At 32.8% G+C, this 72,089-nt stretch overlaps 1 pseudogene; it reads left to right on the top strand.

Moving 5' to 3' along the window:
- Positions 1–21,361: 21,361 nt before the first annotated feature.
- Positions 21,362–25,471, top strand: LOC132805420 (uncharacterized; annotated as a pseudogene).
- Positions 25,472–72,089: the final 46,618 nt, after the last annotated feature.

Here is a 72,089-nt window from a genome sequence, read left to right as displayed (position 1 = left end):
TAGTAGCACGTCGAACATGAAGATAAATGTAAAACCCCATCCCAAACTACATCAGAATTCTTGCACATTAATCGAGGTTGACCGTTGAACGAGTGGGTCAAAAAGTTGACTTTTTGTTCCGGGTGAAATTTGTAGTTGACTGTGGTACTGTAGCGAAGTACATGATGTCCCGAGTTCGTAGACTAGTAGCATATCCGGATCGGAGTTACCGTTTAAAAGTTATGGGCAAAACAAGTCGAGATCCGAACTGTCTAAAGGTGCTGGGAGTTGACTTTTTATGGTTGTAGAATTTTGTTTTGACTTTTGTATGGTTGTAAAGTACTCGTTGATACGAGTTCATAGACTAGCGGCACTCTTAAATTGGACATCTGGTTAAAAAGTTGCAAAATTTTTCGTACACCGTATTATTTTATGTTATTTTATTAGTGTGTAAAATTGGATGCCACATGTCAAGCCCTCAGCCAGTCAGGTGAGTGCACAGTGGCACCCATGGGATGGCTTCTTATTGGCTCAACCAGTATGGGAGCTGTGTGAAAGAGAGAAGGGAGGAGAGAGAGAAACCTAACCAGCCACCGCCAGCCAAAATCGGCCGGCCAGCCAAAAAATCACAGCCAACCGACTGCCGACGCGCCCAGGTCGAGACTTTTTCTGGCGGCAGCGCCGATTGCTTCAAACCTAGATTTGTCCCCCATCCGGCCTCCGTTTGTCTCACCGCCGATCCCATCCGTTCAGCCATCCTCTGATCTACATTCCTCCAAAAATCATGGTCAGTGGCCACTGGACGCGCCGCCGGCAGTGATGGTTTCTGGTGACCACGGAGGCTCATCGGGAAATCGACTTTCCAGCGAGTTTCCAGTTGCACCGCCCATCCTTTCCCACTAATTCCAACCCTCTGAACTCAAATATGGTGTCCAATTTCCTCAATTCTTAACAGATTGTGAGAATCGAAGGCCTAAAATTCAAGAGATTTCCGGCGAGATTCCGGCCACCCCAGGTCCGATCTCCAGAAAGTAAGACCAAATTCGTAATCCTCATTTCACAAGCTTCAATTTGGTATATTTCTTGTAAATTTTGGTTGTCGTTTGTCTTCGCTCCCTGGGTACCCATTTGGGAATTATCCGATTAAAATATTAAAATAATTAGTTTTGTGTATTGTGGATATTTTAGGTGCACGTGTGAGTAGTGGAGTTGATCTTGCAGAGGATCTCGATTGATACACGTGTTTGAGATGAGTGACCCACCTTTAAAACTATTTTGGGGCGATTAATTATATTTATTTTGTGTTAATTTAATATTTAGAAATATGTTCATGTGGTGGAATTTAATTATAATTGTGGTAAAATTTTATTATATATATATATATATGCTTATTGATGCTAAATGAAAATTTGGTTTATTAAGGAATTCTTGATTATTATTATTGTGATTTAATTGTATTTATTTGGATTTTGATATTATTTTTAGGCATGATTTGATTTTAAATATTTCAAGAAAATATTGGTTTAAGTTTGGTGGTTTCAAATTGTATAATTATGCCCTTGAAATATTATTTGATTGATTTTATGATTTGGGTTTGGAAAAAAATTATGTATTTTAATAATAAATTTGGTTATTTGTTTTAGACGCACTCATACAGTACTGGTGTTCTGTACTGTATATGTGGATGAGCGCGCAAGTTATAATATCTCCCGTGAGTTGCCATCGGACCGAGGGCAGGTAAGTTTTATATAGTACACATAAGCCGCCCCCTTCCATGGCCGGGTTGATGGTTTAAGCAGCGGTGCTGTTGGGATATCTAAGCGACCGTATGCAAGTTTCTCTTTTTAACCTCCCGCCGGACGATCCTCGGGACGCTGAATATCGTAGGGCATCACTGGTATATAGTGTGGTGCGTCAAGTATTATTTTCCGGATATAAATTTCAAATCCTAAAAGTTTTAAAATCGTATTTAAATTAAATGTATTTAATTTGTTTTATCATCTATTTCCAATTAGCATTTTCTAAAATATAATTATTCATATTTTATGTCACTTATTTTAAATCAATGTTTTTTTTTAAATGCATCTTGCCATATTTGTATTATATAGATTGGTTGAATATTTTAAAATGAATTTTTATAATACTTTTACCACTTATTTTACAGGATTATTTGTAATTATTTAAATTATATTTTTGATACCGTTTATTTTAGTTTATTGAATCAAATTTTATGAATTATATATGGAATTTCACTTTTATGTTATATTTTATTAATGCAAGTATTCTGGATTTAGTTTATTATATTTCATTATATTTTATTCGTATTTGGATTATTTAAATATTTTTAAATTAATTATTCCTTGATTTTTGGGGCATAAAAGATTGGGTTTTGCGAAAATGTTTTAAAAGGGGAACCTTTCCAACGGAGTGAATGATGAGGGTTTTGAGAGAAAATATTATTTTCAATTAATTATTATTTATTTACTTATTTATTCTTGATTAATCAAGTGTACTATAATTATCGTTACTATTATAATTGTACAGTAGATAGGATCACTCACTGAGATAATTAGCTTCTCATATTTTTAAATTTCGTTCCCCTAGGTTCAAGGATTGGTAGACGTTCGTCCGAAGTGAGCTTAATCTTCGTTGCTGTCGTATTTCGAGGAGTTCTTTTTCTTTACATTTATTTCTATTGTAATATTTCTTTCCATCCTTTGTTGTATAACTTTCATACTTAATTGTACTCTATGATGCTCTGTGTACTGTATTAGACACATTTTATTAAATACTGCATTAGTTCCTTGTTTAATTTATGGAAGTGCTGTTTATTGTGGAATTAAATTGTAGTAAAGCGGAGGAATAAGGCGGTATATATATAGAAGTGTATTTTCAGTGCAAAAAATTTGTGGTAAGTCCAACCCTTAGGGGAGGTTCTGCCAGATTTTCCATTGGAAGGTCCGATAAGGTTTTCCTGGGATCAAGGCTTATCTAGAGTTCCGGTGAGAGATCTTAGACGGGTTATGACACTAAAGGTTGAAAGTTATGAGTAAAATAAGATGCCGTCTAAATTGTCCGAGGGTGCCAGGTTTCTCTTTTGGTTTGACTCATGCATGGTTGAAAAGTACTCGTCGATACGAGTTCATAGACTAGTGGCATGCCTAATTTGGACATTTGGTTAGAAAGTTATGGACCTACGAAGTTTTTCTGCGACAGTGTTTATGGCGCACTGATTTGTGTGTGTGTAGTGTCTAACGACACTGTGCCACATGTGACATTTTTAGGCCAACCCGTGAGTGCACAGTGGCACCCATGGGCAATTTTCATTGGTGGAAAGGGGGAGGGAGAAGAGAGGAAGAGAAGGAGGAGAGAAAAGATAAAGGAAAGAAAGTGAGAAGTGGTCAACCACTGTTAACGACTCTCCGGCCATCTTCTGTTGACACGTACTGAACCTCTGGCAAGTCCACCTCAAAAACCGACCAGTCACCCAAATTTCACGGCCAACCAGCCACCCATGTGCCCAGATTGACCATTCTTCCGACGATAACACCGTTTCCTTTTTTAGCCAATTTCTTCCAAACCAACCATCCTTTTTTGACAACACTGGTCTCGTTGAGTCACTCGTTCCTCAATCTACCTCCCCATCAAAAATCATAGCCAGTGGCCATTGGACATGCCACCGGCAGTGACGTTTTTCGGTGATCACTGTGGCTCACCGGAAAACCCGATTCCGGTGAGTTTTCGATCACCCCACCTACTCTTCCCAACTAATTTGACCTCTCTAAGTCTAAATTCGAGGTCCTTATCCTTTAGTTTTTGATGGATCATGAGATTTGTGGACATTCAGTCGTAGACATTTTCGATGAGATTCCGACCACCAAGGGTCCGATCTTCGGAAGGTGAGATTCGATCTGTAATCCTCACTTTATAAGCTTCATTTTGGTATATTGTTTGTAAATTTTGGATAATGTTTGTGTTAGCTCCCCCGGGCACCCATGTGTGGTATACCCGATTAAAATATTAATTTAACCGGTTTTGTGTGACATCAGTATTTTAGGAGCATGTGTGAGTCATGGGATCGATTCTGTTGAGGATCTTGATTGATACGCGTGCTTGAGGTGAGTGATCCACTTTCAAATCTATTTTTGGAAGTTAAATTATATATAGTTTGTGTTAATTAAATATTTGGATTTGATATTTATGTATTGAATAATCAATAAATTTCTATTTGAAAATTTTGATGGAAAATTTGGGGTGAACAAATATATGTGCATAAAACTCATATTTTGAATATTTAAGAAATTATGAATTTAATTTTTATTAAATTATTGTTGAATGTAATTGCAGATTATTTATGATTAATAAAAATGTATTTATATGAATTTATGCATTTGTGGATTTTTATACGATTTTAATGCAATTTTATTTATATTGAATTTTGAGGATTTGAGGAAATAAATGTTTCAAAAGTTTTATGCTCAAAGAATTTATTTATGCATTTGATTATTTGTGGATTTGATTTAGCTATGGTGAAATTGATGTATTTCCATTCATGGATTTTAAGTGATAGGTTTATGATGATGATTTAAAAGGAAATGTGAAATTTTACAGGTTTAAACGGATGGAATAAACTCGGTGGTATTTACACAAAATATTAATTTTATGATTTTTGGGTTAATTTCATTTATCTCCCCTGAGGTTTGATTTAAATACAATTCGATCCATGTGGTTTCAAAAATATCATCTATCTCCCTTTAAAACCTGAGGGACTAAGTTGAAATTAATACAAACTTCAAGGGGTTTAAATGGAATATTCTCATGATTTTTAGATCCACCATGCAGTACTTGTGTTCTATACTGTATATGTGGTTGTGATTAGCACCGCAGGGTTATAGGGTCGTCTAGTGGTTGCCATCAGACCGAGAGCTAGCAGGGTTTAATGCAGAGTGAGCATTAGCTGTCCACCTCCATAGCCGGGATGACTGTTGATAGCAAAGGTGCTGTTGGGATGCCAAAGTGACTATATACTTGTTTTTCTCTTTAACCTTCCTGTCAAACGGTGCTTGGGACGCTGTGTACCGTTGGGCACCACTGGTATACAATTTGGTGCATCAAGTAGTTTTTTCGATATGATTTCCAAAATAAAAATATTTTACTAGAGTATTTAAAATTAAAATATATTTAATTATGTTCTTATCATTTATTCAGATTAGTGTTTTAGAAATGTATTTTACCAAGATTTTGTTATTTAAATTGATTGAATGATTCAAAACAAATGTTATTATACTTTTACCATTTATTTCACAGAGATGTTTTAAATAGATTTAAATATTTTTTTATTATTTAATTGATTTAGTCTACTTATTTTAAACTGATTATTAAAATGCATTTATTCATGTTTTTATTATTGTTTAAATGTGGGATTTTAACATGAAATTTATTTATTTTATTGCCTATGCAAATTGAGGTATTTTAAATTAATTAAAATAATCCTCTTATTATTTATTATTTCATTGATTTAATTAGTAAATTTTATAAATTATATATTGAGTTTAATTTTTTTGGTTAATTTCATTTGTACTAAATTCTTCTAATACAAATTCTATTATTTATTTGTGATTTTATTTTATCTTATGATATTTTATTATAAATTCAATTTTTTGTTATTAAGTTATCCTCAAGGTCATAATGCAAGACTTAAATTATTTGTATTTTATTTATAATTTACTTCGTTTATTTTGGGTATAAAATGATAAGTGTTGCGAAAATGTTTTAAAAGGGGAACATTTCCAACTAAGTGAATTGTGAGGGTTTTTAGAGAAAACGTTATTTTCAACTATTTATTATTAATCAATCAAGTTTATTATATTTTTTTTATTATTATTATTATATAGTGGATTAGGTCACCCATTGGGATGATTAGCATCTCATATATTTAAAATTCGTTCTCCTAGGCCCAAGTTAGTAGACATTGATCATTGGGGGGCGAGCTCAATGTCTTTGTTCATCTTCGAAGTCTGAGAAGCCTTTTCCTTTCTTTTATTTCAATTTTGTAATATTTCTTTTATTTGTAACTTTATGATGCTCTATATACTATGTTGGATATTTATTTAATTAATATTGCACTTATTCCCTGTATGTTACTTGAAGTGTTGAAAATTATGGAAATTATTTGTAGTAAGGTGTAAGGAATAAGGTGGTGGTTTTAACAGTGTGTTTTCTATGCAGAGAATTTTGTGGCTTATCCAACCCTTAAAGAAGATGCTGCCGGATTTTTCATTAGAAAGTTTGGTGGTTTTTCTCTGGGATCATGCCTTGTTTAAGGTTTTGGTAAGGGGTTTTGAACGGGTCCTGACAATATTTCACTTAGATCTCATGCTTTTGAAAAATCATCATTCACCTCCCTTTAGTTTTTAAAATCTATATATAAAAAGAGACATATCTGCTAGTTTTTGTTAGTTTTTAGCATTGTTTAATAGTTATAAAGGCCAAAATTGTATTTTTACAATGTTATTCAATGACAAGATAGCTCCCGAGATCCTTTTTAAGCATCCAAAATGATTCCACCTAGGAAAGCCCTATCAAAAATCCAGTAAAACTCTCTGTAAATATTTTTAATAGAATTCTCTCAAAACTATCAGTCAAAGATAACATAAGGATCATAGGTTAATTCAGCAAAGTAATTTAAGGAGTACAAATGAATAAATACAAGATACCGAAAGTGCTTAATTTAATGTATACATTAGAAATAAGAAAAAAATATTTACTATCATCAAAATCAACAAAAAAGAATAATATATTAGCAATATTGGAATAACATACGAACAACAAAGATACTTGGACGTAATGTATATAACCTACTAGCTGAGGTCTAGAGAAACAATTTAAAAATAAAATTGTAAGAGAAACTCAGTAAGTGGAATAAAACAATAATAGAAAATAATCATTTTTCTTCAAAACATTTCTCTCAAAATCTCGCTTTCATTCTTTTGAAAGTTCTTCTGCTTTCCAAAATATCTTTCAAAAATTCATGAATTCCCCTAAAAATCTAGTGAATTTCATATTTCATATTAAAGTATTTATAAATACGATACTAATCATAAACTCCTGTACTTAAATAAATAAATTATGTTTTTCGGAATAATTCGTAAGCAAAAATAATAATTTCATAATCATAATGCATATTATACCAGAATCTTTGTGTCATTCCTAATACTAAATTCTGTCCTTAGCATCCTAAGGCATTGTAGAGCCAATGGAAGAGGAGAAACTATCGAATGACCCTCGGCATCCCAAAAGCATCGTAGAACTGTGACCTCTCAACCAGTCTCTACATTACAACATAATAACAAAGGGTTGAATAATATATATACATATATAATCACAACTGTATCCATAACCGTATCCATATCCATATTCGTAATCATGGTATAGTTTGGCATACAATATCACAAATCTACGTGTATCTCATGACAAAAATATTAACTATTCCTTTATATCCATATCCAAATATTCAATATAAATATTTGGCATATCATATGCAAATCATTTATGTATAGGGTAAATAAAATAATCAAATCCATAAGTAATTTTTTTTTTTTACGCAAAAAATATCATCATATAAAGTTTTATAGTAATAACCAATCCAATTACTAAAACTTTTTCAATTTCAAGATCCACAATTTCACCATAAGCATATTAGAATTTAAAAACATTTAAAACTTGCCAAAAATCACATGAAATAATAACATTTATACATGTTCATATATAACAACATATATAATTATATAACCATAATTGATCAAAATTTCTATAAAACTTCAAAACTAAGAAACATAAATTTAACATGCCTAAAAAGAAAAGTCCACTCACAGATTACAACTCAATCTTGATTCTCTGTAGAATCGCCTCTAGTTTTAGTTTCAATGCCTAAAATATAACATGAACATTTTTTAGACCTCCGAAAATAAAAATAAAGATATTTGTGCAAATAAAATATCTTAAAATCACTTTTATCATTCTCTAATTACCAAAGTTGGTCACCAAAGAGACTAATTATAATGTGAGCTCTAAATATACTGTGCCCAAAATTGAAAATTTTCAACCTATAATCAATTTATAAAATTGAACCTTGTAATAGATCCTAGTAAACTTTAGGAACACATTATCAACAACAATTTAGACCTAGATTATCTAGTTACTGCTCAAATCAAATATAATTTCTTATAGCTTACTTACCCAAAACTTGGTATTTTCTATCTACTTTATAATTTTCAAAATTAATGCCTCAACAAGTTCCTATATACCATTAACATCTTAAATATAGCAACATTAACCAAACAAAAGATGATTTTTCAGAAATACTAAGTCTAAGTAAAATAATGGTAAAACTGAAAGGCTGTAAACAAAATTTACTGTTTGATAAACAAATTTAGATTTCCACATATTTCAAGACAAAAAAATGAGACCTTAAAAATTTAATTTCCTCTTTTGCTCAGATTTCCGTGGGAACCAAACAATAGAAATTTATCAACTGATATGAACTAAATGGGGTTCCTATTCATAGGTTTGGCTTGATAATAAAATCGCTAAAAAATACATCCTTAGATCCTTATTAAACTAGACTTAAGTGGAATTTTCCTTTTTTTAAATTTGAAATATATTATAATTCGTGACAAAAGAAAGAAAAAGTTTCCAAAATTTACGTTTTTTTGGTACCTTAAGCGATTCTAATAATCCACATAAACAATGATAAGTTCAACTTATGTAATACTAAAACATAAAAAGTCAAATTATATCGTCTCCTTATATATGCATGTGACGATAGCATATATGTCTTGCCGAACTCATGAGTTTTCCTATTGGATCCTCTGCTAAAATAGGCTTGCTAGCTCCTCAAGAAATTAAGTAGTTGATTTTCGTTTACTTTCCGGTTTTTACTAGGTGGACCCTACACTTATCTGTTTATCCACATTAATGACGTTTACAGTTGAAAAACCAAACCAGGGATATATTTATATCTCCTTTACCTTGGCAAAGTTTCCCAGTGGTTATTTACCCCCCCAAAAAAAAAAAAAAAAAGAAAAAAAAAGAAAGGTTTCCCAGTGGTTGGTGAGAACGATGAATTTTTTAATTTTTATTCTTGGTAATAAATGAAGACCGCATGAATTACGATACAAACTACACACACACACACACACACACACACACACACACACACACACATGCATATATATATATATATATATATATATCACAAATGATGACCTTTTTGTATACACGTTATTGAACTTTCATGGATAGCACCTTTTTCGTACACGGCACCTTGCCACCTTATACCATATGGCACTTTAGCATAGCACCAGTCACGAAATGTTGAAGAATTAATTCAACTCCAAATATAACAAGAAGAGAAGCAGTGATAGCCTTTAAGTCTTGATTTGATTTTAAAAAGCGTCATGCTTGTCTTGTATATAATTTTGTTAAGATTTAAAACCTTCTTTAGATTGAGGAATACTTCCACATTAAGCAACTATTATTTTCCACTCCGACTTTCGATCACCTTATATAGTATAAATATAGGTAGTTTTCAATCCGGTTGTTTTAATGGATTTTCCATCTCAATCATTATTATTAGTCATAAAATTATTTCAAAGGTTTATATATGAATCTTGTAAAATATCAAGATTCTAGAAGGTAAGATGAACACTGTCAGAACTTTATGTAAACCTAAAATATATTTTTAAATTTCAAATTTTAAAAAAATTTAATAACTGATATGGGATATTATGATAGTTTTCCATCAAGATGATCTGGATGTGAGAACTATATATATATATGTGTGTGAGTGTGTGTGTGTGCGCGCGCATGCAATTGGGCTTTCATTAAGTCAACCTTCTTATAAACTTACCATCAGGACTTTCCTTTTAGCTTTTGGATCGCTTTAAGAGCTGATATTAAAAATTATATTTATGTCTATTTGGGTTCTTAGAAGGTTTATTTTTTCCAAATAAAATTTTATTATGTCATTAAATTCATATTTACCATCAATTTTAAATTCTAGCTTTTCATGTGATCCGATATCTAATAACAAAAGATGTGGTGTCAAAACCTTAAAACTGACCTCATTTGAAATTGACTTTATATATAGATTGCCCTCCTTGGAACTATATTTGCTTATTCTAGGAAATATGATGATGTAAAGACTAAAAATGAGACCCATATAATCCCATTAAAAATATTAATGCTTACCTTGTTCACGTTCTCATTTTAAGTTTTCAGTATTAACTATATATATATATATATATATTAAGAAAATATTAACATGCAAAACAAAATGGTTAAATTATATGTGGATCCCATTTTGTTATCCATATCATCATGTCTCTCAGAATAAATTGGGAGATAGTTCCCAAGAGAGAAAATTTGTATCTACATCACTACGCCAAAATATAAAACTAGCGATACTAATTACGCGACGCTATACAAAATCTGCATCTGCCAAAACAAAGCTGCAACACTGAGAGTAAAGTGTCAGCTATAATGCTAAAATCAAACCATGCTTTTATAATATAGACGCCACCTAATAACAACAATACATAACACTTTCTCTCTGCATCGTTTGTTTTTTGAATAGAAACATTAGCCGATGCTTGTATAAGTAAAGCGTCTGTAAAAATATTGATATTGGAAGACGCTTTTGTGAAGAAAGCCTTGGCTATTACATTTTTTTTTTCAAAACTTATTCTAATAAAATTAATAAAATATTATTATTCTATTTTTTTGAATTTCAAATGGGTTTAGGCAAGGCCTTTTGGCTAAAAAGGGTTGGCTTTTGTACAAATTTTTGAAATTTTAATGAATTTTTTATTTATTTATGTGTATAGAAATAGTAAATATATTAACAAGCAATGTGATGCAGATTAATTAATCTATTCATTTAATTTATTTGTTTTTCAATTTTAAATTAATTACTTTTTAAATCAATAAAATATTATAATTTAATTATTTTAAATTTTGAATGGGTTTAGCAAAGCTTTTTGGTTAACAAGTGTTAGCTTTTGTATAAATTTTATAAATTTTAATAAATTTTATGTTTTATTTATATGTATAGTAAATATATTGAATAGTAATATGAAACAAAATAATTAATCTATTCATTTAATTTATATGTTTTTAATTTTAAATTAATAAAATATGATATATTTAATTAAATTCAAATTTAAATAGTTTTGGGCGATGCTTTTATGATAAAAAACATCAGTTTTGGTAAGAATTTTTGAATGTTAATATATTTATATTTGTATAAATCATAAATATATTATAAGCAATAAGAAGCAAAATAATTAATATATTCAATTAATTTATTTGTATTTCAATTTTAAATTAATTATTTTATAAGTTAATAAAATATTATAATTTAATTATTTTAAATTTTGAATGAGTTTAAGTGATACTTTTCGGTTAAAAAGTGTTGGGTTTAGTATAAATTTTTGAAATTTTAAAATTTTATGTTTTATTTATGTGTATATAAATAGTAAATATATTAAATTGCGATACAAAACAAAATAAATAATTTATTCATTTAATTATATGTTATCACTTTTAAATTAGTTAATTCATTAAATTAGTAAAATACAATAGATTTAATTATTTTCAATTTAATTTGTTTTATAGGATGCTTTTGTGATAAAAAAACAACCGGCTTTTATATGAATTTTTTAAATTTAATACATTTTATGCTTTACCTATATTTATATAAATAATAAGTATATTAATAAGTAATATGAAGCAAACTAATTAATCTATTAATTTAATTTTTGTGTTTCAATTTTAAATTAATTATTTTTTAAATCAATAAATATTTTTAAATGGGTTTTGGCGATGCTTTTTACATGGCTTGTATACAAATTTTTTAAAATTTTGTATTATATATATATAAATATTAAATATATTAATTAGTAATATAAAACAAAATAATTAACCTATTCATTGAATTTATTTGTCAAATTTAAATTCATTATTTTTTAAATTAATAAAATATGCTACTTTAATTATTTTAAATTTTGAAAGGTTTAGGCGACTTTTTTTTTTTTATCAAAAACATCGTCTTTTTTGTGAAATTTTGAAATTTTAATACATTTTATGTTTTATTTATGTGTATATACATAGTAAATATATTAATTAGCAATATGAAGTAAAATTATTAATCTATTCATCTAATTTATTTGTGTATCAGTTTTAAATTGATTATTTGTTAAAGTAATAAAGTATGATAAGGCAAAATAATTAATCCCTTGTTTAATTTATTCCTGCTTCAATTTTAAAGTAATTATTTTTAAAATTAATAAAATATGATAAATTTAATTATTTTCAATTTAAATGGTTTTATACTATGCTTTTGTGATAAAAAACATCGGCTTTGACATGAATTTTTTAAATTTTTATACATTTTATGTTTTATTTATATTTGCATAAATAGTAAAGGCATAATAAGCAATTTAAAATAAAACAATTAATCTATTCATTTAATTTATTTATGTTTTAATTTTAAATAATTATTTTTAAATCAATAAAATATTATAATTTTATTTTTTAAAATTTTGAATGGGTTTAGGCGATTGTTTTTGTCAGAATCATCGCTAATTACAGAAAATTGGCGATACTTTTTCAAAAAGCATCACTAAATATAAAACACGCGATGCTTCTCTATAGAAAAACATTGCTAGATAGACTAAAATGTGATGCTTTTAAAAAGCGTCACTAGATACAGGAAAATGCAACATTTTTAGTTAATAAACATCGCTAGATACAAGAAAAGGCCATGCCTTTTTAAAAAAACATCGCTAGATATTAAAACAATGATGCTTTTCCATATTTAATTTACATGTTTTCAATTTTAAATTAACTATTTTTTAAATTAATAAAATATGATATATTTAGTTAATTCAAATTTAAATGGTTTTGGGTGATGCTTTTATAATAAGAAGCACCGATTTTGGTAAGAATTTTTGAAATTTTAATATATTTTATATTTTATTCATATTTGTATAATCGTAAATATATTATAAACAATGTGAAGCAAAATAATTAATCTATTAGTTAATTTATTTGGATTTCAATTTTAAAATAATTATTTTTTATATTAATAAAATATTATAATTTAATTATTTTAAATTTTGAATGGGTTTAGGTGATGCTTTTGGGTTAGAAAACATCGGCTTTTGTATAAATTTTTGAAATTGTAATAAATTTTATGTTTTATTTATATGTATATAAATAATAAATATATTAAATAGCAATATAAAGCAAAATAATTAATCTATTCATTTAATTATATGTTTTCGATTTTTAATTAGTTAATTAATTAAATTAATAAAATATGATAGGTTTAATTATTTTCAATTTAAATCATTTTACGCGATGCTTTTGTGATAAAAAAAATGTCGGCTTTAGTATAAATTTTTTAAATTTTAATACATTTTATGTTCTATTTAAATTTGTATAAATTGTAAATATATTAATAAGCAATGTGAAGCAAAATAATTAATCTATTAATTTAATTTATTTGTGTTTTAATTTTAAATTAATTATTTTTAAATCAATAAAATATTATAACTTTATTTTTTAAAATTTTGAATGGGTTTAGGTGATGCTTTTTTGTTAAAAAGCAACGGCTTTTATACATATTTTTAAAATTTTAATAAATTTTATGTTATATATATATATTAAATATATTAATTAGCAATATAAAGCAAAATAGTTAACCAATTTGATGAGAATCCATGCATGCCCGCATAACCGACAACCCACTGGGGTGTTGACCCAATACGGATAAAGACTGAACCGATCACTAGGGCTCAATCTAAGAGGTTTAAGGACAACCTTGCTGCTTTTATTTAGGGAGTAATTCATTCTCAAAAGGGCTTGTTCATACCCGAAGATACAAGGTCTGTTTTAAGCATCCAAGTGGTGGAGGCTGATATAGACCCGGGTAGCTATCATCAGACATCATACATCGGACATTTTACATCGGACATCTGACATTGGACATCGGACTTCGATCAGACATCCATACATCGGATATCTGTCATTGGAAATTGGACTTCAGACATCAGACATAAGTTTGCTAGGACAACAGGCAAATATAAGTTAGCTCGGACATTAGACATAAGTTAGCTCAGACATCAGACGTAAGTTAGCTTAGTTGTCAAATTAGTCAACTCATTTCCTAATTTTCATTTGACTTTTTGGTTTTTATTTATTTATTGGCTGGACAAATCAACTTAGGAAAGTTATTTTTTTATTATTTTCACTGCATTTCTAATTCAAAATAAAGGAATTAATTAATAAAATTAGTTTAGGAAAGTAGTGTAAATTTGGCCAACTTGTTTCCTTTTCTTTTGGTGGCCGATTTTACCGAGTTAATTAGGGTTTTATTTTATAACTTTTTAGCCTATTTAAGGGCTTGTTTTATTAATAATATTCAGTACATTATTCATACAGAAAATTATTTGTGAAATTGAATCCTCTTTATTTTCTTTGAAAGCCTAAAACACTATTAGTGAATGAATATTATAATTTAACTTATCAATAGGATATCCATTACCTATTGTGGCATCTTCAGTATACCAAAGTTCTTAATCACAGGTTGGTTAGGGGTTGAGATGACTATTAGAACTTGAATATAATTAGCTCCGGGCTAATATAATACGAGTTTAGGCACAAGTCGTCCTAGGTTCGTATTATTTGGTATTAGAGCCAAATTTTGTTCAGGTTCGATCTATCTTTATTTGCTTTATTTTTTTTTTATGTTATTCTTCAACTTTAGCATTAGGTTAAGGTTGTTTCTATCATCATACACATTCTACATATTTTAAAAAGAAAAAAAATTCATTCATAGTCAAATTAGGTTTTTCTTATTCTACCGTAATTTTGTTTCCTAGTTTGTTGGATGCTTTTCATTATTGTTCTTGGTAATTTAGTTTATTGTTGATTTTTCTTTGCTGTTTTTGATCTTAAATATTTGCATTCATTTATTCTCCCCCCCCCCCCCAAAAAAAAAAAAGAGAAAAGAAGTGTGTTTACAGCAACATATAAAAAAAAAAACTGCACATTTGTATTTTGTTTTGAAGGTCATGGGTTTGGTGGTTATTTGGTGTTGGAATTGTAAATTTTGGTGTTGATTCTTGCTAATGCAGTTGTTTTAAGTTCTGTGAGTTAAAAAAAAAGAAAAAGAAAAAAGGAAAGCCGAATAAATAAAAAAAAAATCAGTTTGTTGAATGTGGTGATGAAAATTATTACTGGAAATTTTCTTGAAACTGCTGATTTGTTGATTATTTATTCAATATTTGGAGTTGCTGGAGATTTATTTTTGTTGCTGGATATTTGAATTTTGAGTGCTTAAATTATTTAGATTAAAATTAGTTAAAGGAATTGATACAAAAACTTGAATTACAAGAACAACAACCAAAACTATTCTTTAATTTTGTTCAAATTGATTCTTATTCATGTTTGAATTTATTTTTCTAAATTTTTATTCTTGAATTCTTAATTTCTTACCATCTGGCCCAGTTGTTATTGGTTCCAAAAATTCCTTTGTTAAATTGCCTTATTTTTGCTTAGAAAAGTCGCGAATTAGGTGTTTAAAAAATTCACTCAGTATTGCTTATTTTTCACTACTGTTTTGTTGATAAGTTTATGTAATAGGTGTTTTAATTAGAACTTTGAGATAATTCTTTGAGTGGAAAAAGGCAAGAGAGTGTGAGCTTAAAAGAGGGTAAAAGCCGAAACTACTGTGAAAACACGAGTGTCGAGACCTTGTTTGAGTTAAACAAGTGAGGGAGTGACTTTGGTGAGATTCTATTTTATTTTTGTGCTATTCATACTAATATGGTAAATTCAAGATTGAGAAGAGGAGATCCATCATTAAGGATCAACGAAGATGAGCATATGGACATGAGGGCTGTCTTGGAGCAATTACAGCGGATGAATACGCAATTTGACCATATAAATCAAAGGATGAAAAGATTAGAAATATCTTAAGGTGGACCGAATTTGAGGTAAGAATTCTATGGAGGTCGAGGTCGAAGTCGAGGAGGCTGTGGATGACCTAGAGAGGAGTTTGAAGAGGAAAATTTTGGAGATGATTTCGAGGAAGGAATGGATGAAACGTATGCTGTCCAAGAGAGGTTAAGCCATGAGAGACATAGGAGAGAGGAAGCAGATGATGATCTTGGAAACATTAAGGTAAATATACCACCTTTCATGGGAAGAGAGTATGGAGATGATCTTCGATTGCCACAACTATTCGGAGACGAAGAAGATGAAATTGGCAACAATGCCATTACACACTCCAATAGTGAACTAATGAACAAAACACCCGAAGGAGAGTTGGTGATGATTTAATTAATAATTTAATAGATAGGTAACACATATGACTAATAGGTAGTTGATAAAAACATGATAAATTTTAGTACTTTAAAAAGATATGGGCTATTTTTATAATAAAAGGGTCGCCTAACAAAAAAATATACCATTTAGAACATTACTCATAGATAACAAAATATTAAAAATAAGTATCAATATACATGAAATGAATAAAATATTAAGCAAATTAATTTTTATTTTAAATTTTAAAATCATTTGTAGTGGCCTCCAAGTTTTTCAAATCTCACTGTTTCATCTTCTATATTTTAAACAAATATATTGAGCGCATTTTTCAATTTCCATTTGTTTCACCCAGGTACAAGCATTAAGTGTTTAATGTGCTTTAAGTCTTTAACATTTGGGTTCCCTTTACTGAGTTTTTGGGTTTTCTCTTTCCTTTTACTTTGTCGGCATTAGCGAACATATTTTCTCGGGTTTTCCGTCCATTTTTGAACAACGACAGCCTTAGGTTTAGTTGCAGGTAATATTTTTCAGCCATCTTTCCTATTTTTTATTTTTTCTTACTAGGTTTCTTGGTGTATTTCTTATTGGGTTGAACGGTGAAAGCTGCTGGGTTGCTGTGTTGTATGGGTTAGAGGTGGAGAAAACTTTGGTCGTTGATTTTTCTTCAAATATAATCGGTGGATTTTCTTAATCTTGCTTGGGTTGATATCTTGTTGGCGATTTTGATTGGCATTGTGATTGTTGTAGCAATTTTTCTTTGGATTAGGGCTTTGTTCTTGATTTTGCAATGGGGTGGAGCTTTCCTTTTGATGTTAGTTGCTTGTTGTGAAATGCTTTGGGTTAGCACAGCAACTGAAGTTTGCTCAATTAGGTCACCGACTTGGCATCAAGTTTGCTATTATGTTTGGGTTTGGATATTGGGATTGTGTTGGATTTGGTGTTGTTGAAAAATGTATGCTTTATTTTATTTTATTGGTTGATAAGATGAAGTTGAATTATTATGTGAGTTTGAATTGGATGTATATGTTTATTATATGTTTATAATTTTAGCACAAAGACAATTATTATATTTAAAGTATGCATTATTAGTTATTAACTTACATACTTATTATCTTACACATAAACTTCTTATCTAATATTATATCTAAATTAATGTTTGTAAATTGAGACTTCTAAGTAGTCTAGGAACACCAAATGTGGTTATTATATCATGATGATAATGAGGATATCATTAGAAGAAATGTACATTGGCAAAACTTATGAACAATGTTAGTTTTAACATTTTAATATAATTCATTAGTACTTTATACCAATTAATATTTATTTATTTTATATATGTTTTAATAATTTTTTAACATAAATTTTTCATGTTCAGTATGAGGATGTAACTTGGTGACAAGATAATGTCAATCAATTTAGAGCTAAATGAGTATTATAGTTTAATTGCTTTTGTTTGTACATAACTATATAAAATAGTTGATTAAGTCGTAAAATTATTATAAGAGTTAATATTTAATTTATTTGAAATATTATTTTGTTATGCAAATAGTTATATGAATTTTGTTGTCTATTAATCATTTTGCATGAAGCTAGCTATTAAACAATCCTAATTTGACAAATTCAAAAGTACTATTCAAAATTAAAAAAATAAAAGAAAGACAACATTTTTTTAAAAATTGAAAAAGTGTCGCTAAATCTTTGGCAATAGCCGATGTTTTTTTAAAAAATCATTGGCTACTCGTATGCATTTAGTGCTTTATTTTCAAAAAAGCGTTGGCTAATGGTATGTATTTAGTGATGCTTTTTTGAAAAACCATCGGCTACTGCTATATGTTTAGCGACGCTTTTTAAAAAAGCATCGGCTATTTCGTATATTTAGCGATGCTTTTTCAAAGACCATTGCCTATTGTTATACATTTAGCGATGCCTTTTTAAAAAGCATTGGCTATTTATATACATTTAGTGATGATCTTTTAAAAAAGTTTCGGCTGTTACTATATATTTAGTGACAATTCCAAAGCGTCAACTTTTTTTGATAATTTTAATGGCACAATATCAGACGATGCTTTGTTAAGCTTCAGCTTTTATTTCAAACAACACATTAATTGCCCACTTGTCATTGGTTTTCTTGTAGTGTATATATATAGATATATATTCTCTTAGAAGATAGTTTATATATATATATATATATTCTTTCAGAAGATAGTTTCCAACCTATCTTGGAAGGCTAATGTTGAAACTAAATATGGGATTCACATGATTCTGATGCGAACCCGCCCGAGCTCGCACAACCGACGACTCACTGGGGTACTGATCCGATATGGATGAAGACTAGGCCGATCACTAGGGCTCAAGCTAAGAGGTTTAAGGACAACCTTGCTGCCTTTATCCAGAAAGTAATTCATTCTCAAAAGGGCTTGTCCATACCTGAAGATAAAAGACCTGTTTTAAGTATCCAAGTGGTGGACACTAACACATCGGATACCCATATATCGGACACCCTTGCCTCAGACATCTGATCTCGGACTTCGGACATCGGAGCCTTGCCTCGGACATCTGACCTCAGACTTTGGACATCGGACGTAACTTAGCTTGGACAGACATGAGTTAGCTCGGACAGACATCAGTTAGCTCGGACAGACATAAGTTAGCTCAGATAGACATCAGTTAGCTCGGACAGACATAAGTTAGTTCGAACAGACATAAGTTAGCTCGGACATCAGGCAGACATAAGTTAGCTCGGACATCAGACATAAGTCAGCTTAGTTGTCAAACTAGTCAACTCATTTTTTGATTTGCGTTTGCTTTTCTTTTTGGGCTTTTATTTATTTATTTTTTGGACAAATAACTTTAGGAAGGTTTTTATTTTATTCTTTCCATTGTAAATTAATGAATTCTTAATTTAATATAAAGGAATTAATTAATCAAACTTAGATTAGGAAAGGAAGTATAGTTTCGGCCAACTAGGTTTCATTATGTGTGTGGCCGATTTTTTCTAGGGTTTTTTGGGTTTATTTTGTTTCTTTCAAAGCCTATTTAAAGGCTTATTTTTTAATAAGAGCATAACTTTGATTTGATTGAGAAAATACTTGTGAGATTAATTATCTCTTTATTCTTTGAGAACACCTAAAACACCATTAGAGAATTGGTTGTTTTAGCTTGACTTATCAATAGGTTTTCCATCCCCTATTGTGGCGTCTACATTATACCAAGGTTTCTAACTATAAGTTGGTTAGGGGTTGAGGTCAATTCCATTAGAACTTGAACTTAATTAAGTTTCGGGCTAATATAATACGGGTTTAGGAGCAGGTCGTCTTAGGTTCGCATCGTTTGCTATCAGAGCTAAATTTTGTTCTGGTTTGATCTATCTTTATTTGCTTTATTTATTTTTGTGTTAATCTACAATTTTAGCATTAGGCTAAGGTTGCTTCTATCATCATACACGTTCTGCATCATTAAAAAAAAATAAAAAAATTTCATTCCTAGTTGAATTAAGATTTCCTAGTTTTATCGTATTTTTGTTTCCTAGTTTGTTGGTTGTTTTTCATCATTGTTCTTGATAATTTTGGTTTTTGTTGATTTTCCTTTTCTGTTTTAGTCTTAAATATTTTCATTCATATATTAAAAAAAGTAAAAATAAAAGAAGGGTTTGCAGCAACATATAAAAAAAAACAAAATCTCACAATTTGAATTTTTGATTGGGAGGTCACGCGTTTGGTGTTTGTTTTGGAGTTGGAATTGCAATTTTGGTAATTATTCTTGCTACTGCAGTTGTTTATGTTCTGTGAGTGAAAAAAAAAAATAAGAAGAGGTAAAGCCGAAAAAAAAAAAAAAGAAAAATATTTCGGTTTGTTGGAGTTTGATTTGTTTGCTGGAAATTTGTTGGAGCTGCTAGTTTTTTGATTATTTATTCAATATTTGAGTTGCTGGGGAATTATTTTTGCTGCTGGATATTTGGATTTTTGGTGCTTAAATTATTTGGATTAAAATTAGTTAAAGGATTTGATACAAAAACTTGAATTACAAAGAACAACAACCAACAACTTTTCTATATTTTTGTACTCTTTGATTTTTGTTCGTATTTGAATTTATTTTTCTAGAGTTTTATTCTTTTACTCATAATATATTACCATCTGGTCCAGTTCTTCAAAATTCCAAAGTTTTCTCATTAATTTGCTTTATTTTGTTTAGAAAAACCGAAAATAGGCATTTTCATTCCGTTCGGTATTTGTTTATTTTTGCTTACTGTTTTGTTGATAAGTTTAATTAAAACATACTAGTGATCTAATTGCTGTTTTGTGGGTGTTTTAATTAGAACTTTGAGATAAATCATTGAGTGGAAAAAGGCAAGAGTGTGTAAGCTTAGAAGAGGGTAAAAGCCGAAACAAGTGTGCAAACACGAGTATCGAGTCCTTATTTGAGTGAAACACGTAAGGGAGTGAAATTGCAAGGTCCTATTTTATTTCTATTGCATTATTATACTAACATGATAGAATCAAGAATGAGGAGAGGAGATCCACCCTTGAGGATCCATGAGGAGGAGTCCGTAGCATTCCATGGCGATGCCCGAGCTACCGGGAGTGGAGACCAAGTGGACATGAGAGCTATTTTGGAGTCAATACAGTGGGTTAGTGCTCAAGTTGAGCATGTGAATCAAAGAGTGGGAAGATTAGAAGCCTCACAAGGATTGCCGAATACAAGAAATAGGCAAGAATTCCATGGAGGGCGAGGCCGAGGACGAGGAGGTCACGAGAGACCAAGAGAGGAATTTGATGAGGAGCTATTCGGTGGAGACTTTGAGGAAGGTATGGATGAAAATTTTGCTGTCCAAGATAGAGATGGCCGTGGAAGATATAGGAAGGAAGATACAGATGATGATTTGGGAAATATCAAGGTTAACATCCCACCTTTTATGGGTAAAAGTGATCCCAAAGCTTATTTGGAGTGGGAAGAAAAAATGGAGATGATTTTTTACTGCCACAACTATTCGGAAAGTAAGAAGGTGAAGTTGGCAGCAATGGAGTTTGGACATTATGCACTCCAATGGTGGACCAACGAGCAAAATACCTGAATGAGAGTTGGTGATGATTTAATCTCGACATGGCGTCAAATGAAAGGAGCCATGAGGAAACGGTTTGTGCCATCCCATTACCATAGGTTGCTGCATCAAAGGCTTCAATCTTTGTCTCAAGGAAGTAGGTTCGTGGAGGATTATTACAAAGAGATGGAGATGTTAATGATGAGGCTGAATATGAATGAGGATAGGGAGGCAACAATGGCAAGATTTCTTGGAGGGTTAAACCGTGACATTGCCAACCAACTTAAATTACAACAATACTTGGAATTGGAGGAGATGTTGCATATAGCAATTAAGCTTGAGAACCAATTCAAGAGGAGGGGTTTTAGCACACGGTTTAGAGTTGTTTCTAGCAGTGGAAGGACAAGTTCAAGTGGCGGGAAAAACAACTCCACTTATGAAAGCAAGCTGAAGCCGAAACTTGGTGAAGAAGCTACCAACCGGCCGAGAAGAGAATTTAAAATCGAATCTGCCTAAGCCATTAAAGGTGAGGTAAAATCTGACCCTAAACCTCAAAAGTCAAGAGAAATAATTTGTTTTAAGTGCCAAGGAAGAGGACACATAGCCAGCCAATGCCCGAATAGAAGGATAATGGTAATTAGGGGTAATGGAGAGGTGGAATCCGAAAGTGAGACTAGTGAGGCTGAAATCGATCAAGAAGATGAAGGACTTGATGATGAGGCCAAACCATTAAACACATCAAATGTTGAGCTAAATTTGGTCTCAAGGAGGGTACTTACTGTTTACAATGATGAAGAATAAATTCAACGAGAGAACATCTTCCACACTCGTTGTGAAATACAAGGTAAAATTTGTAGTATGATTGTAGATAGTGGGAGTTGTACTAATGTAATAAGTAACCTTATAGTTGATAAATTGGGCTTAAAAACAATAAAACATCCTGAACCATATAGATTACAATGGCTTAATGACAGTGGTGAGATGAAAGTAAATAAACAAGCTAAGGTAAATTTAATATAGGTAGATATGAGGATGTAGTTTTATGTGATATTGTACCCATGATTGCTGGACATATACTATTTGGTAGACCATGGCAATTTGATAAAGATGCTACTCATTTTGGTTGAGAAAATAGTATTGTTTTTAGGTTTAAAGGGAAGAAGGTCACCATTATCTCCTAAAAAGGTTTACAAAGACCAATTACAAATGCAACAAAGGAGAGAAGCCGAAAAGCTCAAGGAAAAAGCAAGTATGGTACCAACGGCTTCACCATCCTTTCAAGGAGGTAAGATTGATGTTACTGATCAAGGTAAGGTTTCTAAGACTCATATTGAGTGGAACGATCAAAGAAAAACCGAAAGAGAGGGAAAAGAAAGTGGCAAACCCGAGAGCTTGGAGAAGGAAGGGAAATCCGAAGGTTTACGCCAATCCAAGGGGAAGAAAGAAAAAGAAAGAAAAGAAAGGTTAAGTAGCAACTTTTATTAGAGTTTAGGAGATATTAATAAGGTTATTGAGTGTAAGAAACCTTTGCTGGTCATGATTTATAAAGAAAATTATTTTAATGATCAAACTAACTTTGAAGAACTTGAATTGCCAAGTTCAATGATTTCACTTTTGAAGGAATTTGGAGATGTCTTCCCAAATGAAATTCCAAGTGGGCTACCCCCTATTCGAGGGATAGAACATCAAATTGACTTTGTTCCAGGGGCTGCCATACCAAATAGACAAGCTTATAGGAGCAATCCTGAAGAAACAAAGGAGCTGCAAGAACAGGTAAGTGATTTACTTGACAAAGGTTATATTCGTGAGAGTTTAAGTCCATGTGCTGTACCTGTTTTGTTAGTGTCAAAAGATGGTACATGGAGAATGTGTGTTGATTGTAGGGCTATAAATAACATTACCATCAAATATAGACACCCCATTCCTAGATTAGATGATATGCTTGATGAATTGCATGGTGCTTGCATGTTTACAAAAATTGATAGGTGATGAATGGAAAACCGCATTCAAAACTAAATATGGGCTGTATGAATGGTTAGTTATGCCTTTTGGATTATCTAATGCACTTAGTACTTTCATGAGGCTTATGAATCATGTAATGCGTCCATTTATCGGTAGATTTATGGTTGTTTATTTTGATGATATTTTGGTGTATAGCCGAAACTTGGCCGAGCATGTGGATCAACTTAGGAAAGTTTTGCAAGTTCTTAGAAAGGAAAGATTGTTTGCTAACATTAAAAAATATGAATTTTGCAAAGATGAGCTTGTGTTTCTAGGATTTGTAGTAAGTGCTGCAGGAATCAAAGTTGACCAAGCTAAGGTGAAAGCGATTCAAGAGTGGCCGGTTCCTACTTCTATCACCCAAGTGAGGAGCTTTCATGGCTTGGCAAGGTTTCATAGAAGATTTGTTAAGAATTTTAGTACCATAGCAGCACCACCGAATGAAGTTGTCAAGAAGAATGTCGGCTTTAAATGGAGGGAAGTACAAGAAAAATCTTTTAATTTGTTGAAAGAAAAATTGTGTAATGCACCTTTGTTAGTTTTTCCAAATTTTTCTAAGACTTTTGAAATTGAGTGCGATGCTTCGGGTGTAGGTATTGGAGCTGTATTAATGCAAGAAGGAAGACCCATAGCCTACTTTAGTGAAAAATTAAATGGAGCTGCCCTAAACTACCCGACTTATGACAAGGAGATGTATGCTTTGGTGAGGGCTTTGGAGACGTGGCAACATTATCTCATGCCAAAGGAGTTTGTGATTCATACGGATCATGAGTCTTTGAAGCATATCAAGGGTTAAGGAAAGCTCAACCAAAGGCATGCCAAATGGATTGAATTTATTGAAACCTTTCCATATGTGATCCGCTACAAAAAAGATAAGGAAAATGTGGTTGCCGATGCATTATCCCGAAGGTATGTACTCTTTTCTACCTTAGATGCTAGATTGCTTGGATTTGAACAATTGAAAGAACTTTATGAGCATGATAGTGACTTTGGAGAAATTTTTAGAACCTGTTTGAAACATGGATTTAATAAATTTTACATATTTGAGGGATATTTGTTTAAGGAAAACAAACTTTGTGTGCCTAATTGTAGTATTCGGGAATTATTGGTTTGGGAAGGACATGGGGGTGGTTTAATGGGTCATTTTTGTGTTTTAAAAACTTTATCCTTGCTGTAAGAACATTTTTATTGGCCTAACATGAGGAGAGATGTTGAGAGAATTTGTGAAAGATGTTTGAAGTGCCGAAAAACAAAATCAACATTGAAGCCGCATGGATTGTATAAGCCTTTGCCGATTCCTACCTATCCTTGGGTAGATTTGTCTATGGATTTTATTCTTGGGTTGCCTAGGTCAAGGACAGGTAAGGATTCAATATTTTTTGTAGTAGATAGGTTTTCTAAGATGGCACATTTTATTGCATGTAACAAAACTGATGATGCATCCAATATTGCTAATTTATTTTTCAAGGAAATTGTGAGATTGCATGGAATGCCAAGAACTATTGTTTCGGATAGGGATGCTAAGTTCTTAAGCTATTTTTGGAAAACTTTATGGGCTAAATTAGGTACTAAACTTTTATTTTCAACTACTTGTCATCCACAAACTGATGGACAAACCGAAATAGTAAATAGAACCTTGTCTGTATTGTTGAGAGCATTAATTAGTAGAAATTTAAGAACTTGGGAAGAATGTTTGCCACATGTTGAATTTGCATATAATAGGTCTTTACATTCAACAACTAAATTTACTCCATTTGAAATTGTTTATGGTTTTAATCCTTTGACTCCATTAGATTTAACACCTTTACCTTTAAGCAAGCGTGCTAATCTAGATGGAAAACAAAAAGCTGATTTTGTAAAGCAGATTCATGAGAACACACGAGCAAATATGCAAAGGTGGCTAATCAAGGCCGAAAATCAATGGTGTTTGAACCTGGAGATTGGGTGTGGCTGCATTTAAGGAAAGAAAGGTTTCCTGAACAAAGGAAATCCAAACTCATGCCGAGGGGCGATGGACCTTTTCAAGTTTTGGAGAGGATAAACGACAATGCCTACAAACTTGATTTATCGGGTGAGTATAGTGTTAGTTCCACCTTTAATGTTGCTGATTTATCTCCTTTTGCTACAGGTGATGACTTTGATTTGAGGACAAATCCTTTTCAAGAGGAGGGGAATCATGCGAACCCGCCCGAGCTCGCACAACCGAAGACTCACTGGGGTACTGATCTGATATGGATGAAGATTGAACCGATCATTAGGGCTAAAGCTAAGAGGTTTAAGGACAACCTTGCTGCCTTTATCCAGAAAGTAATTCATTCTCAAAAGGGCTTGTCCATACCTGAAGATAAAAGACCTATTTTAAGTATCCAAGTGGTGGAGGCTGATACATCGGATACCCATATATCGGACATTTTATATCGGACACCTTTGCCTCGGACATTTTGTCTCGGACTTCAGACATTGGAGCCTTGCCTCGGACATCTGACCTCAGATTTCGGACATCGGACGTAACTTAGCATGGACAGACATCAGTTAGCTCGGACAGACATCAGTTAGCTCGTACAGACATAAGTTAGCTCGGACAGACATCAACTAGCTCGGACAGACATAAGTTAGCTCAGACATCAGGCAGGCATAAGTTAGCTCGAACATCAGACATAAGTCAGCTTAGTTGTCAAACTAGTCAACTTGTTTTCTAATTTGCATTTGACTTTTCTTTTTGGGTTTTTATTTATTTATTTTTTGGACAAATAACTTTAGGAAGGTTTTTATTTTATTCTTTCCATTGTAAATTAATTAATTCCTAATTTAATATGAAGGAATTAATTAATCAAACTTAGATTAGGAAAGGGAGTACAGTTTCAGCCAACTAGGTTTCTTTATGTGTGTGGCCGGTTTTTTCTAGGGTTTTTTGGGTTTATTTTGTTTCTTTCAAAGCCTATTTAAAGGCTTATTTTTCAATAAGAACATAACTTTGATTTGATTGAGAAAATACTTGTGAGATTAATTATCTCTTTGTTCTTTGAGAACACCTAAAACACCATTAGAGAATTGGTTGTTTTAGCTTGACTTATCAATAGGTTTTCCATCCCCTATTGTGGCGTCTACATTATACCAAGGTTTCTAACCACAGGTTGGTTAGGGGTTGAGGTCAATTCCATTAGAACTTGAACTTAATTAAGATCCGGGCTAATATAATACGGGTTTAGAAGCGTTCGTATCAGATTCCATATAAATTTAAGGGCTTTTAGCAACATTGCCCATTGAACTTTACACGGATTTGCAAATTGCCCTATTGAGCCTTAAAGGATGCGAAGCAAGAAAGGCCAAGATTAGTGAATAGTATAATAGGGTGGATTACAATGACTAATTGGTGAATTGATGTGAGGCTGCTAGGATAAGTTATGTGGGCAAGGGTTATTGGTAGGCTATCTAATTACAAACGTTACCTAATGTTCAATCCCATATCACTTGGGTGTGGAACAATGATGGTTGAAATGTAAAGATAGTGATTCTCTTGACAACCAAGGCCTTTTTTGAGTGCTTGGGTTTGGGGTTTAAAAGAACTCTTGGGTTAAGTGTGTTCTAATGTGAGCAATCCTAAGATGGGTAACCTCCTATGAAGTATAAGCAAAAAAACCCGCAACATTTAGAGTGCGCTAAATTTGGAACAATATCGGTAAAGCAAGAGAGGTGTGGCATTATGGATGGTGTCAAAGCTGTGTCCAGCTGGAAGTGTACCAGTGAGGATGCTGGGCCCCAAGGGAGATATATTGTAAAACCTATAATCCCTGAATGATGAAAGGTAAGAAATGGAAAAATTAGTGAATACATTGGGGTAGATTATGACGACCAATGGCAAATTGGTGTGAGGCTGCTAGGATAAGTGTGGATGAGTATGTGGCATTAGTGATACGAACCTAGGACGACCTGCTCCTAAACCCGTATTATATTAGCCCGGATCTTTAATTAAGTTCAAGTTCTAATGGAATGGACCTCAACCCCTAACCAACCTGTGGTTAGAAACCTTGGTATAATGAAGACGCCACAATAGGGGATGAAAAACCTATTGATAAGTCAAGCTAAAACAACCAATTCTCTGATGGTGTTTTAGGTGTTCTCAAAGAACAGAGAGATAATTAATCTCACAAGTATTTTCTTAATCAAATCAAAGTTTAAAATTATGTTATTAATGAAAAATAAGCCTTTAAATAGGCTTTGAAAGAAACAAAATAAACCCTAAAAACCCTAGGAAAAACCGGCCACACAATGAAGAAGTCTACCTTGGCCGAAACTTTCCTTTTCCTAATCTAATTTGGATTAATTAATTCCTTTATTTTAAATTAGGAATTAATTAATTTACAATGAAAATAATAAAATAATAACTTTCCTAATCTTATTTGTCCAGAAAATAAATAAATAGAAACTAAAAATAATGGTAGTTTCCTAAAACAAAAAGTAGAATAAAATTAGGAAACTAAAATACTAGCTTTTTGACTAAATTGACTTTGACCAATTCTTTGACCTCTTTAAGCTTCAAATCAGCTTCTAGATGCTTTTTAGGATGCCAAATAAGCTGAATATGAAGTCCCACACATTGCCCATGCTTGGAAAAATAAGAAAAGGCTAATACAGTAAAATACAGTAAAGCCAGCAAGCAATACAGCAAATTCGGCCAAATTGTTGAAGCTGTCCGTACAAGCCCTTTTTGATTGCATTTGAGGCTGCTTTAACTTGATTCCATGACCTCTTAGGCATATGTATTGAACCCATAAATCATTGGAACCATTTCATGCTTCCCGGACTCCAAAAATGTACCAAAACCGTCACCCGGGTCCATATCGGCTTCCACCACTTGGATGCTTCGAATAGGCTTTGTATCTTTAAGTATGGACAAGCTCTGTTGAGATTGATTACCCTCTGTATAAATACTCCCAATTTGCCCTTAAATCTATTAATTTCAGCTCTTGTGATTGGCCTACTCTTCATCCGTGTCGAGTCAGCACCACAGCGGGTTATCGGTGGAGCGGGCTCGTGCGGAATCACATCATTCCCCTCCTCTTGAAATGGATTTGTCCTCAAATCAAGATCATCACCTGCAGCAAAAGGAGTTAAATCAGCAACATTAAATGCAGCACTCATGTTATACTCACCCAGTAAATCAAGCTTGTAGGCATTCTTGTTATTCGGCTCCAAAACTTGAAAAGGTCCATCCATAGGCGGCATAAGCTTTGAGTTTCTTTGTTTAGGAAACCTTTCCTTTTGTAAGTGCAACCAAACCAATTCTCCTGGGTCAAACACTATTACAACAAAATCTAGAAATACATGCTCATTATGGTAAAAATTACACTTTTTAAAGTTAGCAAACAATATTTCCCAAATTTTCAAACTGCCACTAAGTAAAGCTCTCAACAATGCAGATAAAGTTCTATGCAATAAAGACATCTTTAAATAAGTATCTTTAAAATTCATGATCAGCAATGATTTCTTATTCATAATTACTTTATTAACATCACCAAAGCTAAGATAAAAATTTATATTCTTCCTTTCTTGTCTTCCTTTTCCTTTCTCACTCAATGCCATCTCACCTTCCTCACTTTCGGCTTTTGCACCAAATTTTTCACTCTTGGTTTTATTAAAATCTTTCCACACAACCTGAGTATTAGAAGACTTACCTTGGATAGCAAGCTCACCTTTTCCCTCTTGATTGGATGGTAGTCCACTTGGAATTTCATTTGGGAAGACATCTCCAAATTCCTTCAAAAGAGAAATCAATGAACTTGGCAATTCAAGTTCTTCAAAGTTAGTTTGATCATTTAAATAATTTTCTTTGTAAAGCATGACCAGCAAAGGTTTCTTACACTCAATAACCTTATTAATATCCCCTAAACTCAAATAAAAATTCTGGTTTTTCCTCTCTTTTCTTTCTTTTCTTTTTCTTTCCTCAGTTTGGCTCTCATTGGCGGAAATTTCTGATTTTTTTGTGCTCTCGGGTTTGCTCTCTTTTCTCACCCCTCTCTCAGCTTTTTCTTGGTCTTTCCACTCAATATGAATCTTAGAAACCTTACCTTGGTCAGCAACCTCAATCTTACCTTCTTGAAAGGATGGTGAAGCCGTTGGTGCCATACTTGCTTTTTCTTTGAGCTTTTCGGCTTCTCTCCTTTGTTGCATTTGTAATTGGTCTTTGTAAACCTCTTTAGGAGATAATGGTTCCAGCTTGACCTTCTTCCCTTTAAACCTGAAAACAATACTATTTTCTCGACCAAAATGAGTAGCATCTTTATCAAATTGCCATGGCCTACCTCTAATAGTATATGTCCACCAATCATGGGCACGATATCACATAAGACTACATCCTCATATCTACCTATATTAAATTTTACTTTGGCTTGTTTGTTTACTTTCATCTCACCACTATCATTAAGCCATTGTAATCTATAAGGTTCAGGATGTTTAATTGTTTTCAAGCCTAATTTATCAACTACAAGATTACTTATCACATTAGTACAACTCCCACTATCTATAATCATGCTACAAATTTTACCTTGTATTTCGCAGCGAGTGTGGAAGATGTTTTCTCTTTGTATCTGCTCTTCATCTTTGTAGACAGCAAGTACTCTCCTTGAAACCAAGCTCAACTCGGCATTAGATGTATCTACAGGTTCGGTTTCATCTTCATTACAACCCTCCTCTTGCTCGGTTTCAGCTCCACTTTCTTCACTTGCGGATTCCAGCTCACCATCACCCTTCAATACCATGATTCTTCTATTTGGGCATTGGCTGGATATGTGTCCTCTTCCTTGGCACTTAAAACAAATTATTTCTCTAGATTTTTGAGGTTTAGGATCAGATTTTATCTCACCTCTAAGTGCTTGGACAGATTCGGTCTTGACCTCCCTTCTTGGCCGGTTGGTTGATTCTTCTCCTAATTTCGGCCTCAACTTGTTTTCATAAGTGGAATTGTTTTTCCAGCCACTTGAACTTGTCCTTCCACTGCTAGAAACTCCTCCAAACCGTGTACTAACGCCCCTCCTCTTGAATTGGTTCTCAAGTTTAATGGCTACATGCAACATCTCCTCCAATTCCAAGTATTGTTGTAATTCAAGTTGGTTGGCAATGTCACGGTTTAACCCTCCAAGAAATCTTGCCATTGTTGCCTCTCTATCCTCCCTCATGTTTAACCTCATCATTAACATCTCCATCTCTTTGTAATAATCCTCCACGGACCTACTTCCTTGAGACAAAGATTGAAGCCTTTGATGCAGCAACCTTTGGTAATGGGATGGCACAAACCGCTTCCTCATGACTCCTTTCATTTGTCGCCATGTTGTAATTAAGTCTTCACCAACCCTCCTTCGGGTGCTTTGCTCATTTATCCACCATTGGAGTGCATAATGGCCAAACTCCATTGCTGCCATCTTCACCTTCTTACCTTCCGAATAGTTGTGGCAGTCAAAAATCATCTCCATTTTCTCTTCCCACTCCAAATAAGCTTCAGGATCACTTTTACCCATAAAAGGTGGGATATTAACCTTGATATTTCCCAAATCTTCATCTGTATCCTCCCTCCTATATCTCCCACGGCCAGCTCTATCTTGGACAACAAAGGTTTCGTCCATACCTTCCTCAAAGCCACCGTCCAATGGCTCCTCATCAAATTCCTCTCTCGGCCTCTCGCGACCTCCTCGTCCTCGGCCTCGTCCTCCATGGAATTCTTGCCTATTTCTTGTATTCGGCCTTCCTTGTGAGGCTTCTAATCTTCCCACTCTTTGGTTTACATGCTCAAATTGAGCACTCATCCGCTGTATTGATTCCAAAATAGTTCTCAAGTCCACTTGGTCTCCACTTCCAGTAGCTCGGTCATCGCCATGGAATGCTACGGACTCTTCCTCATTGATCCTCAAGGGTGGATCCCCTCTTCTTACTCTAGAATCTGCCATGTTAGTAAAATACTGCAAAAAATAAAATAAATCCTCACAATATCCACTCCCTCACGTGTTTCACTCAAACAAGGTCTCGACACTCGTGTTTGCACACTAGTTTCGGCTTTTACCCTCTTTTAAGCTCACACACTCTTGCCTTTTTCCACTCAATGAATTATCTCAAGGTTCTAATTAAAACACCCACAAAACAGCAATTAGATCACTAGTATGTTTTAATTAAACTTATCAACAAAGCAGTAGCAAAAAGTAGGCAATACCGAAAGAATCCAACAAATCCTAATTTTTCGGCTTTCTAGACAAGAAAACACAAAATAATGGGAAAACGTTGGAATTTTTGAAAACTGCACCAGATGGTAGTAGATTATGAGTTCAAGAATAAAATTCCAGAAAAAGAAATTCAAATACGAACAAGAATCAAAGAGAACAAAATTATAGAAAAGTGTTGGTTGTTGTTCTTGTAATTCAAGTTTTTGTATCAATTCCTTTATCTAATTTTAATCCAAATAATTTAAACACCCAAAATTCAAATATCCAGCAGCAAGAATAATTTCCCAGCAACTCAAATATTGAATAAATAATCAAAAACCAGCAGCTCCAACAAATTTCCAACAAACAAATCAAACTCCAACAAATTGAAATTTTTTTTTTTTTTTATTCGGCTTTACCTCTTCTTTCTTTTTTTTTTTTTTTTCTTTTCACTCACAGAACAAAAACAACTGCAGTAGCAAGAATAACTACCAAAATTGCAATTCCAACTCCAAAACAAACACCAAACCCGTGACCTCCAAATAAACAAAATGTGCAGTTTTTTTTTTTTTTTTTAAATGTTGCCGCAAACTTCCCTTTTTTTTTTTTTTTTTTGAATATATAAATGCAAATATTTAAGACTAAAACAGCAAAGAAAAATCAACAAAAACCAAATTAACAAGAACAATGATAAAAGACAACCAACAAACTAGGAAACAAAAATACGATAAAACTAGGAAATCCTAATTCAACTAGGAATGAATTTTTTTTTTTTTTTTTAAGATGCTGAACGTGTATAGGATGGATGCAACCTTAACCTAATGCTAAAATTGCAGAATAACACAAAAACAAATAAAGCAAATAAAGATAGATCAAACCTGAACAAAATTTAGCTCTGATACCAAATGATACGAACCTAGGACGACCTGCTCCTAAACCCGTATTATATTAGCCCGGATCTTTAATTAAGTTCAAGTTCTAATGGAATGGACCTCAACCCCTAACCAACCTGTGGTTAGAAACCTTGGTATAATGAAGACGCCACAATAGGGGATGGAAAACCTATTGATAAGTCAAGCTAAAACAACCAATTCTCTGATGGTGTTTTAGGTGTTCTCAAAGAACAGAGAGATAATTAATCTCACAAGTATTTTCTTAATCAAATCAAAGTTTAAAGTTATGTTATTAATGAAAAATAAGCCTTTAAATAGGCTTTGAAAGAAACAAAATAAACCCTAAAAACCCTAGGAAAAACCGGCCACACAATGAAGAAGTCTACCTTGGCCGAAACTTTCCTTTTCCTAATCTAATTTGGATTAATTAATTCCTTTATTTTAAATTAGGAATTAATTAATTTACAATGAAAATAATAAAATAATAACTTTCCTAATCTTATTTGTCCAGAAAATAAACAAATAGAAACTAAAAATAATGGTAGTTTCCTAAAACAAAAAGTAGAATAAAATTAGGAAACTAAAATACTAGCTTTTTGACTAAATTGACTTTGACCAATTCTTTGACCTCTTTAAGCTTCAAATCAGCTTCTAGATGCTTTTTAGGATGCCAAATAAGCTGAATATGAAGTCCCACACATTGCCCATGCTTGGAAAAATAAGAAAAGGCTAATACAGTAAAATACAGTAAAGCCAGCAAGCAATACAGCAAATTCGGCCAAATTGTTGAAGCTGTCCGTACAAGCCCTTTTTGATTGCATTTGAGGCTGCTTTAACTTGATTCCATGACCTCTTAGGCATATGTATTGAACCCATAAATCATTGGAACCATTTCATGCTTCCCGGACTCCAAAAATGTACCAAAACCGTCACCCGGGTCCATATCGGCTTCCACCACTTGGATGCTTCGAATAGGCTTTGTATCTTTAAGTATGGACAAGCTCTGTTGAGATTGATTACCCTCTGTATAAATACTCCCAAGTTGCCCTTAAATCTATTAATTTCAGCTCTTGTGATTGGCCTACTCTTCATCCGTGTCGAGTCAGCACCACAGCGGGTTATCGGTGGAGCGGGCTCGTGCGGAATCACATCAATTAGTAGGCTGCAATACTAGTAAAGGTTACTTAATGTCAAATCATTATCACCTAGGTGTGGAATTGTATTAGTTCAAATGTAAAGATAGTCACTATCTTAATAATTGAGGAATTTTTGTAACGATTGACTTCTAGGTTTAAAAGAATTCTAGAATTAAGCATACTTAAATGGGAGCAATTCTAGGATGGATAACCTCATGGGAATTCTTAAGGGGGAGAGGGGGGGGGGGGGACATACCATTTAGAATGTGGTTTCCAAATTGGAGAAAATATCAATGGAGAAAGAGAATGGTAGGGCGTTATACCTATATACTTCATATTTATCACCTATGTCTCTTGAACGTAACAACTTTTGGCAACAGCAGTTCGAGTCCTCAATTCCATTAGTTTTGCTATATTAAATGACATGTGCAATGCACATGATCCATTTAAATATATTTTTACGTATAATTTAAAGGGTACAATCTAATTTCAACCTCTTCATCCTATTTATTTAAAATTAAAAACTTCTTCGTCTTTGCAAATTTTCATTACTTCTTTTTTGTGAAACAGGAATATCAGCTCATAGCATACTAACATTTTGAATATTATCATCTAAAAAGAAATACTTAGAATATCCAACACACTTCTCTAGAAAACCAAAGAGAAAAATAAAAAATAGGAAAATAAATTGTCAAATTAAATCAAAATAATTAATAGTTTTTGATGGTCAAGATGGCAGCTTGATAGTGGATTTGCAAACCAAGAAAATTCATCCAAACATAAATAGAAATGATTTTCTAATATAAAAATTTGGGAAATACTAATGGGTCGATTATGGGTTTTCTCTCACTCTTTAATTAGTACTATAGCGTCTTGGAGTCACAATTGGTGATCTCTAGTAACCTTAACATCCTAAATTAGTCACATTGGTTTGAAGCTTGGAAAATGCCTTAAGTGTGAAAGATGCCATTGGAGGAAGAGAACAAACCTTTTGAAGGTTCACCCAAGCTTTGTATTATTAGGAAAGAACATGGGTATGAAAAATGAAAAGGAAGAAAAAAGAAGTTGGACAACTAACAGTGGAATTTCAAAGGCGACATTAGAGAAGCAATAAAGCAAGTTATCATCTTCCCAATGAGTCGTATTGTTGATTTTTTAAAAGAAGAGGGAATGAGTCATCTGTGGGAGGTGTGTGATATTGCTACAAAGGGAGGCCAACCAATAGAGTGCAATGGCTATGGAAATTATTGGATTTTAAAGACTTTAATGGCAATGGCTATGGAAATTATTGGATTCTAAAGACTTTGATGCTAACAGTGTAGGAAGATATGGCTGCCAAAGTAGAATTGTTGAAAAAATGGATGGTGATGGACTAGTTTGGTAGAAGATCAGTTAATAATTTCCAAAAAAAGAAAAAAAAAAAGAAAAAAACTAACCAATATATTTTTGTTTTTGGATAATTAGGAAGAAGAATATATTGAAATACCAATGACCCTTTAAATAAAAAAAAAGAAAAGAAAGGATCATGTTCATGACACGTGACACTTAATAGGTAAAAGGAAACGAATGTAGCTGATTGATGTTGCCAAAAGTTGTTAAGTTCAAGGGGTATAGGGGGCAATGGTGATTAGTGAGATTTTTACTTACTAATCTAGCCTATTTGTTTGTTCCCTTAATTTTTAGTTGTATTTGATATGTCTTGTTCTTTTTGCAGGAAAAGCTTCAAATTCGATTTTGGAGAAAATTAGCCAAAAGATTGAAGTTTTTATGTATTTTGAACCTTTTTTTTGGAAGCCAAGTCAAAGAAGTGAAGAATACCTTAAATGCTAACTGTTGGGGTGTGCACATTCTCATTTGGAGAGTAGGCATGCCACTTTGAGCCTTAATAAACAAAAAATTCAGCAAGGGTGGCATGCCTACTCTCTTTAAGAGAGTTCCCATGCCACTCATTTAATCATAGCCAAAAGAAAGTGGCATGCCTACTATTCCTTGTGGAGTGGCCATGCTGTTTATAAAGATCTCCCCCTATGAGTCTTCAAAATGTGGTTAATTGTTGGATGAGGAAGGTCCTTAATGATATATGTGCATAGCATGTGCAATTTTATAAGCCTTATGATGAAGATCATAGGATGTAGATTAGGCTTTTTAGGGTAAATTTCATGAAGGCTTTTAGATGGTGGCTATATTTATCCCAAAAGAGACAAAGACTTAAGGATCATTCAATCTTAGAAAGAACACCACAATTAAGAAGAATTGAAGAAAGAAAAAGAGAGTTTTAGAAAGAGAAGCTGTTGGAATCAGGAGGAATTCTTGAAGACCCAAGGCTTTGAGTGCTTGGAAGAGCCATCTATACCTAAGATTTCTATATTCCTGTACTCTCTTCTCTTAATTATTAGTATTTTGTTTAAGACAATGATTTTATAAATGAAATTATATTTTATTTTTGTTTTTGTTATTTATGTGAGAACTTGTGATTGGATCTTTGATCTAGGATATCGCTGTAGCTTAGATTGATTATAATGTGATTTCTTTCCCATTATTTATGTTGCCTTGTTCTTTATTGCAATTAAACACTAAATTAATGAGAATTTCGTTGTGTGTTGTCTAGATTAGAAAATAATAACCTTGAGAGAGGATAACTTATGAATTGAGCACTAGATAAACAAATTTTAAGAACCAACTGAGCTTGAGAGTGCTTTTTAGGTATTGAGTAACCTCAATCTAGGCCTTAAAAGAGTTTAAGAGAACCATTTGAAACTTGGGTAATTAAGGGTAGCCTAACTGTTTGGTAATTGACAAAAGTTAGGAAGAGAATCTAATTTTAGAATTGATTACCTATTAAACCAATTCAACCTTGCGGAAGGGAACTGATGAATTTTGGAACCATTGGTTAACATTGTAAGGGAAAGAAGTTATATTTACCAATTAAGGACTCATATGAGAAATCTAGGTGCAATCAAGGTCTAAGAGGTTTAAACCATAGAATTCAAAATACAATTACTTGGTGATTGCTTTTATTTGCATATATAGTTATTAACTATAAATTTAATTTATGATTTCTTGCAATTTGTTCTTAAACTTGATTTCCTAAATATTAACTGGTGAAAACTTTTGGTGATTAGCTAAATATTTATTTTTGCTTAGAGCTTAATCCTTGTGGAAATGATACTCTACTTGTTCTTTATTACTTGTGCAATTCATCCACTTATGGTGATCAATAGAAAAAACTGTGGTCACGTTACTTATTTTGTGTCGAAAACCCTAAATTTATGGTCGTATTATAAAAATTGTGGTCACACTACTTATTTTGTAGTATGATACCAATTTTGTGGTATGGAAATTATGGTTATGTTACTTAGTTTGTTGCATATTACCCGTTTTGTGGTCATATTATGAAAATTATGGTTTTCTTAAAAAAATATGTGATCATGTTACTTATTATGTGGTATGTTACTAATTTTGTATTCATGTTACCAAAATTATAATATTGTTACAAAAATTACAGTAATATTACTTAGTTTGTGGCATGTTACCGATTTTGTGGTTATATTATGAAAAAATGGTTTTCTTACAAAAATTATGGTCATCTAACTTAATTTATGGTATATAATCCATTTTATAGTCATGTTGCATAAACTGTGGTTTGGTTACAAAAGTTATGGTCATGTTACTAAATTTGTGGTATGTTACTTATTTTGTGGTCATATTATTGAAATGATGGTTTTGTTACAAAAATTATGGTCAGATTACTTAGTTTGTAGTATGTTATCCATCTTCTAGTCACGTTACAAAAATTATAATCTTGTTATGAAAGTTGTTGTCATATTACTAAATTTGTAGTATATTACTCATTTTGTGATCATGTCATATTACTAAATTTGTAATATATTACTCATTTTGTGATCATGTTATCAAAATTATGGTACCGTTATAAATATTATGATCATGCTACTTGTTATATGGTATGTAAACAATTTTATGTTCATGTTACGAAAATTGTAGTATTGTTATAAAATTATGGCCATGTTACTATGTTTGTGGTATGTCACTCATTTTATGGTCAACATTACAAAAATTATAGTTTTATTATGAAAATTGTTGTATTGTTGGATGGTTTACGACATGTTACCTATTTTATGGTAATGTTATAAAAATTATGGTCTTGTTATGAAAATTGTGGTAATGTTATTATTTGTGGCCATGTTGCCAAAATGATGATCTTCTTATGAAAATTGTGGTCATATAATTAATTTGTCTAATGTTACCCATTTTATGGTAATATTATGAAAATTATAGTTGTGTTACGAAAATTATGTTAATGTTGTTAGATGTGACAAATCGTGTTAGCAGGTCATGCTCGATTCAATCTGTTTATTAATCGTGTCGAAGTTATTCAACCAAAATACAACCTTTTATTAATCGTATAAAAAATCCTTAATCCAGACATGTCCTATTTAATACATGAGTAACTTGACATGACCCATGTAACTTATTTATTAAGTGTATCAATTTGGGTTAACATGACCCTTTTATTTGAAATTGATCCAATTACATAAATTAACTTATTTAAATTAATTATTTCAAATAAATTAAAATAGATTTAATCATTAATTAATTTTAAGTTAAAATATGTATGTAAAACCATAAAATTATACTTACAAGTTTACATTAATATAATATAGAATAATATCACAATCTCATATAGTAGTTAAATATAGATATATATATATATATATATACACATACACGTAATAAACCTAATATTATTTATCTAAAAATAACATAAAAAAAAAATCTGATAATCACATTTTCCATTTTCTACATACTGAATATTGTTAAGTATATTAATTTTTATTTTTTTGGTGTTTATAAGTCCATACATTCATTAAACATGATATATATTTAAATGAATAAATATATATTTTAATAATTTAATTTCTGTATAGTTTAATTGATGGAAAACATTAATAATATAAGTTTAAATAAGTAAGTAATTTAGTAATAAATGTATATAAATTAATATTTTTATTAATGGTAAATATATTATTTTAAAATTATAATTTAAACAAGTTTAATGGTATCGAGTTAGGATGACACGTAATTGACACATTTAGTTAAATGTGCCAATTTCAGATTAAGAAGGTTGACCCGAAAATGATATGTTTAATAATTGTGCTACACAAAGATTTGAATTTGACATGAACCTCTTTATAGTAAACCAAAACCCACTAATCTAGGTTATTTTCAAATTTTGTTATTATAGTATGACCCAAATTGTCACACATGCTACTATGTTTGTGATATATTATCCATTATGTATTCATATTATAAAAAATATGGTCTTATTACGAAACTTATAGCCATATTATTGGCCAATGATAAATGACCTATTTTGTAAGGAATACCATGTCTTTCCCCCCAATTGATAAGGCAAACCTTTTATCTTATGTCGTTTTTTTATATACTAACTTATCGTAATTGTTCTTAAATGTTACAATTTCATTGAATATATAATATTAGGTATCAAGGTATTTAGAAGGGTTAGTAGAAATTTAGTACATATGTTCTAGTTTGGATTAACTTTAGATCATCAAGCTTAAAACTTTGCAATTTGAATTTTCAAATCTCACTTTTTGTTACACATTGATCAAATATTATCTTATGGAAAATGACAGTTAGTGTGGAGCTTAAATTAAATAGTATTAAAGTACACTTGTTTGTGACCAGAGTATCAAAATTACAATAAATGAAAAAAAAAAAGGACAAAACTGTAACATATTGAACAAAATTGTATTTTTAATATTGGTGAAATGGATTGAACTACTAATTAAAAAAAAAAAAAATCCTTATTTCATAAACGTAAACTTTAAAAATAATATAACACAAGTTAATTTATTAAGAAAAGTTTGTGCAATTATCCGTACTATTGTAAAATTAAAAATACAAAGGGTGTTTTATGGAAATTAGACAATTGCCTTAATATTTAATTTAAGAAAAAATAAAAAAAAATTAAGAATAAAATTTCCTTAATATTTAATTTAATTTTTCTTAATGTTTAATAAAAACTTTCTTAATATTTAATTTAAGAATAAATTAAGAATATTTAATTTAAGCTTATCTAAGGATATTACAAAAAAAAAAAAAAAAAAAAAAAACTATATGAGGTGTTAGGTCCTCCTAGAGTTTCTTGTTAGAACCTTAAGTTGGTCTTGACTAAGGGGGAAAACCCCAATGGAAATTCTATGGAAAATCCGACAGTATCTCTCCTGTAATTTGGATTCCACCAAATATTTTATAACACAGAAAACTCACTTTGAAAATGTATATCCACCTTATTCCTCCTATCTTATTATAAGTTTCTATAACTTCGATTACGATAGTATATGAATATAGATATAAGAAATAATTAGTAAATCGTAAACACTTTTATAGGTGTTAGGACTCCTTACAGAGTTTACTACTTGGACCCTAAATAGCCTTGACTTTTTCCATGTCCTTAGCATAGGACATACGTACTTTTATAACTCATGGTCGTCCACACCACTCACTTATTACAGTCTTACATTTGTACAATACTTCATGAGCACACCAAATGCATAAGTGTAGATAGAAAGATAATGAAAACAACAACAACAACAACAACAACAACAATTATAATACTACTAATAATAATAATAATACAACTTGGGTCCCAAACCTTGAATCATTTACTCTATTTTTTAATATATTGAACATATACCGATACCAATTTTATTACTTATACTTGATAAATTGTAAGACAACTTTTAATAAAATAAATTACATATAAGGATATGCACATAATGGAATAATATTTTAAATTGAACAATTGAGGTATTAAAGGTAACTCTGATAACACCACCACTATCCATAATCTTCATAAGTCTATATATATATATATATATATTATACATATATGCATACAACTTCTCAAGGAATTTGGATAACCTGCCCAAAGAATACATTACCTGCCCAGAGGCTAATGCACCTTTTTGAAGGCAACAATATATGTCTGAAGGCTATAATACTTGACCTAAGGCTACCATACCTATCCGAAGACTATAGTACTTGTCAGAAGGCTACCATACCTATCCAAAGGTTATAATACTTGTCCGAAGGCTACAGTATCTATTTGATCCATTAAGTCGTAAATTCGGACAAATATAATAATTGTGCAGTCGACAATGATAATGATAATAATAATAATAGTACTAATAATAATAATAATGATGATGAAGATGATGATCATAATCACAAATAGGTAAAATATAAGTGAAATTCAGAAATACATTATATAATCCGCACACTCGTAATAAAGACAAACCCAGAGTATTATGCAGTACACTAATGCATGGTCCCCCAATATAAGCCGTCTATAGGTGTACGACTACCAACATGGCTAAGGGTGGTTGCCTGTAAAGGTCATCCAATTCGCTAGTCTTGTAGGCAGCATAAATACGATACTAGATAGTTTCATGAGTTGAGCAGGGTCACTGCCTTAGTGTAGTGTGATACACCATAGCATAACATAATGTGTATATATATATATATGTGGGTATGTATATATCGAAAAAATACCTGATGCACCATACGATATACCAATGTTGCCAAGTGATGCTTGGCATCCAAAATATTGCCTGGTAGATGGGAGGGGAGAAGAGAACATGCACATGGCCCATCAGCGTTCCAACAGTGCTGATGCTAAGTAACGTGTCACCCTATGGCCTACAGTGGTGGCTAATGCTATCAACGTAAAATAATTGCCTACCCATACTCATCTTGGCACCTATAGGAATGACTAAACCTGCCATCATTCTACTGTGGGGATGGTAGCTGATTCTATCATCGTAAAATATATACCTATCCTCTCTCACTAGAGCACATAAAGGACAACTAAATACAACCTACACGCTAATCCATAAATATAACAATACAAAACACCAGTATTGTATGGTATATCTTTAGACTAATTAGTCATAGAAAATATATAATTATAAAAATGTCAACTCCTTATAATTACATTTTTAAAACACAATTAAATGTTTTAAACAAATAAATAAATAAATATTTATGAAACCCAAAATTTATTTTTGAAAGAAACATACTACGGTAATATCATTTTAATATTAAGTATTTTTGCAACTTTAATTCTTTTAAATCAGCTTACATAAATAAATAAACTATAAATATTTCTCATAAAATATCAACTGCCAACATTTATATATCCAGAGTGTAATCATGATTTGAAATAAATGCATGAAATTAGCTAAAATCAAATACAACATTTTAAATACATAATAATATAAATGTAAATAACATGCCAAATCTATATTTCATCAAATAATCACAATCAAACACAACAAATATGTCCATGATTAGTCATAATTTGCAATATCTTTCTATATATATATATATATACATGTAAATGCAATATCTTTTTATTTTTTTTAATTTTTTTTATAAATAGGTAAATGCAATACCTTCTAATAGCAAAACATACATGTGTATGTCTATACATACACACTCTCATATGTATACATACTTATATAAATATACATATATTTATCGAAGCACAAGCATATACATACATATATGCATGAACATACATATAAAATCATGATATCAAATACCATAAAAATTCCAAAATTCCATACTAACAATAAATATTTGACTAAGCTCCACAAGTATTTTATATTATTATTATAAACTAAATAAAAATCGTGGACAGTCATATGGGAAAGGAACGATAAGCAATTGTTCTGCTCCAAGCACAATTTATATATAAATACATTTTAATTGTTGATATAAACCAAGAAAGCTGAGTACACAGACAAAATACTTAAATTAAATTCTCCTAGGTACAAAAATGACATTTTTTCAAATACACTGTCATAATTTACTAACACGGTACCAATGGAAAGCTAAAAGGATAAGGAATAGTAAACTAACCTTCGTTGAGCTGAACGCCATTGGTGATGGTCAAAAAATGGTTGGAAAGTTCTGGCCAAAGTTTAACTCATTGTATCTCTTCAACCACTTAGAATATGGAAAATTGGAGGCCATATTTAGAATCAAAGGATCAAAATAAAAGGGGAGGGACGAACCTTGTGGCTGAAAACGCCTTGGAAAATTCGTAAATTGGTCAACACCAGCCTTCAGTGTTCAAAAACCGATTTTGATACGTCTGATGGCGAAACGGCTAGGGATTTAGCGGCTGGTGTGTCCTGGCCATGGGTTTCTATGCCTGCTAGCGCATGTTACCATCCAGGAGCCGAGCGTGGCTAATTTGGCTAGTCAACGGTGGAGAAAGAGAGAGAAAGAAAATATATATTGTTAATTATTTTAACAGTGACATATGGCACCCATCAATTAGTAACACATGGTACCTATTAATTGGTGACACGTGACACCTATCAGCGACAAACTCCTTTAAATATTCCACTATCCTTAAAGTTAGTCCTAGGAAAATAGGCACGACTTTACAAATTTGTCCCAGTTAGCTTGTTAACCATTTACCCCTCTAAATATTCCACTACTAGTTAGCTTGTTAACTGTTGACCTCTAAATTGTTCCATTATAGTAGCAAACACAATAATTAAGTTTCTTCACATCTAAACCAAAAATTTTAAAAATAAAAAACAAAAAAATAGAAAGAGGATACATAAGTTCAAATTTATATATGTAAGTTATTCCAAATGATAGTGTTAATGTTTATACTCTTCCACATATGAACTTCTAGATTGAAGTAACCGTAATAATGAAAGGGAATATATATTTGTGGTAGTTACTATAGGTGAGTCTATTAGTTGTGGAAATCAATTACGAAAAACAAAAATTAAATAAAAATAAAGAAAAGAAGAAGATATTGTGGAGAATAATTCTCTTATTCCTATCTGCTAAAACAGGCCGACATCAAGAACTAAACAGCTTTTGCCTATTTATTTTCAGACTTATACCGGAGGGACCTCAACTGTTTTTTATGATCAGTGGCTGCCGCGATTTGACCTATTGATCTACCCAATCCAAACCATACGACTTCCAGTATACAAAGAATTAGAGAGAAAATGAATAGTAAGCACATTGAATATGTAGTGCTATTGACCGGCCGGCTAGTAAACTTCAATATCATTGGCTGCTCAAGACAAACCACTGCTTTCCCCTAATGCTTTTATTTTTTTTTTGCATAAGTGCCTAATTAGCCACGATAGGTTCGCTATTGAGATTGTTTAATTTCAGAAGCTACTATGAATTTTGTAATAGGAAAAGTATTATGTAATACAGTTTTGATAAAGAAAAAATTCAAGTTATTTGTATTTTTCTATCCTATACTTTAGAAAGTTATATTTTTAGCATTCAAATTTAAAGTATTTTAAGTTAGACCCTCAAATCTCAATTTGTTTCATTTTATTCAAATAGGATTTTTGACAGAGTCAAAAAGATAATTTTCTAAATTGCAACAAATTAAAATTAGAGGGTCTCAATTGGAACATATTATGTTTTAATATTAGTTGAATATGACACTTTTAGCAAAAAAATTTAATTGGGCCAAAATGCACTAAAGCTTAAAAGCCAAAATTAGAACACTTCAAATTTAAGAGCCAAAAGTGGAACTTTACCATAGTATAAAGTACTAAAGTATAATTAACCTTAACAATTCTATAAGCTAGTTATGATACAAACTTGCAATAATGTGCCCATACATATAGACAAGCATGTTTAATCCAACCATTGATAATAATCATATTTAAAGCTTGATCTAGTGGGAAAAATCATTTATAATACTTCTCTAAATGCTGAATCCAAACCTTTCCTAATTGGCTTAAGTAAAATTCCACCTCCCTTAGTTGTAATACGTTGCAATGTTGAATTTTAAAAAAAAAAAAAGAAAGAAATGAAAAACACTAATAAGGTTGCTCTTTATTTTTTTAATTAGTTTCAGAAGTTCACTCTTTTTAATTTATTTAGGTTTTATTTTTAAAAAAGTAAAACAATTTACATGTTATTATTTGGACGTATAGTTTGTCATATGAGAGCCACATAGAAAATTCTCTTTTACTAATAATTTATGGAATCCTTATATTTATTAAAATTAGAAAAAAAATAAAATCTGAATTCCAAATTCGGAAAACAAAAACAAACTCCAACGTAATTTTAAATTGTGTGTTTAAATTTTTAATTAAATGAGATGTCTAACAAATTTAAACTAATATTTGTTTAGTAAATTACACAAAATTAATTAGAAAGAGAAGTACAAAAACAAAAAATGAAAACCAACGTAATAAATGACACATGCCAAATATAGGCGGTTCTTTGTTTTCTTTTTTTTTTTTTCTTCTCTCATTATGATTTAATTTATTTTATTTTATTATGGTATAAAGGAATGCCAGACATTTTCCTAGTTTTATTTCTTTCTTCACGGTGACTGTCTCATAAATTTGCAAAGAGATAGATAAGAAAAGAAAGAGAAAAAAAAAAAAAACAGAGAACATGTGTTTTCGACCCAAATTTTGAATGAAATAAAATATTATGTTCAAGAATTCAAACTATGTTTTCGACCCAAATTTTAAATTTCTCTACATGAAATCCTAATTCCATAACTATGTTGTTGTGATCCTTCGATCAAGAAAAACACACAAAATCAACACAAAAATAAAGAGAGGCAAATAGTATGAAAATTGAGAAGAAAAATATGTATTATTTACTATGAAATTTATATACCAAAAAACTTCTTTAAAACTCTCTCTTGAAGTCATAAAAACTTGTGTTGTCTCTAATGTATGTTATGTGATACAAGATTGAAATTAAGCATATATTTATAATGCTCTCTAGGGTTTCAACCCTAATGGGCCGGGCTTTAGGACAAAAAAAGGCTGGACCTCCACAATTTTCCCCCTCTAGCCACATTTCAAAATACTTGATGGTCACCCATCATCTAAAATAGTTATGTATCTGAACAGCTTCAACTTCTCTGGTGTGGCAACCTTTATAAACATATCTACTAGATTGTCCTTTGTGTGAATTTTCACCAATCTGAATAATTTATGCTCAATCACGTTGTGTATCCAATGATAGCAGATATCAATATGTTTTGTCCGAAAATGATACATTGAGTTCTTGCTCAAATCCATAGTACCTTGGCTATCACAATGTATCTTATAGTTATTTTGTTTGATGCCCAGTTCATGGAGTAAATGCTTTAACCACATCATCTCCTTACCGGCTTCCATTACAATAATGTACTATACTTCTGTTGCGGATAAAGCTATACACTTTTGCAATCTTAATTGCCATGACATAACTCCTCCAGCAAAAGTGTAAATATAACCTAAAGTAGATTTTCTACTATCAAGATCTTCGACCATATCTGTATCTATATAGGTTTGTAGAACTGGATCACTTCCCCTTAATATAAGCGTACTTTTGATGTACTTTTAAGATACTTGAGAATCTACTTGACCGCTTTCTAGTGTTCCTTTCTAGGATTTGAAAGAAATCTGCTCATGGTACCAATTGCATGACCAATGTCTGGTCTAGTGCACACCATTGCATATGTCAAACTTCCCACTGATAAAGAATAAGGCTCTGAAGCCATCTACTCTACCTCTATTTTGGATAAGGGACACGATCTCTTACTCTACTTGAAATGGCTTGCTAATGGAATGCTAAATGGTTTGGCCTTATCCATACCAAATATCTTTATCACTCTTTCAAAATTCTTATCCTGAGATAGCTATAAGTTATGATTATTCCTATTTCAGGCTATTTGCATTCCTAAAATCTATTGAGTAGTTCCCAAGTCTTTCATATCAAATGACTTGGAAAGTTGCTTCTTCAGCTGACTAATTTTCATTGCATCTTATCTGAAGATCAATATGTCATCAGCATATAACAAAAGTGCAGTGATGTTTACATTTGGAAATCTCTGAATATAAACACACTGTTCTGCATCAGTCTTCTTATATATTTGACTCACCATAAAAGAGTTGAACTTCTTGTACAACTGCCTAGGTGCTTGCTTGAGGCCATATAAGCTTTATTTCAGCTTGCAAATGAGGTTCTCTTTCCTTAAAATCTCAAAACCTTTTGGTTGCTCCATATAAATCTCCTCATGTAGATCACCATGAAGGAGCGCCGTTTTCACATGCATTTACTTAAGCTCTAAGCCTAAATAGGCTACCAAACCAAGAATAACTGGTATCGAAGTCATCTTCACCACTGGTGAAAATCTCATCAAAATCAATTCCTTTCTTCTTAAGGAAACCTTTGACTAAAAATCAGGCTTTGTGTTTGACCACACATCCGCTGCCATCTTTCTTGAGCTTGAACACCCATTTATTCTTTAGTGCCTTCTTTCCTTTTGGAAACTCAACCAACTTATAGGTATGGTTCTTCTGCAAAGATTCCATCTTATCTTGCATTGCATGCAATCATTTTCTTTGTCTTAACGAGAATGAGCTTCCTGGAAACTCTTGGCTCCCTCTCTTCAGTAAGCAGAATATATTGAGATTCTGGATATCTCTTTGATGGAATACTGCCCCATTCAGATCTTCGAAAAGGTGTACCATCATTTGACTACTATGATGGTCCTGTAGCTTCTGGTGTTTGAGCGTTTCCTTGGTCAACATCCTATTCTCTCTCCTCTTCTGCTTCTAGTAATTTTCTATGCACCTCATCTTCATATGTGTTGGTTGTGTGGGTGGATTCTCATCAATGATAATATTCGAAGATCCAAAACCTGTCTTATGCATCCAAGTTATAAAGGTGGAAATGGACCCGGTAAGCTGTTTTTGTGCATCTATGGGCTCCAAGTAGCAAGAGGCTAGTTTGTTAGCCTATGAATGAGATTGAGATCACTAAGAGGCCATGAAATCATGTCAAGATAGAAGCGAGGCTGATGATACAACACATTTGTGCATACGCTTTCAACTTGGCCAGTTTTGGTGTTTTTGGCACTAGGACGGGTTTTATTTGCATTTCAAGCAAGCTTTTCTTATTCCAATCAAGGGAAACATATGGGACAAGGCATATTGGAGCTAATTTGGAGCCTAAACTAGTTGGTGATTAGATAAAGACAGCTTGTTTGGCAATCTAGTCAACTAGTTTCCTAATCTAAAATTTGACTTTATGTAGTTTTTGTTTAATTATTTTCTGGACAGATTAATTTTGGAAGGTTAAATTTGATTATTTTGATTGTAAATTAATTAATTCTTATTTCAAAATTAAGGAATTAATTAATCTAAATCTAGGAAAAGACTTGTAAATTTTGGCCACTTTCCTAATCCTTGTTCATGTTAGCCAAAATTACCTTAGTTGATTTAAGGTTTATTGTTTTGTAACTTTAGCCTATTTAAGGGCTTATTGTTCAATGGAATTGCAGCTTCGATTATTATTCAAAAATTATTTGTGAGAAAAATTCTCGTTGTTCTCTTTAACACATAAAACACTGAATATAGATTGAGTGTTTTAGTTTGACTTATCAATAGGACATCCATCACTTATTGTGGCGTCTTCATCATATACCAAGGTTTCTAATCACAAGTTAATTAGGGGTCAAGGTGGCCATTAGAATTCGAACTTAATTTCGATCCGGGCTTGTATAATATAGGTTTGGAGTAAGTCGACCTAGAGCCAAATTTTGTTCACGTTTGATCTATCTTATTTGCTTTGTTTATTTTTGTGTTAATCTGCAATTTTAACATTAGGTTAAGGTTTTTTCCTATCTATTCATGTTCTATATAAAAAAAAATAAAAAATTCTTCATAACCAAATTTGATTCCTTTGTTAGCCAAATTTTTAGGTTTTTCCTATCTATTCACTTTCTGTATAAAAAAAAAAATTTCTTTATAGCTGAATTTGATTCCTTTGTTAGCCGAATTTTTACTTTCTAGTTTGTTGGTTGTTTTGTATATTAGTTCTTAGTAATTTGGTTTATTATTGATTTTTATTTGTTTTTTTTGGTCTTAGTTAGTTGCATTCATATATATATTCAAAAACAACAAAAAAAGAAAAAAGAAAAAAGAAAAAAGAAAAAGGAATTTGAAAGCATATTGCATAAACCCTAAAATTGTGCGACTGTTTTCGTTTGAAAGTTTGGATTGGATTTGATAAAATTTTGGCTTTAGAATTGCAATTTTTGGTGGTGATTCTTGCTACTGGAGATTGTGTTGATATTATTCTGTGAGTGATCAAAAAAAAAAAAAAGGAGAAGAAAAGATGAAGTTAAAAAAAAAAGTACAAAATAGGTCGGTTTTGAGAGAATTGAAAAATTGAGTTTGTTTGGTATGGCATTTCAGTTGAGAGTTGTTGGAGTTGCTCATTATTCATTCTATATTGTTGCTGGATATTTGACTTTTGAGTGCTAAAATTGTTTGGATTAAAATTGGTTAAAGGATTTAAGAAAATACTTAAATTACAAGAACTACAGCCAACAACTATTGCATATTTTGTTCGAATTGTTTCTTGTTCATTGTTTGAATCTCTTTTCTAAATTTTATCCTTAAATTTTTGGTTTCTTAATATTCTGGTCTACTCCTTATTGATTCTGAAAATTGCATTGTTATTTTACCATATTTTTTGTTAGTAAGGCCGAGACTAGGTTTTATCAATTCACTTGGTATTTTACTTGTTCTAGTTGCTGTTTTCAGTGTGTTTTAACAGAACTTTGAGATATTCTTATGAGTGGAAAAAGACAAGAGAGTGTAAGCTTAAAAGAGGGTCAAAAGCTGAAACTAGTGTGCAAACACGAGTGTCGAGATCTTGTTTAAGTGAAACACGTGAGGGAGTGAATTTGGTAAGGATTTTTGCATTATTTATACTAACATGATAGATTCAAGAGTAAGAAGAGGAGGTGACTCTTTAAGGAATCTTGAAGATGAATCTATGGGATTCAAAGGCAAATCTAGAGAAACGGGAAATGAAGGTGAATGTATTGACATGATGGCAGTTTTGGAACAACTTCAAAGGATGAATGCTCGTTGTGATCACCTAGATCAAAGAATGGATAGATTTGAAAACACACAGGGTGGGCCAAATCCAAGGATGGACTGATATGGAGGCCATGGTCGAGGTTGAGGAGTCTGCGAATATTTTGGGGAGGAAATTGAAGGAGGTAACTTTGGAGATAACCTTGAAGAGAAGTTCAAAGACATTTTTGCACTCCAAGGAAGGCAAAACCGTGGAAGGCAAGCCCGAGAGAAAGATGAGGACCTTGAATACTAAGGTCAATATACTACCATTCATGGGAAAGAGTGATCCGAAGGCTTACCTAGAGTGGGAAGAATGCACGGAGATGATATTTGATTGTCATAATTATTCCGAGGCAAAGAAGATTAAATTGACCGCTTTGGAATTTAGTCATTATGCACTCCAATGGTAGAATAATGAGCAAGGTCCCAGATGGAGAGTTGGTGATGCACTAATTACCACTTGGCGACAAATGAAGGGTGCCATGAAAAAGAGATTTGTACTGACTCATTACCATATGTTGCTGCATCAAAGATTTCAATATTTATTATAAAGAAGTAGGACTATGGAAGACTACTACAAATAGATGGAGATGCTCATGATTAGGTTGTGCATTAATGAGGACTGTGAGGCAACCATGGCATGATTTTTGGGAGGTTTAAATCGAGAGATAGCCAACCAAGTGGAATTACAACAATATGTGGAATTTAAGGAGATGTTGCATATGGCCATCAAAATTGAGAACCAATTCAAGAGAAGGGGTACAAGCTCATACTTTTGAGGGGCTCCAAATAGTAGGAGATCAAGTTCAAGTGTTTTGAGAAGCAATCCCACCTTTGATTCAAGACCAAAACCAAAACTAGAAGGTGAGAGCTTCAATCGGCCATGAAAAGATACAAGGCCAGATTCCATTCAAGCACCAAAGACCGAAGGTAAATCTTATCCTAAATCCTCAAGAACTCGAGATATTGTTTGTTTTAAGTGTCAGGTCCAAGGACATATTGCCAATCAATATCCAAATAGAAGAATCATTGTGCTGAAAGGTAATGGAAACTTGGAATTCGAAAGTGAAGAATCCAAAGCTGAAACTAAATTTGTTGATGGAGAAATTGAAGAAGAAGGACAAGATGAACTCCAGACACTCAAAGCTTCAAGGGCTGAATTAATCCTGGTGGCAAGGAGGGTTCTAATAGTATATAAAGATGAGGATCAAGTCCAAAGAGAAAACATCTTCCATACCCAATTGATGAGAATCCACCCTTACCCGCCGTGCAACCGACTACCCGCTAGGATGCTGATATTGTGTAACTGAAGACGGGACCAATTACTAAGGGACAAGCTAGGAGATTCAAAGAAAATCTGGTTAGCTTCATCAAAAGAGTAATTCAATCTCAAGAAGGCATTACAATACCTAAAGAACCAAAGCTTATCTTATGCCTCCAAGTTATGAAGGCAAAGATGGACCCGACAAGTTGTTTTGGTGCATCTATGGACCCTGGGCAGCAAGGAATGAATTTTTTGGTTTGTGAATGTGATTGATCATTCCAAGGGACTATCAAATCATGCCAATATTGAGGCTAAACCATTCAAAGGGGCCGAAAATCATCAATTTAGGTGCTGACTTTGACTTCTTCTGTTGTGCAAGCCAGTTTGACTTATTCCAATGAAGGGGCAACATATGTGAATCATTATTAATCCTATTTGGTATCCTACACACCATATGGGGATGATTTGGAGCCAAAACTAGCTGGAGATTGGATAAAGGCAACTTAGTTGTCAACTAGTCAACTAGTTTCCTAATTTAAGTTTGACTTTTTGTTTTGGAAAGCTATCTTTTATTTTGGTTTTTATTTATTTATTTTCTTGACAAATAAGTTTAGGAAAGTTGGAATTATTTTATTTTATTTTTAAATTAATTAACTCCTAACTAAAAATAAAGGAATTAATTAATACAATTTAGTTTAGGAATGGAAGGTGAAATTCGGCCAAATATAGTTTCCTATTCTCTATGGCCTGTTTTAACCTAGTATTCTAGGGTTTTATTTTGTACTCTTAGCCTATTTAAAGGTTTATTTTTCAATGAGAAGGCAGCTTTGAATTTTTACAGAAAATAATTTGTGAGAAAGAATTCTCTTTGATCTTTTGGAACACCTAAAACACCATTATAAAGTGTGTTAATTTGACTTACACCCATCATCTATTGTGGCGTCTTCATCATATATGAAAGTTTCTAATCACAAGTTGATTAAGGATTAAGTTTTTCATTAGAACTTGAACTTAATTGTGAAATGGGCTAATAAAATACGGGTTTAGGAGCAAGTCGACCTTGGTTCGTATCATTTGGTACCAGAGCCGAATTTTGTTTGGGTTTGATATATATTTATTTACATTATTTATTTTTGTATTATTTTGTAATTTTGACATTAGGTTAAGGTTGCATCTATCCTACATGTTCTGCATTAAAAAAATAAAAATTCATTCCAAGTCAAACTAGGTTTCCTTGTTTTTACCGTATTTTTGCTTCCTAGTTTGTTGGTTGTTCATTATCTTTGTTCTTGTTAATTTGGTTATTTGTTGATTTTTCTTGCTGTTTTGATCTTGGTTATATGCATTCATATATCCAAAAATTAAAAAAAGAAAAAACAAGGAGGAAAAGAGGATTTGGGACAACAAATTACAAATTCACAAAAATTGCAAATTTGTATTTTGTGGTCTCGGGTTTGGTTTTTTGTTGTCATTGAAGTTGCAGTTTTTGCTTAGTTTGGTACTGCTGGGAATTGCTTTGGTATTATTCTATTTGTGATAAAAAAAAGGGAAAACAGATAAAAAAAAAAAGAGCCAAAAAGCTGATTAAAAAAAAAACAAAACTGCACAAAAGGCCAGGTTGTTGATTTTGGAGTTTAAAATTTGCTTGAGTTGGAAAATTTGAAATTGTGATAACTTGAGTTGTAAGAATTATCTATTGTTTCTAGTTATTTCAAATTCGAGTGCTAAAATTAATTGGATTAAAATTAGTTAAAGGAATTGAGATAAAACTTGAATTACAAGAACAACCAACCACTATTCCTTATTGTTCTTCAAATTGTTTCTTGTTCATTGTTTGAATCTCTTTTCTTAAATTTTGATCCTTAATATTCTGGTTTATTCTTGTTAAATCTAAAATTATGATTAATTTATCTTGTTTTTGGTTAGAAAGTTGAGAACTAGGTTTTATCAATTCACTCAGTATTACTTGTTTTTTGTTGCTATTTTATTGATAAGTTTAATTGAGACATATTGGTAACCTAGTTGCTATTTTAAGTGTGTTTTAATAGAACTTAGATATATTATTGTGAGTGGAAAAAGGCAAGAGAGTGTGAGCTCAAAAGACGGTTAAAAAGCCAAAATTAGTGTGCATATACGAGTGTTGAGACCTTATTTGAGTGAAACACATAAGGGAGTGAATTTGGTGAGGATTTTTGTACTATTTTCATTAAAATGGTAGATTCAAGGATGAGGAGAAGAGATGGATCTTTAAGAATTAATGAAGAGGAATCCATGGGATTCAAAGGCAATGGGAAGTGGAGGTGAACATACTAACATGATGGCGATCATGGAACAACTTCAACGGATGAATGCTCACTTTGATCACCTAGATCAACGATTGGCCAGAGTTGAGAACTCACAAGGTAGATTGAATCCTAGGAGGGTACCACATGGGGGTCGAGATCAAGCAGAAGGTGGCCATGGACACCTTAGAGAGGAGTTTGAAGGAGGTAACTATGGAGATAACCTCAAAGAGAAGGTTGACGATATTTTTGCACTCCAAGGAAAGACAACCTATGGGAGGCATGGAAAATATGAGGATGATCTTCGATTGTCACAACTATTCGGAGGCTAAAAAGGTTAAATTGGCAACTTTGGAGTTTGGCCATTATGCATGCCAATGGTGGAAAAATGAGCAAAGTACCCGAAGAAGAGTTGAAGAAGAATTGATCACTACTTAGCGACAAATGAAGGGGGCCATGAGAAAGCAATTCGTACCGAATCATTACCATAGGTTGCTGCATCAAAGACTTCAATATTTAACCTAAGGAAGTAGGATGAAGGAGGACTATTACAAAGAGATGGAGATGCTCATGATGATGTTGAGCATGAATGAGGATCAAAAGGCAACCATGGCATGGTTTCTAGGAGGTTTGAATCGAGAGATAGCCAATCAACTAGAATTACAACAATATATGGAATTGGAAGAAATGTTGCATGTGGCTATCAAACTTAAGAATCAATTCAAGAGGAGGGGTGCAAGCTCACAGTTTGGAGGAGTTTCAAATAGCAGGAGGTCAAATCCAAGTATTTGGAGAAGCAATCCCACATATGACACAAGGCCAAAACCGAAGCATGATGAAGAAAGTTCTACTCGGCTAAAAAGTGAAGTCAAAACCGAAAATGTCCAAGCACCAACAATTGAAGGTAAATTTGATACTAAACCTTCAAAAACTCATGACATTGTGTGTTTTCAGTGCCAAGGATGAGGACACATTGCCAATCAATGCATGAATAGGAGAATCATGGTGCTGAAAGGTAATGGAGACTTGGAATCCGAAACTGAAGAAAGTGAAGCCGAAACCGAATTTGATGATAAAGAACTTGCAACTGAAGACGGGACCAATTACTGGGTTACAAGCTTGGAGATTCAAGGACAATCTGGTTAGCTTTATCCAAGGAGTAATTCAATCTCAAGAGGGCATTACAATACTCAAGAAACAAAAGCCTGTCTTATGCATTCAAGTTATGATGGTGGAGATGGACCCGACAAGCTATTTTGGTGCATCTTTGGATGCTGGGTAGCAAAGAATGAATTTTTTAGATTGTAAATGTGATTGAGCATTCCAAGGACTATGAAATCATGCCAAGACTAAAACTAAACCATTCAAACGAGGCATTTGTGCATGAAGCTTCAAAAAGGCCAAATATTATCAATTTAAGTGCTGACTTTGACTTCTTTTGTTGTGCAAGCAAGTTTGACTTACTCCAATCAAGGGGCAATGTATGGGAATCATTATTAATCCTATTTGGCATCCTACATGGCATATGAGGGCTGATTTGGAGCCTAAACTAGCTGGAGATTTGATAAAGGCAGCTTAGTTGTCAACTTGACACGAACCTAGGTCGATATGCGCTTAAGCATGTATTATATTAGCCCAGATCTCAATTAAGTTAGGATTTTAATGGATTGACCTCAACCCCTAATCAAATTGTGATTAGAAACCTTGGTATAATGAAGATGCCACAATAGGTGATGGGTATCTTATTGATAAGTCAAAACTAAAACATTCACTCTCTAATGGTTTTTTAGGCGTTCAAAGAGAACAAAGAGAAATTCAATCTCACAAAATAAATTTTGAATATTATTAAATGTGTATTCTTCCTAAAAAATAAGCCCTTAAATAGGCTATGAAAGAACAAAATAAAACCCCAATTATCTAGGTAAAATCGACCACCGAAGAATAGGAAATCTAGTTTGGTTGAAACTCACCTCCCTTCCTAATTTAATTTAAATTAATTAATTAACAATAAAAATAATAAAATAATAACTTTTCTAAGTTGATTTTTCCAGAAAAATGAATAAAAACCAAATAAAAGACTAATATCCTAAAACAGAAAGTCAAAATTAAATTAGGAAACTAAAACTCTTGTTGACTAAGCTGTCTTTGACTAATCTTTGGCCAATTTAAGCTCCAAGTCAGCTTCCATATGCCTTGTAGGATTTCAAATAGGATTATCATGGGGTTCCAGAAGTTGCCCTTTCTTGGATCAAAGAGAAAAGTTTAACTAGGCAAAATACAGTAAAGCCAGCAAATAATACAGCAAAAACGGCCAACTTTCTCTCTCATGCGTACAAGCTCTTTTTGATTGCCTTTAAAGCTGCCTTGACTTGATTCCATGACTTCTTAAAGATATGCATTGAATCCATGAAGTATTGGAACCATTTCTTGCTGTCCATAGTCCATGTTTGGACGAAAATAGCTACCCGGGTCCGTATCGGCTTCCACCACTTGAATGCTTAGAACAGGCTTTGTATATTTGGGTATGGACAAGCTCTTTTGAGAATTAACTACTAACTATATAAATTCTCTAAGGTTGTCCTTAAACCTCTTAGATTGAGCTCTAGTGATCGGCTCAATCTTCATCCGTATTGGGTCAGCACCCCAGTGGGTCATCGGTTGTGCGGGTTCGCGCGGATTCTGATCATTCCCCTTCTCTTGAAAGGGATTTTCCCTCAAATCAAAGTCATCACCTGCAGAAAAAGGAGACAATTTAGTAACATTAAATGTAGCATAGATGTTATACTCACCCGATAAATCATGTTTGTAAGCATTGTCATTTTTCCGTTCCAAAACTTGAAAAGGTCTATCTCCACGCGGCATAAGCTTGGACTTCCTTTGTTTAGGAAATCTCTCTTTCTTTAAATGCAAGCAAACCCAATCTACTGGGTCAAATACTATCACAACAAATTCTAAAAATACAAGTTTATGTTGGCAAAAATCAAGTTTATCAAATTCCTGCAAAAGAGAAGATATAAAACTTGGCAATTCAAGTTCTTCAAGGTTAGCTTGATCATTTAAATATGCATCTTTATAAATCATAACTAGAAATAGTTTCTTATTTAGAATTGCTTTATTAACAACACATAAGCTAAGATAAATTTTTTAATTTTTCCTTTCTTTTGTTTCTTTTTCTTTCTTTCTCTTGGGTTTTTCAGCCTTACTCACACTCTTGGGTTTCTCTTCCTCTCTCACTCCACTCTCAGCCTTTTCATGGTTTTTCCACTCAATTTGAGTCTTAGAATGCTTACCTTGAACAGCAAGCTCAGATTTACCTTCTTGGATTGATGGTGAAGCCATAGCTGCCATACTAGCTTTCTCTTTGAGCTTTTTGGCCTCCCTCCTTTGTTGTATTTGTAATTGATCTCTATATACCTTCTAGGGAGTTAATAGCTCCAGCTTGACCTTCTTTCCCTTAAACTTAAAAATAATAGAATTTTCTCAACCATAATGAATAGCATCTTTATCAAATTGCCATGGTCTACCTAATAGAATATATCCGGCATGCATAGGCACAGCATCACACAAAACAACATCCACATATTTATCTATACCAAATTTTACTTTGGCTTGTTTATTTACTTTCATCTTACCACTATCATTAAGCCATTGTAATCTATAAGGTTCAAGATGTTTAATTGTTGCTAAGCCTAATTTATCAACCACAATATTACTAATCACATTAGACAACTTCCACTATCAATAATCATGCTACAAATCTTATCTTGGATTTCACATCGAGTGTGGAAGATATTCTCTTCTTGAACTTGGTCCTCATCCATGTATACAGTCAACATTCTCCTTGCCACCAAGCTTAATTTGGCATTTTAAGCCTTTAAGGTTTCGATTTCATCTTCAATGTCTTCCTCTTTATGATCGGACTCAATTTCAGCTTCTTCAATATCGGATTCCAACTCTCAATTGTCCTTTAACACCATGATTCTTCGATTTGGGCATTGGTTGGCAATATGTCCTTGGCCCTGGCACTTAATACAAACAATATCTCAAGTCCTTGAAGGTTTAGGATTAGATTTACCTTCAAATTTGTGTGCTTGAACAAGTTTGGCTTGGTTATCTTTCCTTGGCCAAATGGCACTTCCTTCATCGTGATTCGGTTTTAGCCTTGGCTTGAACGTGGGGTTGCTACTCCAACTAGTTGAATTTGTCCACCCGCTACTTGAAACCCCTCCAAACCATGAGCTTGTACCCCTCCTTTTAAATTGATTGATTGCCACATGAAGCATCTTCTCTAATTCTACATATTGTTGAAGTTCCACTTAGTTGGCTATCTCAATATTCAAACCACCCAAAAACCTTACCATGGTTGCTTCTTTTTCTTCATTCATGCTCAATCTCATCATAAGCATCTCCATCTCTTTGTAATAATCCTCCACGAACCTACTACCTTGTGATAATAATTGTAACCTTTGATGCAGCAACCTATGGTAGTGAGTCGATACAAATCGCTTCCTCATGGGTCCTTTCATTTGTTGCCAAGTAGTGATGGGTTCATCTCCAATTCTCCTTCAGGCACTTTGCTCATTAGTCCAACATTGGAGAGCATAATGTCCAAACTCCATTGCTACCAACTTGGCTTTTTTAGCCTCTGAATAGTTGTAACAATCAAAGATCATCTCCATATGCTCCTTCCATTCTAAGTAAGCCTCCGGGTCACTTTTTCCTATGAAAGATGGTATATTGACCTTAATATTCCCAAGATCATCATCTTCATTCCTTGCTGGTTTCCCATGGATTGGCCTTCCTTGAGGTTCAAAAATTTCATCATACCTCTCATCCAAGTCATCTCCAAAATTGCCTTCCTCGAGTTCTCCTCTAAATCGCCCTCAGCCTCCTTGACCTCGACCTCAGCCTCCATGAGCATCAAACCATGTATTCGGCCCTCCTTGTGATGTTTCTAAACTGTCCATCCTTTAATTTATGTGATCAAATTGAGCATTCATCAACTGTAATTGCTCCAAGATGGCCCTCCTGTTCGCATGCTCATCTCCACTCCCTGAAGCTCGGGAATCTCCTTTGAATCCTACGGACTCTTCTTCATTAATTCTCAATGGTGGATCTCCTCTTCTCACCCTTGAATCTGCCATGTTAGTATGAATAACACAAAAATAAATAAGGACCTTACCAAATTCACTCCCTTACATGTTTCACTCAAACAAGGTCTCAATAATCATGTTTGCACACTACTTTCGGCTTTTGACCCTTTTTTAAGCTCACACACTCTTGCTTTTTTCCACTAAAAGTTCTAATTATCTATAGAATAGCAATTAGATCATAAGTATGTTTTAATTAAACTTATCAACAAAATAGTAGCAAAAACCAAGCAATACCGAGTGAATTTTAAACACCTAATTCTCGGCTTTTCTAAGCAAAAATAAGGCAAATTAACGAAGAAAACTTATTCTGGATGAATAAAAATTGACAAGAATATTATTAAACCTATAATTCAAGGATAAGATATAGAGAAATTAATTCAAACATGAACAAGAATCAAATTGAACAAAAATATAGCATAGTTGTTGGTTGTTGTTATTTTGTAATTCAAGTTTTTGTATCAAATTCTTTAAGTAATTTTTAATCCAATTAATTTTGCATCCAAAATTCAAATATTCTGCAGAAAATTGAATTTTCAGAAACTCCAAATATTGAATAAATAAACTACAACTCAGCAGCTCCAACAACTTTCTAGCAAACAATTCAAATTCCCATACTCAACAAAAACCGAACTTCTAATTTTTTATTTATTTTTTGTTTATTCGACCTTTTTTTTACCTCAAATATAATGATGCAAACACAATTTCCAGCAGCACCAAACATAACACAAACCGTAACTTCAATGCCAACAAATATCCAAACCCATGACCAACATGATTTTCAAAATTCCAATATGTTGCCGCAAATCCTCTTTGATACGAACCTAGGACAACTACTCCTAAACCTGTATTATATTAGCCCGGATCTAATTATGTTCAAGTTATAATGATCACCTTGACCCCTAACCAACCTGTGATTAGAAGCCATGGTATATAATGAAGATGCCACAACAGGTGATGGAAGGCCTATTCATAAGTCAAACTAAAACACTCATTCACTAATGGTGTTGTAGGTGTTCAAAAGAACAAAGAAATTCAATCTCACAAATAATTTTCTGTATAAAATTCAAGCTTCCCTTTTCTCATTGAAAATAAGCCTTTAAATAGGCTTTGAATGAACAAAATAAAACCCTAAAAGAATTAAGAAATTTCAGCCAACATAGAATCCAATTAGAAAATTGCCTAATTTCACATCCTTTCTTAATCTAATTTGGATTAATTAATTCCCTTATTTTGAAGTAGGAATTAATTAATTTACAATGAAAATAATAAAATAATAACTTTTCTAAATTTATTTGTCCAGCAAATAAATAAATAAAAACCCCCAAAAAAAAAGTCAAACGCAAATTAGAAAACGAGTTGACTAGTTTGACAACTAAGATGACTTATGTCTGATGTCCGAGCTAACTTATGTCTGCCTGATGTCCGAGCTAACTTATGTCTATCCGAGCTAACTTATGTCTGTCTGAGCTAACTCATGTCTGCCTGATGTCCGAACTAAGTTATGTTTGGTGTCCGAAGTCCGAGGTCAGATGTCTGAGGCATGGGTGTCCGATATAAAATGTCTGATGTATGAGTGTCCGATATAAAATGTCCGATGTATCAGCCTCCACCACTTGGATGCTTAAAACAGATCTTTTATCTTCAGGTATGGACAAACCCTTTTGAGAATGAATTACATTTTGGATAAAGGCAGCAAGGTTGTCCTTAAACCTCTTAGCTTGAGCCCTGGTGATCGATCCAGTCTTCATCTGTATCGGATCAGTACCCTAGTGAGTTATCGGTTGTCCGAGCTCGGGCGGATTCGCATCATTCCCCTCCTCTTGAAAAGGATTCTCCCTCAAGTCAAAATCATCACCTGCATCAAAAAGAGACAAATCAGCAACATTGAATGTAGCACTAACATTATACTCACCTGGTAAATCAACTTTGTAAGCATTGTCATTTATCCGCTCCAAAACTTGAAAAGGTCCATCGCCTCTCGGAATCAATTTTGATTTCCGCTGTTCGGGAAACCTCTCCTTCCTCAAGTGTAACTAAACCCAATCCCCAGGTTCAAAAACAACCTATTTTCGGCCTTGGTTAGCATTCATTGCATATTGCTCGGTCCTCCTCTCAATATTTGCCTTAGTTTTTTCATGAATCTGCTTAAGAAAATTAGCTTTTTGTTTCCCATCTAGATTAGCACGTTCACTTAAAGGTAAAGGTGTTAGATCTAATGGAGTCAAAGGATTAAAACGATAAATAATTTCAAAAGGAGTAAATTTAGTTGTTGAATGCAAAGACCTATTATAAGCGAATTTAACATGTGGCAAACAATCCTCCCAAGTTCTCAAATTTTTGATTAATTAATGCTCTCAACAATGCAGACAAAGTTCTGTTCACTACTTCGGTTTGTCCATCAGTTTGTGGATGACAAGTAGTTGAAAATAAAAGCTTAGTACCTAACTTAGCCCACAAAGTTTTTCAAAAATAACTTAAGAACTTAGCATCCCTATCAAAAACAATAGTTCTTGGCATTCCATGCAATTTCATAATTTTCTTGAAAAATAAATTAGCAACATTGGATGCATCATCAGTTTTATTACATGCAATAAAATATGCCGTCTTAGAAAACCTATCTACTACAACAAATATTGAATCCTTACCTGTCCTTGACCTAGGCAAACCAAGAATAAAATCCATAGACAAATCTACCCAAGGATAGGTAGGAATTGGCAAAGGCTTGTACAATCCATGCGGCTTCAATGTTGATTTTGTTTTTCGGCACTTCAAACATCTTTCACAAATTCTTTCAACATCTCTCCTCATGTTAGGCCAATAAAAATGTTCTTGTAGCAAGGATAAAGTTTTAAAAACACCAAAATGACCCATTAAACCATCCCCATGTCCTTCCCAAACCAATAATTCCCTAATGCTACAATTAGGCACACAAAGTTTGTTTTCCTTAAACAAATACCCCTCAAATATATAAAATTTATTAAATCCATGTTTCAAACAGGTTCCGAAAGTTTCTCCAAAGTCAATATCATGCTCATAAGGTTCTTTCAATTGTTCAAATTCAAGCAATCTAGCATCTAAGGTAGAAAAGAGTATATACCTTTCCGATAATGCATCGGCAACCACATTTTCCTTACCTTTTTTGTAGCGGATCACATATGGAAAGGTTTCAATAAATTCAATACATTTGGCATACCTTTGGTTGAGCTTTCCTTGACCCTTAATATGCTTCAAAGACTCATGATCCATATGAATCACAAACTCCTTTGGCATGGGATAATGCTGCCACGTCTCCAAAGCCCTCACCAAAGCATACATCTCCTTGTCATATGTCGGGTAGTCTAGTGCAGCTCCATTTAATTTTTCACTAAAGTAGGCTATGGGTCTTCCTTCTTGCATTAAGACAGATCCAATACCTACACTCAAAGCATCACATTCAATTTCAAAAGTCTTAGAAAAATTTTGCAAAACTAATAAAGGTGCCTTACACAATTTTTCTTTCAACAAATTAAAAGATTTTTCTTGTACTTCCCCCCATTTAAAGCCAACATTCTTTTTGACAATCTCATTAAAAGGTGCAGCTATGGTGCTAAAATCCTTGACAAATCTTCTATAAAAACTTGCTGAGCCATGGAAACTCCTCACTTGGGTGATTGTTGTAGGAACCAGCCACTCTTTGATTGCTTGCACTTTAGCTTGATCCATTTTGATTCCTGCAGCACTTACTACAAATCTTAGAAAAACAAGCTCATCTTTGCAAAAATCACACTTGTTCATGTTAGTAAACAATCTTTCCTGTCTAAGAACTTTCAAAACTTACCTAAGTTGATCAACATGCTCATCCAAGTTTCGGCTGTACACCAAAATATCATCAAAATAAACAAACACAAATTTACCAATAAATGGACGCATTGCATAATTCATAAGCCTCATGAAAGTACTAGGTGCATTATATAATCCAAAAGGCATAACTAACCATTCACACAGCCCATATTTAGTTTTAAATGCGGTTTTCCATTCATCACCTTCTTTCATTCTAATTTGATGATAACCACTTCTAAGATCAATTTTAGTAAACATTCAAGCACCATGCAACTCATCAAGCATATCATATAATCTAGGAATGGGATGTCTATATTTAATGGTGATGTTATTTATAGCCCTACAATCAACACACATCCTCTAAGAACCATCCTTTTTAGGTAGCAACAAAACAGGAACAGCACATGGACTTAAACTCTCACGAATGTATCCTTTATCAAGCAAGTCACTTACCTGTTTTTGCAGCTCCTTTGTTTCTTCGGGATTGCTTCTATATGCTGGTCTATTTGGTACGGCAGCCCCTGAGACAAAGTCAATTTGATGTTCTATCCCTTGAATAGGTGGTAGTCCACTTGGAATCTCATTCAGGAAAACATCTCCGAATTCTTTCAAAACAGAAATCATTGAACTTGGCAATTCAAGTTCTTCAAAGTTAGTTTGATCATTAAAATAGTTTTCTTTATATATCATGACCAGCAAGGGTTTCGTACATTCAGTAGTCTTATTAATATCCCCAAAACTTAAATAAAAATTCTGGTTTTTCCTCTCTTGTCTTTCTTTTCTTTTTCTTCCCTCGGTTTGGCTCTCATTGGCAAAAATTTCCAGATTGTTGGTGCTCTCGGGTTTACTCTCTTTTCTCACCCCCTTCTCGGATTTCTCTTAGTTTTTCCACTCGATTTGGGTTTTAGAAAGCTTGCCTTGATCAGCAACCTCAATCTCACCTTCTTGAAAGGATGGTGAAGCCGTTGGTGCCATAATTGTTTTCTCCTTGAGTTTTTTGGCCTCCCTCCTTTGTTGCATTTGTAGTTGATCTTTGTAGACCTCATTGGGAGTCAATAGCTCCAGCTTGATTTTCTTCCTTTTAAATCTGAAAACAATACTATTTTCTCGACCAAAATGAGAAGCATCTTTATCAAATTGCCATGGTCTACCTAGTAAAATATGTTTCGCATGCATTGGTAACATGTCACACAAGACAACATCCTCATACCTACCGATATTAAATTTAACTTCGGCTTGCTTATTTACCCTCATCTCACCACTATCATTTAACCATTGTAACCGATAAGGTTTTGGATGTTTAATTGTTTTCAAGCCTAATTTTTCAACTACAAGATTACTTATCACGTTGGTACAACTCCCACTATCTATAATCATGTTACAAATCTTACCTTGTATTTCGCAGCGAGTGTGGAAGATGTTTTCTCTTTGTATCTGCTCTTCATCTTTGTAGACAGCAAGTACTCTCCTTGAAACCAAGCTCAACTCGGCATTAGATGTGCCTACTGGTTCGGCTTCATCATCATTACATTCCTCCCCTTGCTCAGTTTCAGCTTCGCTTTCTTCACTTGCAGATTCCAGCTCACCATCACCCTTTAATACCATGATTCTTCTATTTGGGCATTGGTTGGCTATGTGTCCTCTTCCTTGGCACTTAAAACAAATTATTTCTCTGGATTTTTGAGGTTTAGGATCATATTTTATCTCATCTCTAAGTGCTTGGACAGATTCGGTTTTGGCCTCCCTTTTTGATCGATTGGTACTTTCTTCTCCAGCTTTCGGTTTTGGTTTGATTTCATTAGCTGAATTGTTTCTCCAGCCACTTGAATTGATTCTCCCATTGCTGGAAACACCTCCAAGCCGTGCTCCTACTCCCCTCATCTTGAATTGGTGTTCAAGCTTAATGGCTACATGCAACATCTCCTCCAACTCCAAGTATTGTTGCAATCCAAGCTGGTTGGCAATGTCACGATTCAAACCACCAAAAAATCTCGCCATTGTTGCCTCCCTATCCTCATTCATATTCAGCCTCATCATAAGCATCTCCATCTCTTTGTAATAATCCTCCATGGACCTACTTCCTGGAGACAAAGATTGAAGCCTTTGATGCAGCAACCTATGGTAATGTGATGGCACAAACCTCTTTCTCATGGCTCCTTTCATTTGTTGCCATGTTGTGATCAAGTGATCACCAACTCTCCTCCAGGTGCCTTGATCATTTGTCCACCATTGGAGTGCATAATGGCCAAACTCCATTGCTTCCAACTTCACCTTTTTACCCTTCGAATAATTATGGTAGTCGAATATCATCTCTATCTTTTCTTCCCACTCCAAATATGCCTTGGGATCACTTCTTCCCATGGATGGTGGGATGTTGATCTTGATATTGCTAAGATTGTCATCTGTTTCTTCCCTCCTATACCTTCCACGGCCAGCTCTCTCTTGGACAGCAAAGGTTTCATCCATGCCTTCCTCAAGGTCTCCACCGAAATTCTCCTTCTCAAATTCCTCTATTGGTCTCTCACGGCCTCCTCGTCCTCTACCTCGACCTTCATGGAATTCTTGCCTATTTTTTGTGTTCGGCATTCATTGGGAAACTTCTAGCCTTCCCATCCTTTGATTCATGTGCTCAACTTGAGCACTCAACCGCTGTAATTGTTCCAAAACAGCTTTCAATTCCGTTTGCTCACCATTTCCGGTAGCTCGTGGATCACCATGAAATCCTATGGACTCTTCTTCATTAATTCTTAGTGGTGTGTCTTCTCTTCTTATTCTAGAATCTGCCATGTTAGTAAAATACTGCAAAATAAAATAAATCCTCACAATATTCACTCATGTGTTTCACTCAAACAAGGTCTCAACACTCGTGCTTGCACACTAGTTTCGGCTTTTACCCTCTTTTAAGCTCACACTCTCTTGCCTTTTTCCACTCAAAGAATTAACTCAAAGTTCTAATTAAAACATCCACAAAACAGCAATTAGATTACAAGTATATTTTAATTAAACTTATCAATAAAACAGTAGCTAAAAGTAGGCAATACCGAAAGAATTCAACAAAACCTAGTTTCGGCTTTTCTAGGTAAAATAAAGCAAATTGATGAGAAAACTTGGGAATTTTGAAGAACTGGACCAGATGGTAATAGATTATGAGTTCAAGAATAAAATTCTAGAAAAAGAAATTCAAATATGAACAAGAATCAAAGAGAACAAAAATATGGAAATTTGTTGGTTGTTGCTCTTGTAATTCAAGTTTTGTATCGAATCCTTTAACTAATTTTAATCCAAATAATTTAGCACTCAAACTCAAATATCCAGCAGCAAAAAATAACTCTCCAGAAACTCCAAATATGGAATAAATAATCAACAAAGCAGCAGTTACAAGAAATTTCCAGCAACAAACTTCAACACCAATTTTCAACAAACCGATATATATATATTTTTTATATTCGGCTTTCTTCTTTTTTTTTTCCTTTTTTTTTCACTCAGTGAATATGAGACACAACTGCAGTAGCAAGAATAAACAAAAATTTGCAATTCCAACTCCAAAAATTCACCAAACCCGTGACCTCCAAATAAACACAAATGTGCAGTTTTTTTTTTTTTTTTTCCTTTAAATGTTGCCGCAAACTTTTTTTTTTTTTCTTTTCTGAATAGATGAACACAAATATTTAAGACTATAACAGCAAAGAAAAATCAACAATAACCAAATTAAAAGAACAATGATGAAAGACAACCAACAAACTAAGAAACAAAAACAATAAGGTAAAACTAGGAAATCCTAATTCAACTAGGAATTAATTTTTTTATTTTTTTTTTAAGATGCAGAACGTGTATCGGATGGATGCAACCTTAACCTAATGCTAAAATTTCAGAATAACACAAAAACAAACAAAGCAAATAAAGATAGATCAAACCTGAACAAAATTTGGCTCTGATACCAAATGATACGAACCTAGGACGACCTGTTCCTAAACCCGTATTATATTAGCCCAGATCTAATTATGTTCAAGTTCTAATGGTCACCTTGACCCCTAACCAACCTGTGATTAGAAATCTCGGTATATAATGAAGACGCCACAGTAGGTGATGGAAGGCCTATTGATAAGTCAAATTAAAACACTCATTCACTAATGGTGTTCTAGGTGTTCAAAAGAACAAAGAGAATTCAATTTCACAAATAATTTTCTATATAAAATTCAAGCTTCCCTTTTCTCATTGAAAATAAGCCTTTAAATAGGCTTTGAATGAACAAAATAAAACCTTAAAAGGATTAGGAAATTTTGGCCAATATAGAATCCAATAACGAAATTGCCTAATTTCACATCGTTTCCTAATCTAATTTGGATTAATTAATTCCCTTATTTTGAAGTAGGAATTAATTAATTTACAATGAAAATAATAAAATAATAACTTTTCTAAATTTATTTGTCCAGCAAATAAATAAATAAAAACCCAAAAAAAAAAGTCAAATGCAAATTAGAAAACGAGTTGACTAGTTTGACAACTACGCTGACCTATGTCTGACGTCGGAGCTAACTTATGTCTGCTTGATGTCTAAGCTAACCTATGTCTGCCTAATGTCTGAACTAAGTTATGTCTGGTGCCTGAAGTTTGAGGTCAGATGTTTGAGGCATGGGTGTCCGATATAAAATGTCCGATGTATCCACCTCCACCACTTGGATGCTTAAAACAGGTCCTGCATCTTCAGGTATGGACAAGCCCTTTTGAGAATGAATTACATTCTGGATAAAGGCAGCAAGGTTGTCCTTAAAACTCTTAGCTTGAGCCCTAGTGATCGGTCCAATCTTCATCCATATCGGATTAGTACCCCAGTGAGTTGTCGATTGTGCGAGCTCGGGCGGATTCGCATCACTCCCTTTTTTTTTTTTAATTCAAATTTTCTTCTTCTTGTTTTTTCTTTTTTTCTTTTTTACAAAATACAATCTCAACTACAATAGCAAGAATTAACAATTAAATTACAATTCGAACACCAAATAACTATCAAACCCAAGACCAAACAATGCAAAGTTTGCAAAATTTGTGAATTTTGTATCTGTTGCTGCAAACACACTTCTTTTCCTTTTTTTTTTTTTTGAATATATGAATGCAAATATTTAAGATCAAAAAGAGCAAAGAAAAATCAACAATAATGTGAAGTCCCACATCGGTTGGAAAGGGGAACGAAGCATGCCTTATAAGGCTGTGGATACCTTTCCCTTGTGGACGTGTTTTCAACCCGTGAGGGCTGGGTTGAAAGAGGATTCCTCAGTGCCAAAGCAGACAATATTCACATACGAGTGGACTGGGTTGTTACAGTTGGTATCAGGGCAAGACCCGGATCGGTGTGCCAGCAAGGACGCTGGACCCCAAGGGAGGTGGATTGTGAAATCCTACATAGGTTGGAAAGGGGAATGAAGCATGCCTTATAAGGCTATGGATACCTTTCCCTTGTGGACGCGTTTTAAACCTGTGAGGGCTAGGTTGTAAGAAGATTCCTCAGTGCCAAAGCGGACAATATTCATATGTAGGTGGACTGGGCTGTTACAATAAACTAAATTATTAACAAAAAAGATGAAAAACAACCAATAAACTAGGAAGCAAAAATACGGTAAAACAAGGAACCTAATTTCAACTATAAATGAAATTTTTTATTTTCTTTTAAGATGCAGAACATGCAGGAGTATGAAACAACCTTAATCTGATATTAAAATGTAGAATAACACAAAAACAAATAAATCAAATAAAGATATATCAAACCTGAACAAAATGCGGCTATGATACCAAATGATACGACCCTAGGTCAACATGTGCCTAAACTCGTATTATATTAACCCGGATCTCAATTAAGTTCAAATTTTAATGAATTGACCTCAATCCTTAATCAACCTGTGAAACCTTGGTATAATGAAGATCCTACAATAGGTGATGGGTACCCTATTGATAAGTTATCCTATTGATAAATTTAAACTAAAACACTTTCTCTCTAATGGTGTTTTAGGTGTTCAAAGAGAACAAAGAGAAATTCAATCTCACAAAATAAATTCTAAATATTATTAAAGGTGTGTTCTTCTTAAAGAATAAGCCCTTGAATAGGCTAGGAAAGAACAAAATAAAACCCTAATTATCTAGGTAGAACCTGCCACCAAAGAATAGGAAACCTAGCTTGGCCGAAATGCATCTCCTTTCCTAATTTAATTTGGATTGATTAATTCTTTTATTTTGAATTAGGAATTCATTAATTAACAATAAAAATAATAAAATAATAACTTTCCTAAGTTGATTTTTCCAGAAAAATAAATAAAAACCAAATAAAAGGCTAATTTCCAAAAACAAAAAGTTAAATTCAAATTAGGAAACTAAAATACTATCTTTTTTACTAAAGTCCAACTCAGCAAAATATAGTAAAGCCAGCAAATAATATAGAAAAACCAGCCAACTTTCTCTCTCATGTGCACAAGCCCTTTTTGATTGCTTTTGAAGCTACCTTGACTTGATTCCATGACCTCTTAAAGATATGTATTGAATCCATGAAGTGTTGGAACCATTTCTTGCTGCCCGAAGTCCATATTTTCACGAAAATAGCTACCCGAGTCTGTATTAGCTTCCACCACTCAGATGCTTAGAATAGGCTTTGTATCTTCGGGTATGGACAAGCTCTTTTGAGAATTAACTACTCTCTGTATAAATGCTCACAGGGCTTCCTAAAACCTCTTGGCTTAAGCTCTTGTGATCGGCCCATTCTTCATCTGTATTGGGTTAGCACCCCAATAGGCCATCGGTTATGCAGGTTTGGGCGTATTCTCATCACAACTAGTCAAGTAGTTTTCTAATTTGAGTTTGACTTTTTGTTTTAGGAAAATATCTTTTATTTTGGTTTTTATTTATTTATTTGCTGGACAAATAAGATTAGGAAAGTTGATATTTTATTTGTAAATTAATTAATTCATAATTCAAAATAAATGAGTTAATTAGTACAATGTAGTTTAACAAAGGAAGGTGAAATTTGGCCAAGTATAGTTTCCTATTCTCTATGTCAAGTTTTAACCGAGTATTCTAGGGTTTTGTATTTTACTCTTAGCCTATTTAAAGGCTTATTTTTCAATGAGAAAGCAGCTTTGAATTTTTAACAAAAATAACTTGTGAGAAAGAATTCTCTTTGTTCTCTTTGAACACCTAAAACATCATTAAAGAGTGTATGTTTTAGTTTGACTTATCAATAGGACATCCATCACCTATTGTGGTATTTTCATCATATACCAAGGTTTATAATCACAAGTTGATTAGAGGTTAATGTTTCCATTAGAACTTGAAATTAATTGTGATGTAGGCTAATATAATACGGATTTAGGAGCAAGTTGATCTAGATTCATATCATGGATGTGATATTTAAGGTAATATTTGTAGCATGGTTATTGATAGTGCAAGTTGTACTAATGTTATTAGTAATGTTGTAGTTGATAAATTAGGTCTATAAACAATCAAACATCCCAAACCATATAGACTTCAATGGCTTAATGATAATGGAAAGATGAAAGTAAACAAATGAGCCAAGGTAAAGTTTAGTATTGATAAATACGTAGATGTAGTCTCATGTGATGTTGTACCCATGCATGCTGGACATATTTTGTTACGAGACCATGGCAATTTGATAAGGACACCATACATTATGGTTGAGAGAATGCCATTGCATTTTGATTCAAAGGTCAAAAGATTAAGCTTGAGCAATTAACCCCAAAAGAGGTATTTAGAGACCAATTACAAATGCAATAAAGGAGGGAGGCCGAACATGATGTGATTCCGCCCGATCCCACTCCACCGATAACCCGCTGGGGTGCTGACTCGACACCGATGAAGACTAGGCCAATCACAAGAGCTCAAATTAAGAGATTTAAGGGCAACCTGGGAGTATTTATACAGAGGGTAATCAATCTCAACAGAGCTTGTCCATACTTGAAGATACAAAGCCTATTCTAAGCATCCAAGTGGTGGAAGCCGATACGGACCCGAGTGATGGTTTTGGTACATTTTTTGGAGTCCAGGAAGCATGAAATGGTTCCAATGCGTTATGGGTTCAATACATATGCCTAAGAGGTCATGGAATCAAGTTAAATCAGCCTCAAATGCAATCAAAAAGGGCTTGTACGAACAGCATCAACAATTTGGCCGAATTTGCTGTATTGCTCGCTGCCTTTACTGTATTAGCCTTTTCTTATTCTTCCAAGCATGGGCAACGTGTGGGACTTCATATTCAGTTTATTTGGCATCCTAAAAAGCATCTAGAAGCTGATTTGGAGCTCAAAGAGGTCAAATATTGATCAAAGTCAACTTGATCAAAAGGATAGAATTTTTAGTTTCCTAATTTGTTTTTACTTTTTGTTTTCGGAAACTACCATTACTTTTGGATTTTATTTATTTATTTTCTGGAAAAATAACTTTAGGAAGGTTTTTATTTTATTCTTTCCATTGTAAATCAATTAATTCCTAATTTAATATAAAGGAATTAATTAATCAAACTTAGATTAGTAAAGGAAGTATAGTTTCGGCCCTAGGTTTCTTTATGTGTGGTGGCCGGTTTTCTTTATGTTCTAGGGTTTTTAAGTTGTATTTTCAAAGCCTATTTAAAGGCTTAGTTATCAATAAGAATTAAGTTTGATTTGATTGAGAAAATACTTGTGAGATTAATTATCTTTTTGTTCTTTGAGAACACCTAAAACATCAATAGAGAATTGGTTGTTTTAGCTTGACTTATCAATAGGTTTTCCATCCCCTATTGTGGTGTCTACATTATATCAAGGTTTCTAACCACAGGTTGGTAAGGGGTTGAGGTCAATTCCATTAGAACTTGAACTTAATTAAGATCCGGGCTAATATAATACGGGTTTAGAAGCAGATCATCCTAGGTTCGTATCATTTGGTATCAGAGCTAAATTTTGTTCAGGTTTGATCTATCTTTATTTGTTTTATTTGTTTTTGTGTTATTCTGCAATTTTAGCATTAGTTTAAGGTTGCATCCATCCCATACACGTTCTGCATCTTAAAAAAAAATAAAAAAAAAATTCATTCGTAGTTGAATTAGGATTTCCTAGTTTTATCATATTTTTGTTTCCTAGTTTGTTGGTTGTTTTTTTCTCATCATTGTTCTTGTTAATTTTGGTTTTTGTTGATTTTTATTTGCTGTTTTAGTCTTAAATATTTGCATTCATCTATTCAAAAAAAAAAAAAAAAAGGAGTTTGCGGCAACATTTAAAAAAAAAAAAAACTGCACATTTGTGTTTATTTGGAGGTCACGGGTTTGGTGTTTGTTTTGGAGTTGGAATTGCAATTTTGGTAATTATTCTTGCTACTGCAGTTGTTTATGCTCTGTGAGTGAAAAAAAAAAGAAAAAAAAAAAAGAGGTAAAGCCGAATAAAATAAATAAATCAATAAAATTTCTGTTTGTTGGAGTTTGATTTGTTTGCTGGAAATTTGTTGGAGCTGCTGGGTTTTTTTTGATTATTTATTTGAGTTTCTGGGAAATTATTTTTGATGCTGGATATCTGGATTTTGGGTGCTTAAATTATTTGGATTAAAATCAGTTAAAGGATTTGATACAAAACTTGAATTACGAAGAGCAACAACCAACAACTATTCTATATTTTTGTTCAATTTGATTCTTGTTCATATTTGAATTTCTTTTTCTAGAATTTTATTCCTGAACTCATAATATATTACCATCTGGTCCAGTTCTTCAAAATTCCAAAATTTTCTCATTAATTTGCTTTATTTTGTCTAGAAAAACCGAAAATAGGTATTTTCATCCCGTTCGGTATTTGTTTATTTTTGCTTACTGTTTTGTTGATAAGTTTAATTAAAACATACTAGTGATCTAATTGTTGTTTTGTGAGTATTTTAATTAGAACTTTGAGATAATTCATTGAGTGGAAAAAGGCAAGAGTGTGTGAGCTTAAAAGAGGGTAAAAG

Source organism: Ziziphus jujuba, chromosome 9 (assembly GCF_031755915.1).
Source record: "Ziziphus jujuba cultivar Dongzao chromosome 9, ASM3175591v1".
In the NCBI taxonomy this organism is placed as follows: Eukaryota; Viridiplantae; Streptophyta; class Magnoliopsida; order Rosales; family Rhamnaceae; genus Ziziphus; species Ziziphus jujuba.
Note: the sequence above shows the minus strand (reverse complement) of the source record. Positions and strands in the feature narration are given on the sequence as shown.